General features: G+C 43.5%; 1 protein-coding gene across 1 annotated transcript; it reads left to right on the top strand.

Annotated features, from left to right (window-relative positions):
* Nucleotides 1-18,968: 18,968 nt before the first annotated feature.
* On the top strand, nt 18,969-38,021 carry LOC310800288 (uncharacterized protein; the record flags this gene model as incomplete). Its single annotated transcript, XM_083662867.1, has 5 exons — nt 18,969-19,031; nt 19,125-19,233; nt 19,315-19,554; nt 20,189-20,382; nt 38,007-38,021. The coding sequence occupies 5 exons, from the start codon at nt 18,969-18,971 to the stop codon at nt 38,019-38,021; spliced, it is 621 nt and encodes a 206-aa protein (XP_083518993.1).
* Between the last annotated feature and the right edge of the window lie 34,068 nt (nt 38,022-72,089).

Genomic DNA, 72,089 nt, shown 5'->3' with positions numbered 1-72,089 from the left:
TTGAGTCTATTTCTGCAATAACTGCACTTTATGCCTGTATAAACTAGACAAACGCTGACATTAGGCTACTCCTCGAGACGATCAGGCAAGGAGGCGGCCATTACTGTTTTGTTAGTGCAGTGCTAGTGGCGTTCCTGATTGGCCAACTTGCGCTGTCAATCACAGCGGAGTCGCTGATTGGCTCTTCCGCTCTGCACCTTCTGCTAAACCCCCCCACTGGCGTCGGGGCCAGACCGTCACGCAGAACCAAATGAAATGTGAGTTCACGTGACGGGCTGGTTTACCAGGCTACGGAGCAAGAGCCTCGGGGTGGAACGATACATCGATCTGCATTGATGCATCGATTCAATGATCCGATACATTTTTTGTTTTTGCTCCAAGTTAAATGTTTTATGGTCACTCACAGTTCAGTAGGTCACGAGTTGGCTTGGTTCCAGCCTTAAAACTTGTTATATAGGGATTTTTTTAAATGTCTATGGAAAAAATGAATGGGAAACTCACTTCCGGGGCAAGAGATGTCAAGTCAAGTCAAGTCAAGTTTATTTATATAGCCCTAATTCACAAGCATGTCTCAGAGGGCTTCACAGAAAGTATGTCTAGCTGATTCTAGCTAACACACAGTAACAAGAATATACAGAATAAAGATAACATTTGAACATTTGAAGAAAGCAGGAGAGTGGAGGAGGGAGGGAGAGGGAGGAGAGGGGGGAGGTGGGGAGAAAATAGGAAATGTGGAGAGGTGGGAGGGCGCAGGGGAAGGAGAGCAGTGGGAATGTGAGAGAGGGGAGAGGACAGAGAGGAGGAGAGAACAGAGAAGGAGAGGTGGAAGGGTACAGGGGAGGTAGAGTAGAGGTAGGGTCTAGGGTGGAGGGAGGGAGGGAGGAGAGGGGGGAGGTGGGGGGAAAATAGGAAATGTGGAGGAGGAGAGAACAGGGGAGGAGAGATGAGGGTGCAGGGGAGGGAGAGCCAGGGTAGGGGTAGGGTCTAGGGTTGGGGGAGGGGAGGGAGTAGGATACGGGCCCGGATTAGGGCGAGGGTGGGGAGAAATGGGAAATGTGGAGGAGGAGAGAACAGAGAAGGAGAGGGTGCAGGGGAGGGAGAGCAGGGGGAATGTGAGAGGGAGGAGAGGGCAGAGAGGAGGAGAGAACAGAGAAGGAGAGGTGGGAGGGCGCAGGGGAAGGAGAGCAGTGGGAATGTGAGAGAGGGGAGAGGACAGAGAGGAGGAGAGAACAGAGAAGGAGAGGTGGAAGGGTACAGGGGAGGTAGAGTAGAGGTAGGGTCTAGGGTGGAGGGAGGGAGTAGGATACGGGCCCGGATTAGGGCGAGGGTGGGGAGAAAATGGGAAATGTGGAGGAGGAGAGAACAGAGAAGGAGAGGTGGGAGGGTGCAGGGGAAGGAGAGCAGGGGGAATGTGAGAGAGGGGGGAGGACAGAGAGTAGAGGTGCAGGGGAAGGAGAGCAGGGGGAATGTGAGAGAAGGGAGAGCAGGAAGTGGCAGGGATTCAGGAAAATAGGGGAGAAGAGGAGAAGGAGCAGAGGGGGGGGAGAATGAGGAGAGAGCAGGAGAAGGGAGGGGGGGGCGGTGGGATGTGGGGGAGGAAAGAGCATGGAAAGAGAGGAGAACAAGAAGGGGGAAGAAGGGAAGAAGCGGGGAAAGGGGGAAAGAGAGGGGGGGGGGAGAAGATCAGACAACTGACTACTCTAAGCATTAACCAGAGCTAACTGGGACATAGTATCTAGCTAATCTACAGCCTAATCTGGCCTATCCTACCCTGCTCTAGTCTGATTTTAGCCTGAACACTAACAGGTCAGCCTTAGGCTGTAGCTAATCTATCGCCTACCTAAGCTGTTCTAAACCAACCGGCAGCCCTCGACCAGTGATGAAGAGCACCGATGCCCCCCGACCCGGCCCCCGCCCACATATGGCGTGGGAGGGAAGGCCAGGCCGGGACACAGCGGCACCCCCTCACCCCCAGTGAACGCAAGAAAACCTTTCCACCATATGGATCGCCGCATGGTGTGGCCGCACCATATGTCATGTGACTGTTCAGCTCCACAGCATCGATGGACAGTGAAAACATCAATATGAATTATTAGCGTACTCTTTCGCCTACAAACAATGCGAGCACCATAGCAAGCACGCAAGAAAAAGAGGGAGAGGATATTCGCTCCCCTCTCGGATATAAATCAATGCATATAGTCTAATATCGATCGCAGCCGCTCAATCGAATCGTATAGAAATCGTGATATTGGCAAATATCGCATCATTGTCCAATGAATCCATATACATGTAGTATTGTATTGAGATCAAACGTGTGATTCCCACCCCTACAAGAGCCATGGGTGGAAAGATGGAGGATTTGTGCTGTGTATGGATTGGATTGGTGTGTCTTGCTGCATTTTTTTTTAAACAACCACACCTGACTCAGTTTGTCCAGGAACGGCCTCAGTTGTCCCCACAACACCTCCCTTGGTGTTGGTGTGTCCTCCTCCCTCAACTGTCCACTCTCGACTCATCGTAAGAGTAAGGTCATCCTGTAACAGACACAATTGTGATATTAAAACAATGGTCTAAAACAGAGGTTTTCTAAGTGAGAGGCGGGCCTCCCCAGGGGGACTCCAAACAGTTTCAGGGAAGGCTCAGTGAATGGAAGTTAAAACATATATCATTATTTCATTAGTTATCAAAAGGAGATCACATAGAATAGCCTAAATGTATGTGATTTGGTTAAAGAGATAGTTCAGAGATCATTTACTATTTCCCCTCCAGTCAGAGAATAATACATGCCTTCAGACCAACCTTATTTTATGAATTTGGTGTAGTCTGATGTCAAACAGCAATATCAAGCTATCATTGCTCAATTATTGAGTGTCTACGGAATTTATGATCAATACAGGTATTGAGTGGCATTTTGTAGTAAATACGTAAACTAAGGGGGTGGGGGGATGCAGTCTCAGAGTTTAAAAGCCCCGATCTAAAACATTTAGCCACAATTTTATGTCACATTACACAGTGAAGGATAGGGGGAAATAATAACAGCAATATGATAGAATGTATTACATTTCTACTTGCCTGACTAATGTTGCAGTGTCACTCCACTGTCTCATCCTGCAGCTGTGGTGCTGCCCTGTGTCCTGTTGACAGAGACATGTTTTTTTCCACAAACCAATGACAGTGAATTTCATGAATCACATTCACCTAATTGCAAAGAGACAGCACGAGAGAGAGAAAGAGAGAGAGAGAGAGAGAGAGAGAGAGAGAGAGAGAGAGAGAGAGAGAGAGAGAGAGAGAGACGCAGCTCACACATGTCCAGACATAACATTACATTAAAGAAAGAGAGAGAGAGAGAGAGAGAGAGAGCCGAATGCAGCCGAACGCAGTTCACAGCACATGTCCAGACATATCGTTACATGAGAGAGAGAGAGAGAGAGAGAGAGAGAGAGAGAGAGAGAGAGAGAGAGAGAGAGAGAGAGAGAGAGAGAGAGAGAGCCGATCAGACATAACGTTACATTAAATTAGCTCTTCCGCAGCGCGGGACTGGCTATCCTGACCCGCCACGGTAGTGAACGGAGAGTGGGAGAGCGGACTGACAAAGAGTTCCTTCCACTCGACTACAGACGGCTAAACTGTGAATTGTTTAGGTCAAATACAGGGCTGTGGGTCCTGCCATGGCAGGCGGAAAACATGCTGACTGAGGGCTGCAGTAACATCAACGTGCATTTATGTGATTAAAATACAAACAGTAACATATCACCAAGTATCACAACGCACTATGCCCAATTATTATCGTCACAAACCTAATTAAACAGAAAGCCAAACTTACCTTGCAGCCACTCGAAAAATGTGAACAGTCACAAGCACATGTCCCTCCAACTGCAGGTGCATGAAACCGGATACCGGAAAGAGAACTGTCTCGTGCAAATGCGCATGCGTGGATTCAATAAAAATATGCTTGATTAAAATTTACCTACTGTTTTTAAGATTATGTATGTAAATATTATGTATTATGTAAGTAAATATTACGCAAACATTCTTACAAAAATGTACCCATTCCACACAGTTAATTTACTTACTGTTTTTAGGATTATGTATGTAAATATTATTATGTATTATGTAAGTAAATATTACGCAAACATTCTTACTAAAATGTACCCATCCCACACATTTAATGTATTTTCAAGAATAAAATGTGTACATATTACAAAATAATATTTAGAAATTATACTTCCTAATATTACTAAGTAGAAATTATGTCAGTTCTTTACTAAACATTACTACACCATGCAGTAAATTCTTTCAGTGTAGTTACTGTGGTTTAGGCTTTGTAGGGCAGTGCAGCCCTACTGGAATCATTATAATATGCGCTTTGATGAAAGATTAAACATATGTCATTAAGGGTGAACAATATTTCAGAAAAGCAAAGTCACATAGAGGCAGTTGGAAATTGAACACTTGTGTGTTGTAGGTGATCAGTCAACATCAAACACGTCGTCCCTCTCAAACAGTAAATATGTGCTCTGTTCTATCAGCAGGATGTTCCTGAATGTGATAGTTAAACATGCTTTTCAATGCTTACCCTTGTTGCATGCTTCTGTAAACCGAGTGTTTTGGGGCTGTTTGCCAACAGTGTTCTTTGATATCTGAGCCCTCTCAGTTTCTCTGGTTTCTGTGTAATATCCTGCTATAGGATTCCTGGAATTGTTTGATGGCAAACTGGTTCCCAAAAGTAAAGTGGCCATTTTAGAACATCTTCAGCCACCTTTGTCATTCAATCTACATTGTCAAAAACATAATTACAAGCATTTCACATGCCCCATTTTCCTTGTTTTCAGTTAGCAGTTCAAAACAAATTAGTGTTTCAGTTAATGGGAATCAAACCGGACTTACCAGGGTGACTTAAAAATCATATTTAAGACTAATCTCAAGGAGATAAATTACCGTTTTAGGGAGTTTTACAGTTAACTCTACTCATCTAAGTGTGATGCCGCTCAATCTGATCTGAATTTTGACTTTTTTGACACTCTTGAAACACCCAAGCTTTGTGATGCTGCCAGAGAGGACTTAAACTCTGATTTCACATTGGAAGAAATAATTTTTGCCATTAAATCATTTCCATCATGCAAAGCAGCTGGGCCGGATGGATTTGGTCCTGAATTTTATAAGAAATTCTGTGATATTCTCGCCCCACTCCTCCTCAAAATATCTAGCTCTAAGAAGGACAAAGTCTTACCTAAAACTCTGTATGAAGCTAACATCTCTCTCATTCTAAAGAAGGGGAAGGAGGAAGTAGACCCACCCAGCTACAGACCTATAGCGCTCCGGAATTATGACAGAAAGGCAATCACTGAAACGCTGCCCGGCTAAATAGACATTTGTCATCCATCATTCATCCTGACCAGACAGGGTTCACCCCGAATAGGTTATCTTTCTCAAATGTCAGACGTCTCCTCAACAACATACGCAGATCACAGTGGTGCAGCGATTTTATCACTTGACGCGCAGAAGGCGTTCGCTCAGGTTGAGTAGCCTTATATGTTTGAGGGGGTCATGCCTATGTTCCCCGGGTTCTATGTTCCCCGCTCCTGCTAAAAAGGGTTCTATGCTCCCCGGGTCCTATGTTCCCCGCTCCCGAAAAAGGGTCCTATGTTCCCCGGGTCCTATGTTCCCCACTCCCGAAAAAGGGTCCTATGTTCCCCGGTCCTATGTTCCCCGCTCGTATGCATGAAGTCGGCGAGTGCAAACCACAATATCTCGAGGTTGTCAGACTTCATTGACAGACTGCATGAGGGAAAGCTCGAGTCTATAGGCTCAGATATATGCACACATTCAGCAGCAGGAGCAGCAACATGCGATCCATAATATTACATTTTTCAGAGAGAGAGAGAGAGAGAGAGAGAGAGAGAGAGAGAGAGAGAGATCAATATTTGCAACATTGACGCAGCACAAATCGCCTCTGCCTATATAAGCCACAGACATGCACAAGTTCTGTAAAGCCATTCAAATAAATTGTTTAATTTCGCTTGATATGTAGCCTAGCCCCAGCTATTATATTTTGGTATTCAAAGTAGTCTAAGTAAGAACTGGTGAGAAACTGCCACCTATTATGGTGGAGGTGATTTATCCGCTAAAGAAAGCCATTAAAGCAGGCCTATTTGTTTTTGTTGCCTATAAGTCCACATGCTCTATTAACACATTGAATGCCAGCCATGTTTTCATTCCTGTAGGTAAGTTGTGCCAGGGGTGTTTTTGACGATTCTGGCTCATTTTAGAAGAGCCGAGGATTCTTTTCTGTTAAGAATTCATGAACACCAATCATCTAAAAATAACTAATAGAATGTGTGCTTTCTCTGTCTAAAAGAGTTAGTTTGCAGAGTTAGTAGTTATGTAGATATTAGCCGTTGAGTACAGCATGGTTTCAGCGTCTGGAAATTTATTCAGAGATAAATGGCTTTTTGTGAAACAGTCACTTTAACCATTCATTTTTGGCATCAGTAAGACCGTCAGACATTCTAAACAATAGTTTTGAACAGTAATTTCCTCCATAACAACAGGAAACACCCCTCTCATTCAAACTCCTCCCTCCGTGCTCTTCTCCTCCTTCCTCCTGGCTTCAGCGGGCGTGTCAGAAGCGCGTTGTGCTGCCTGCCTGTCTGTCTGCGTGCCTGCCTGCCTGTCTGCCTGTCGGGCAAGACGAGTCTGAAACGGATTACTGTAAAATCGCGTCGCCATTTCCTTGAATGGCTTTCTCCCGCGGTGTGTGTGTGTGTGTGTGTGTGTGTGTGTGTGTGTGTGTGTGTGTGTGTGTGTGTGTGTGTGTGTGTGTGTGTGTTCGCGCGTTGCTGCGTTGCTGCGCGGCTCTGGGGGGAAGGGATCTCTGTCCGTTCTGTGTGTGTGTGTCCGGGGTTTTCCGCGGGAGGCGGCTGCTTAGTGGCTTTTGGGTCCCGTGGTTGTGACTTCTCTCGGTCTCTGTCGCCACTTAGTGGTCGGTAAAATAGATTACACGCATGCTCTTGCTCCAAATAGTTATCTGGAAGATGTAAAAGGGGTTGATTGATGTCCCACCGTCAAAAAAACATGTAAGACGAGTTATTTCGGCTCTGGCACTCAAGCGCTGGATTATGTAAGACGAATTATTTCGGCTATGGCACTTAAGGTGTTAATGAAAAAAAATATATATAATATAAAAAAACTTTGGGAAACATATCAAGCGAAATTAAACAACAGAACGATTTGTTGTCTTACATTTACTTTTTGTTTAACAATATTTTTTATTCATTTCAGTTTGCAAATGATTGTAACAGTGACAGTATAATAGATTATTTTGCAAACAAGTACCCGCTCCAGCCACCTTCCCCCCATCCCTTCACAAGACAAAAAACAAACGGTTAAAAAAAACACAACAAAAAAAGTATACACCTACATGTGAACTTCTTTTTGGTCGCGGTAACGTTTGCTCCTTCCATCGTGTTTACCGTTTCTTTCACACTTCCGGGAAACCCCCTAGTAACCACGGTAACCCAAATATAGCATCACAACGCTATGAACTGTGGGAAATCCCCTTGGGCAAAGTCTGCAGAGCTGCAGACTTACGGAAAGTCTGCATTTAGGGCTCAAAAATGTCTGCCGAGAGCCCTCATGCACTTGACAATTTCACAGTGGGACAGCCCTAAACCCTCGCACACCTCGCGGGCACACGCCTCAAAGTCCGTGAGTCTGTGAGTGCGGTAGTGATGGGAATTACGGCTCTTTGAAGGGAGCCGGATCTTATGGCCCCGTTCCTTTCTGAGAGCCGTTCAAAATAGCGGCTCCTCGTTCCCTTTTTTTTTTTTTAGGGGGCGGCCACTAGCCTACTGATCTGCAAAATCACTAGGATAATGATATGGTACGATTTGGATCAGATTTTATCTTAGACCCACCACTATTTCATTTGGCATCTGTGGACTGCAGCAGCATTAAATTACTCCTAGTATGTCCAGACCTAATGTCAATGATCTGCATTGTAAACATGACACAAGGTGACATCATATCCATCTGCGTTTAGTCAGTGAATTTACTTCTATGAAATGTGTTGTGTAAATAAAGTTGGCTTTCCTTGAATGAAATTCATGCAACACTTCGCTGCTCAGAAAGTCGGCAGATGCACTCCACGGCGTAGCCCGTTTTTATATAAGCTGAGTCCGCCCACCCAGGCCAGTTACAGCATGCGCTGGTAGCAATTAACGAGTGCACCTATTCTCCCTGCTCAGCGGACTAGCAGAGGGAGGGAGGGAGGTCTAGCCTGTGTGTGTGGTGGGGAGCGGCAGGCAGTGAAATTTAGGCACAACATTTAAACGAACGGCTCTCAAGTAGGACTCGGTTCCCTTCGTTCATAGCAAAGAGCCGTTCAATAGATTCAGATCGTTCGCGAACGTCACATCACTAGAGTGCGGACATTGAGATTGGGCCACTGTGTAGATTTGGGTTTGGCGATTCATTAATATCCTGGGTAAAACTTATACGCTAGTCCGACATGACATATACAGTAACCAATGGTTATAAGTCAGCCAGGTTTCCATTACTTCGCTCCGTCCAGCAGGGCTGCCCTCTTTCGCCGGCCCTCTTCACTGTTGCACTCGAGCCCCTTGCCTTAAAAATACGTGGTCACCCAAGTATTCCAGGTCTGAAAGTCGGAGGTATTGAGACGCAGGCACGTGCACACATAGACATGAAAGGGGGCTTGAGCCCCTGCCTTTTTTTCAGTCTGTAAAAAGTGCCCTTTTTTTTAATTATTATTATAATACATTTTTCATTTTCATTCCAACAACACATGAACAAAACAAACAGCTCAGACACATGAAAAAATAAAATAAAAAGTGCCCTTTCCTGACCATGAATGCATTTCTAATGATGCTTTGTATGGAAAATGCCCTTTCCATGCCATCACTGAAGGCAGCATTCAAAGAGAAATGCCTTTTCCAAGCCCTCTTGGCCTTGAATGCATCATTTGTAATAGGCCTCTGCATGGAGCAGTGTTTTTCTAAACCGCCCCTGAAGGCACCAACCCAAAAACGCACGTGGCCCGTCCCCACCCACTCCAGCAGTGCGCACTCCACTCAGCCAGAGCAACCATGCAGAGGGACAGCAGCAGCACAGGTGCACACAGTCTGACAGATATATCAGTCAGTCAACGTGAATCAGGTATGTATGTTTGTCAAAGCCTCATCCTAAAATGAGATATTCCTCTAAATCTGGTTAAAATCGGAATATTTAAAATGAGTTATACCCCTAAATTGGCCTTCAAATTGCCTCAAATTTCCGCCGCTGCCCTCCGGGCGGCGGCTGTAGTGCCCTTTTATGAATTTGAGCACCTGCCCCTCTAATGTTCTCTGCACGTCCCTGTTGAGACGCGTATCAGTTTGTACGCCGACGACATAATACTATAGCTACTTAACTCAGAACAATCGTTCCCCCCTCTCATAGAATTAATCACCTCCTTCGGTAAGCTGTCTGGATACACAATTAACTGGACAAAGAGTAACTTTATGCCTCTTTCCGATGTCTTCACTCTTGGTTTCCTGGAAAATCTCCCATTCAAACTGGCAAGGGACCGCCTCACCTATCTTGGCCTGACCATACCCAGAGATCCTAAACTAATATTTAAATTGAACTTTGCAGACTTTGTTTCAAGACTTAAACAGTGTATAGATAACTGGAGGACCCTGCCCCTCTCCATGATTGGCCGTATAAAATCAAGATGGTTTTCCTTTCCTAGGTTCCTTTATCTTTGTCAAAATCTTCCCATCTTTCTCACATCAGCGTTTTTCAAAAAATTAGACTGTGATTCTGTCCTACATCTGGAAGTATAAGAACCACAGAATTTCAAAAATTCACTTGCAAAAACCCAAGTCTGAGGGAGGACTGGCCGTACCAGTATTTAGGCACTACTGGGCTGCCAACATTAGGGCTCTGATGTACTGGCGGCAAGGGACTCCGGGTAATTTAATTTCCGGGGCCCCCCTGTGGCTGAAAATGGAGGCCAGCTCCATTGTCAACTCTTCCTTGACAGCCATGCTATTTGCTAAGTTAGAGAAACCTGGGACCTTTTCAATTTTAGTTTTGTCATGAAAAACCTAAAACAAGTTAGGGGTGTTTTGAGTCTTCCAGATGTTTCTGTCCACATGCCAATTTGTTTCAATTGTTTTTTGCTCCATGGTTGGTCAATGATGTATGTATGTTTTTTACCTTTCTTTTCCTGTGCCTGAGCTGGCTTGTCTTGTTCGTATATTGTTCTATATATTTTTTTTTAATAAAAAATAAATAAATAAAAATCATAATTAACACGTTCACTGCCAATGACGTGTTTTTACGTCAAACAAAATCCAACGGTTGACTGCCAATGACGTGATTTTTTTTTTTGACGGTGGGACGTTGATCTAACCCTTTTACGTCTCCTATACCAATATTGGAGGTATTGAATGTGTATAATCTATTTTACCGACCCACTGAGTGGCGACATGTCTCTCCACAGTAGAAAGAGGCGAGCCAAAACTGGAGGGAAAAGCGCGAGGAAGCCGTTCTCATACAGTAAAATGGACGGACTTCCGGTTGGTGAGGGACTTCCGGTTGGTGAGATGCGTGGGTGAGACGGAGGATTTTGGAGCTCCCTGCCAATGGCTTAAAATTCGTTAATTATTAACACCTTGGACACTTATATGGTCTTTTTTTTTTCTCTCTTGTCAACTTGGAACAAATAACTGTCTATTACGTTGCCACGGGACAATTTGAACGCTACACCATGCCTGAACAACGGAAAACAAAGACCGCGCAAGCTGCTGCTAATGCTACCACCGAGCAGGCTAATTCCACCATGTCGGACAATGCTGTTCTCAGCGCTATTGCCTCGTTCCGCGCTGACATGACATCCGAGCTGGCAACACTAAAGGATGAGATTTGTGCTTCTGTGGACGCTAAAATAGACACTCTAGCCTCAAGCCTGAGATCTGAAATCGCTTTGGTACGGTCTGAAATAAGAGGAGACGTGGCTGCAGTTAAGGCCGAAGCGGGGGCCTTGGCTAGCCGTGTGACCGACCTGGAGAAAGGGACCAACCACTGGGCGGATGAGACGACTTCAATGGAGATTAAACTACAAAATATGTCTAAACAGGTGGCTCTTCTATCCGAAAAATGTGAGGATCTGGAGGGGAGATCACGCAGGAACAACTTGAGAATTATCGGGCTGCCGGAGGGCGTTGAGGGACCTCAGCCGACCAACTTCATTGCCAATCTTCTCAAAGATGTTCTACACCTGGCAGAGCGACCCCTGCTTGACCGAGCACACCGTTCAATGAATCAGCGTCCGCCGCCCGGAGCGAGGCCCCGTCCCCTCATTGTTCGATTCCACTACTTCAGCGAAAAGGAGGACATTCTACAACGTACAAGGCAAGCGGATCCACTTCTCTACAATGGTCAAAAAGTCTTGCTATTTCCCGACTACACCGCCGCCGTGGCTAGGAAGAGAGCGGCTTTTGATGAGGCCAAGAGACTGCTCCGGGAGCACCAAGGAGTAAAATATGGCCTTCTCTTCCCTGCACGATTCAGGATCACACACAACGGTAACCAGTCCGTGTTCAACACTCCAGAAGAAGCAATCTCCCACATCCGCAGCAACATTTTAGCCTAACCTACAACATGGTAAAGTATTAACGTCTTGCACCAATAGCTAACGTTAACTAGCCTCCGGGGCTAATGGCCAATGCTAACGAGACTGGCGCGGGTCTGTGGCTAGCTTTAGCCTAACAGGCTAGCGAATTCTAAGGACTCCAGTTTTCTACCATTACTTAACGTTACACAGAAGTTGGAAACCAAAGGCTAAGTGAAACAGATATACCATGGAAATGTTTGGTTTGATTATCACTTTTATTTTCATTATTAGTCGGCTCAGTATTATGTGGAATAGATATTGTGTTTACTTTTCAAATATCATAGCCTAAAATGGTTTTATCACGTCCACTCTGGTCCATACAAACCTTACACAAGCGGAGCGGACTGATATGACTGGTTGTACTTGAATCTTGCTGTGGAGGTTTGAATTTGTTTATAACAAGGCTGGGTCTTTAAAGAATATATATTGTTTCTCTCTTTTGCACACCCTATGGTGTAACTGGCAAGTGGATGTTACCAGATTTTATTTTATTTTGTATTTGCAATATAAGCCATACAATTCAGTGACAGTATTGGGAGCTTATCTCAGTGGTTTTGTTTTTTGTTTCTGTTCCTTGTCTATATCTTCCATATATATATAAAAAAGAAAGAAAAAAAAAAAAAAAAAAAAAAAGGGGTCCTCTGGGCTGCATTACTTGTATACCCCTGCCCCTCCCCCCTTTCTTCCCCACCTTCCCCTACCCCTCTTTTTTTATTTTATTCCCTTTCCCTATCTTACTCCGATTATTAGCAGCCTGTACAGTATAGTTCCATGAATATGTCTTTTCAAATGGTAGCCATGCTTCTTCTTAAAATAAGTTGCAATATTATACTAATTAATATCATGGTTGTCGAATATTTGGTGGAGCTACTCTGTGCAACCTCATTTGTTGCCTAAACTATGACATTGGATCGTACATTATTTTTATTTTATTTATTTTTATTTTTATTTTTATTTAATTTTTTTTCATTGGGGTCACACATTACATATTTTAAAGAACGTTAAACATTATAAATTGGCTCAGGTGATAGGGGGTTTAAAAATAATAATAAAAATATAAATATAAATATCAAAAAACAATAACATTTAATAAAAAGCGAAATAGGTATGTATGGGTATATATTTAGACAAAGGATGCATGTGTGTTTATATATACATAACTATGTGAGTAAGAGGTGATATTAGAATATATTTTAATTTAATAATTCTTTTCTTTTGCCCTCTCCATATATATTAATCATACTGCTTTGTTACATAAGCCGTCAGTGCCTGAATACACTATAACTGCCCTTACCCCTTTTTTTCCCTCTTTGAGGAGCCAGACTAGAATGGCTACTTAGTAAATTCTTCTTTTAGAAATGGCTCACTAATAGACTAAACGCCAATGTGCTCCCCCCCCCCCCCCCCCCCCCTTTTTTTTTTTTTTTTTTTTTTTTTTTTTTTTTTTTCTTTTCTCCCTTTTTCTTTACTTTCATATATTCTTTATAAAGAGTGTATGTATTATGTTTTCATTGATAAGATGATTTTTTACTTTTTATATGTATATATAGCCGGATGAGTGTATATGCGAGTGAACATGTGTGGGTAATGTATGTACTGTATGTGAAGAGAAATAGTTCATCTGGATGTGAGTGTGTGTGAGTTTGCACGTGCGTGTGTATGATTTATATGCATATGTGGGCTATATGCACATTTGGATATATGTACATACCTATACTTACTTTAATTTTTTGCTTTTATTTAAGTTGTCTGATTGTGCATTATTTATTTATATTCTTTCTTTTTCCCCCTCTCCCTTTGAAATGGTTCAGTATTACTCCCAAGTGCCAACACTTATATATACAAATGTATCCATTTTTTGTTTCTATTTTTCGCACATTTCCATTTGGCAGGACCCCAATTTGCTGCTTGATTGTCAGGTATACGCTATCGCGTATGTGAACCCCTGTGGGGGTTGGAGGTATGTGTGTATGTGAGTTGTATGTTTGTTTTATCCCCCCTCCTTTCCCCCTCTTTCCCCCTTTTTTTTTCTTTTCCATATTTTATTCAAATGTCTACTACTGGTCCTCTTAAGGTTATTGTTTCATATTAATTACATCTTTCTCTCTCCAACTGTGTCAATAGATGTCCACACTGCTCTTCTCTGTAATGACACATGATGCCATCACCAGCTGGAACAGGGAAGGGTACGAGTAGATCAATCAAGTGCACCAGCTGGAACGTAAAAGGCCTCAACTCTCCGATAAAAATGAAAAAGGTTCTGACGCATCTAAAGCAGCTCAATACGCAGATTGCATTTCTTCAGGAAACACATCTTTGTGATTTAGATCAGGCTAGGCTACGCTGTGGTTGGGTGGGTCAGCTCTTTCATTCAGAGTTCAAATCCAAATCTAGAGGGGCCGCTATTCTTGTAGATAAAAATATTCCTTTTTCAGTCTCCAAAGTGGATGCAGATTCAAGGGGTCGGTACATTATTGTCACTGGTCGGATATATGACACTTCGATTACATTAGCCAATATATACGCTCCAAACTGGGATGACGCTCACTTTTTTGGGGATTTTCTCTCTCGTCTACCTGACATTAATATTTATCGCTTGATCCTAGGGGGGGATTTTAATTGTGTTCTATCCACTATTCTCGATCGTAGCTCACCGAAGCCTTCTTCACTTTCTAAATGCTCTGCTGCCATTAATTCATTTTTAAGTGCCCATGGAGTGTCGGACGTTTGGCGTTGTCGAAACCCCACAGCTCGGGATTATTCTTTTTTTTCACATGTCCACAAGACTTATTCTCGAATCGATTATTTCTTGTTAGATAACAAATTACTCTCATCGGTGCAAAGTTGTAGTTATAGGCCCATTGTAATCTCCGATCATGCTCCACTACTCCTTGAATTAACTTTACCAAATTTACCTTTAACCCATCGCACATGGCGCTTTAACTCTCTCTTACTGTCGGATGAAGCATTTATACTTTTTTTATCTGACCATATTACTTCATTTCTTGAAATTAATCGTACCCCGGAAATATCTATAGCTACTCTATGGGAGACATTAAAAGCTTATATGAGAGGACAAATTATGTCCTACTCTTCCCATGTTCGCAAATGTAAATCGCAACGAACCAATTTTTTACAAAATGAAATCCTTAAACTTGATAGAATTTTTGCTTCTTCTCCCTCACCTGAGCTTTATAAGACCCGACTGTCATTACAAACAGAATTTGACATTCTTACAACTGGACATGCTGAACGTCTTCTTTTGAAGTCACGCTCTAACAATTATGAGCAGGGAGAGAAACAGAGCAGAATCCTGGCACATCAGCTTCGCCAATCTTCGGTTCGACTAAATATTTCTGAGATTCGCACTTCCTCAGGTATGGTTACCACCAACCATGAGGAAATTAACAACACATTTTCAAAGTTTTATTCTAATCTCTATGCTTCGAACCCCCCTGAAGATCAGACACCAATGGAGAGTTTCTTCCAAAAGTTGGAGATCCCCTCCATTGGCATTGACGTCAGAGATAGATTTGAGGAGTCTATCTCTGAAGCTGAAATAATACGAGCAATTGGAACCATGCAAATTGGGAAATCTCCGGGGCCCGATGGGTTCCCAAATGAATTTTTTAGGACATTCTCAAAGCTACTCTCTCCATTACTGTCTGAAATGTTTAATGAATCAATCGTTGCACTCTCGCTCCCTCCATCACTGTGCGAAGCCTCAATCTCTGTTTTACTTAAGAAAGGTAAAAGTCCCCTTGATTGTGCATCCTATCGGCCTATTTCTCTTCTTAACACCGATGTGAAAATACTGGCTAAGGTTTTAGCTCACCGTTTAGAGACAGTGCTCCCAGAGATTATTTCTCCAGACCAGACTGGATTTGTCAAAAAGAGACAGTCTTTCTCCAATCTTCGACGTCTCTTCAATATCATCTATTCTAAACCTTCCCAGACCCCAGAGGTAGTAGTGTCATTTGACGCGGAAAAGGCTTTTGACCGTGTAGAGTGGGATTATCTCTTCTTTGTTTTACGAAAATTTGGTTTTGGTGATGGTTTCATATCCATGGTCAAACTACTATATTCCTCCCCAAGGGCCTCAGTACGCACAAATGACACTATGTCTCCATTTTTCCAGCTGCACAGAGGGACAAGGCAGGGTTGTCCCTTAAGTCCCCTGCTCTTTGTCCTAGCAATAGAACCACTGGCCATAGCCTTGCGTAGTGACCATAGTATTTATGGTATTCGCAGAGACCAGGTCCATAAAGTTTCACTTTTTGCAGACGATTTGCTGGTTTTTGTATCGGATCCACTAATTTGTATCCCTAAGATTTTGAAGTTGCTAAAAGAATTTGGTATTTTTTCTGGGTACAAACTTAATTTACATAAAAGCGAACTAATTCCGATTAACGCTGCAGCAGACACATGTGTGTTTAATTCCCTTCCTTTTAAGGTTTCACCTGAAAGGTTCACCTATCTGGGCGTTGTTGTAACGCGGAGATATAGTGAACTATTTAAACATAATTTTTTCCCTCTGTTGGGCCATACCAAATTAGATCTGGCACGTTGGTCGGGGCTCCCTTTGACCCTTGCAGGGCGCATCAATGCAGTTAAAATGAACATCTTGCCTAAATTCATTTATCTTTTCCAATTAATACCAGTCTTTATCAAAAAATCATTTTTTTCTTCCTTGGATCAAATTGTCTCATTGTTTATTTGGAATGGTAAAATGCCTCGAATACGAAAAACTGTCCTTCAGAAACCTCGTGTAGCTGGTGGAATGGCTTTACCAAACTTTCAGTATTACTATTGGTCCTGCAATGTAAGAGCCATGTCCTTTTGGCAGTCTAAGCCAGTAGGATACGAGACTCCTTGCTGGCTGGCTTTGGAGGCTTCAACTGTATCTCAAGTGTCTTTACATTCCTTGCTCTGCTCACCCTTTTCTGGGGCTTTCCCTATTACAAAAATTACGACCAATCCAGTTGTATGTGACTCTCTCAAGATTTGGAAACAATTTAGACAGGCCTTTAAATTTAAAGATTTTCTTATTAACACACCGATCACAAAGAATTATGCCTTCCCCTCTTCTATTTCTGACAGTACTTTTGAACTTTGGAGACTGAAGGGAATATCTACTCTAGAGGATTTATTTATTGAGGACACCTTTGCATCCTTTGATCAGCTCTCTGATAAGTTTAGCCTACCCCCATCGCACTTTTTTAGATATCTGCAGATTCGTAACTTTTCTCGGTCCAATTTGGGCCAGTTTCCAGGGCGTCCACCCGAAAACCACTTGGACCGTATCCTTAAATTGAATCCGGTTATAAAAGGGTATATTGGTATGCTTTACCTTATAATTAACACTCTTGACCAAGTCGTATTTGAACCCCTCAAAAATAGATGGGAGAAGGATATGGAAATGCCTATCTCTGAGGAAGTATGGGATTTAGCAATTAAGAGAATACATTCTTCTTCAGTATGCTTGCGACATTGTGTTATTCAGTTTAAAGTGGTTCATCGTCTTCATTACTCTAAAGAAAAACTGGCTAAAATGAATCCAGAGCTAGACCCAACTTGTGATAGATGCAAACAAACAACCGCCAGTCTTGGTCATATGTTCTGGTCATGCCCGAAATTAGTTCAGTTCTGGCAGTTTATTTTTGAGGCCCTGGCCACTATTTTGCAGTATCATTTAGAACCCTCCCCTTGGAGTGCCATCTTCGGGGTCGTTCCAGCTGGTGCACAATTAAGTGCTGCTCAGTTAAATCTAGTAGCCTACACTACTTTATTAGCTAGGAGATTGATATTATCCAAATGGAAAGATGCTTCCCCGCCCACTTTTGCACGTTGGATTAAGGAGGTTATGCAGTCATTAAAATTAGAAAAAGTCAGACATACCATGAGAGGATCAGTTTCCAAATTCTATTCAACATGGAGGCCGTTTCTTGATTTTGTAGAGGCTTTAGATGCCCAGCTATTAGCTGGAATGGACTAGTATTCTGTTTCTTTGTATTTGTTTATTTACTTTTATATTGATTTTTATCCCTCTTTCCCTCCCTCTCTCTCTTCCCATTGTAGTGTGTGTGTGTGTATGAATGAGTATGTATGTGGGAAAGTAATTCAACACAAATGCTCTCGAGATGCCTCTTGCCAAGTTGGGAATATGCTGTGTGTATTTTCTTTTCCTGTTTTTTGTTTCTGTTTTGTTTTTTTAATGGGCTTGTGGGGTGGGGGGGAGATGAAGGGGAGGGATATTGGAGCTATGAGCCCAATCTTCAGTTCATTCTTTCTTGAAATACCATGTTTTTATGTTGAAAAATTGAAAATAAACTTTGATTAAAAAAAAAAATGGATGGCGAAAAGGCTTTCACTTTCGCGCTGACGCACAGCGGTGGCAACGGTGGGGGGTTCCAAGAATAGACTGGATGCACACTTTGAAACACGCACCATAAATAAGCCCAGAATCGCAAGAGCTTCATCAGAGCTCTCAACCGGACCGCCAAGAAACGAGCGAAACCCATCCAGCGAGCCCCGTCCAGACTGCCAGGCAGCAGCAACTCGTTTGTCACAGACCCGCTGCAGAGCCAAGGAGGGCGGAGGAGAACGCCCACGGAGGGAGGAGTTGGAAGCAGAGGGGGGTTTCCTGCTGTTATGGAGGAAATTACTGTTCAAAACTATTGTTTAGATGTCTGACGTCTTACTGATGCCAAAAATGAATGGTTAAAGTGACTGTTCTATCGAATTTCACAAAAAGCCGTTTATCTCAGAATAAATTTCCAGACGCTGAAACCATGCTGTATTCAACTGCTAATGCTTACATAACTACTATACAAACTAACTCTTTTAGACAGAGAAAGCACACATTCTATTAGTTCTTTTGAGATATTGTGTGTTCACAAAATCTTAGCAGAAAAGAATCCTCGGGTCTTGAAAGATGAGCCAGAATCCTCAAAAAAAACCTCTGGCAGAACCTACCTACAGTAAAAAAAAAACGGCTGGCAGTGAATGTGTTAAAACTGGAAATAAGGTCCAGGTTGTAAAAAACCTGAATTATCCTTTAATCTGTTACAATGCATCTCTTCCCCTATGGGGATTAATGTCATATTGTGTACTCCCTGTCAAATAAACTAATAAACTAAACTAAACTAACACTAACCCTAACCCTAAAAAACTAATGACTTGCAGCTGGTGGGGGTGGAGTTTCTGCAAGCCGGACAAATGGAGTTGGATTTCTCCCACAACATTATAATGATACAAAGTGGTTTGATCGGTAAAGCCATCCTTTAAAATGATTGACCTGATGGAGAGCCGGATGGAAATGTATCCCATCCGGCTTCCTTGGAACTTCTTGGTGAACCGGTTGGTGCTGTAATAGGATTCATGGGTCAGGTCCACTGTATGCTTAGTTACTGTATATAAGTGAGACAACGCTTAATTCTTGCAGGACATCAGCTCCATAGAGATACAGAGGAACATCCAGAGGTGCACAACAGAGGCAGAGAAAACTATTGCAGCTTTCTTGGTGGTGCTGTGTCACCTGCACATCAGTCATGGTAAGTCACCATCTGATACTGTATATTTTCCTGCAACATAACAGAATAATCCACTCACTGATGACGATTTCCTCTCCACAGCCTGGAACTGTAACGAGGGCCCAAGCCTGTCCTATGCAAAACAGATTGACGCTGGACAGGGACAAGTGGTCGCCACAGACAAAAACAATCGCAACTATTTCCTGAGTGGATCCACCTGGTTCAAACTGCCCTCAGCCAGCCTCAAGCACGTCACAGTGGGACAAGCAGGGATGTGGGGCGTCAGCACCAGTAACTACGTCTACAAATTTGTGGGTGGCAGCTGGAAATATGCATCTGGAGGTAAAAAGGGGAGAATTGGTTATCAGTTGCATGCCTTCTTTCACCCTGGAAGATGGGTCATTGCTGCAGTAAAGTGTAGTAGATTACCTTACTGAAAAGATACACACACAAAAAACAGAACATATTAAAAACTTCAGATACAGTAGCCGACTAGCCGTGTTTGGAATGGTTCACTCATTCACTCTCTCACTCACTCACTATTCTCCAGGTGGTGTTTATCATATACTAATAATAATATGGGGAATGATCAAACAAGTTTCGGACACTAACTCACTCTTCTTCTCCTTTGGTAAACAGGGCAGCATTGCATTGTGGTAGATAGGAGAACATGTAGGGTACATTCTGTTCACTAGGAATTGCAATGCATTGTGGGTATTTTATAGTGGACTATAGTGAATCAAATTAACAGATGAGAATTCGGACACTAGTAGCCGACAAAATGGCCAACACACTATATAGTCCACTATTTCTGTCATAGGGACCGGTTTCGAACAGGGCTAGTGTCTTCATTGTGCTAATACATTGCTCCTGTGAGCTAGAAAGAATCCAGACAATCAGATTTACAAAACATATTTATGAAGTCAGGACAACATGCTGACTAAATACAATACCTCTGTGTTTTTCCTTGTTGCAGGTTATATGACACAGGTTGACGCTGGTAATCTTTTCACTGTGGGAGTCACTAGCAGCAGCTATGTCTACTGTCTACGGAGTAGCTACACTTTGAGCTTCAGCAAGGGCTCTATCTCCTGGAAAACTCTGTCCGGTAATATTATCTACTACAGCTGCGGCCTCTACGGATGCTGGGGAGTGACCAAAAGATACTGGGCTCTATTCTCCCACAGGCCATCGGCGCTATTACGGGCCTTAACCGCAAAAAAACGTGCCTTGCGCCTGTTTCGGCAAGATAGCAATAGGCTTTAGGCTGCCAAATGCGCTTTAGGCCGAATGGGCGTGGCGCAGTCCCAAAGTGGGCGTGTCGGCGCTAAATACCAGCCTAGTCATATCTTGGGAGCTGGCCTACATTTAGCGCTTTGCGCTTTTCAAAAGCAGGCCTATTATTTGCCTTCACTGCTTCTTCTCTGTCACCCTTCTCTCTCTCTCTCTCTGAGTTCCCAGCATGCATTGTGTTTCTTCATTTCGCTACTAAATAGCCACCAAATGAGCCAAAATAGATATAAAAGGTAGTTCTAAATTAATGTGTAATGGTAACACAGCCTGCCATTGTCAACATTTCAATATTGGACCAAATAAAACCTCGAAATGAAAACACCACCCTATGTGAAACATATATGTCCTCCTGGGCATATATATACCCCTTGTCGAGTTAACGTGATTTAGAGAAGTAACAGCGGAACGCGCTTCGGAACGCGCTTCTAATGGCATCTGCTATACTGTGATGTCCGTCCAATAACTTGGCCCTATTTCACATTTAGTTTTACAATAAAAACACATTTATGCAATGACTTGACATAATGTAGGGTATATTTATGTGCATCATCCTTCCTGCAGCAGGCGAGAGAAAATGATATCTTTCTGGACAAACTTTCACCAATCTAATAGGCTATATTTTTCTAGCTGATGCATAGAACATTATTTTCACTTTGATCTTGCTATAGTGTAGCGTATTTACATGCTTGCAGTATTGAAACTGCAGTTAGATTGGTTTGAGAAGCATAATAATATGGAATAATAGCCTATAATGCAGACAGACAGGCTGGATGAAGGGAGGGGGGGGGGGGGGGGGGCAGAGCGTTTGGCTTTCGTCTGGTTTTGCGGGATCACTGGAATTGGAGCTAAAAAGGCAAGCGTGCGATTCGTTTATTGCACTTATCCAATGAGCATGACGGTGCATAATTTTACGCCTAAAAGGCGTGGTTGTAATGCTTTGGGCTGCATCTAGCGCCAGCACGACGATATCAAGTGCGCCTTTCCACGCCCACTGCTTTGATCTGCGCCTGCCGCTCGGCCTAGAAACTGCGCCGATGCAACGATAGGGGCCACTATGTCTACTTCACAAAGGTGGGAAACTGTTTGCAGAGCCCATGAAACCTTGGGCCCTATCTTGGTACAGGCGATATCCCCTATTTGCACTTGCGCACCTGTTTTAGCGTGCCTTAAAGGACGGCTTTCCCGTGGGGAATACGAATATATATAAAATCTCACGCCCCTAAGGTTTTCGAATCCGTTGAAATTTTTGAAATTGGTTGTTCACAGCCAGAGCAATCAACCATCTCTCACATATTTTTTGGCCTCGCTGACGCGTTTTACGTCAGAGAGGCCAAGTCCGCCTTGCGGAAGTCGAGCACCTATGAACTACAAGTGTTGTAGGGCTGGTCCCACCTCTAGAGGTCCTCCACGCCCCTTCAGAGGTCCTGAAGAAAAACAAAAGGCAGCCATCTTTTTTCACCGCCTAGCCTAGGCTAGCTAATGTTAGCTTCCCATAGCTCCTTGCAAAGAACCATATCTCGGGAACGGAAGCACGTACAGACACGGGAAAGCTCGTCAAATTTTACATCTAGTAGAAGGTGCGTTGAAGTTACGAAATCAACGCTGAGCAATGTACCCTTTTTTACACATTTTTACATGAAATAGTTACAACATCAGATGCTCCTAACTCCTAGGAAAATGCCTTAAAATGCATGAATTTTTTTTTATGAAGACATCTCCCGACATATATACTACCGTTTAAATTTGGTGCAATTTGGAGGCATTTTTTTTTTTTTTTTTATTATTCTTCTCCTAATGTTTTTATGTCGAAGCCTTCTTCTTCTTCTTCTTCTTTGAGTTTTATGGCGGTTGGCAAACATATATGTGCATTACCGCCACCTACTGGAGTTTGATATCAGCCAAATGCCTGGGGGGTGGGCGTGGAATCGAAGGCCACGCGAGCCCAGTGCATTGTGTGAACTGTAGGATTTCGGCTCCCCGCACCCGCCCCTCCCCCCCACCACCCCCCCCTTCCTTTAAGGGCAGGGAAGATAGTGGTCCGCCTTGTGCATTTGTCCAGGTGTTATGCCGAGTTTTGCACCCCCGCCTGGCAGTAGCTAAATGCATCCCCACCTCACGGGAGCATATTGTAATGATTTATAGAGAAATGTAACTGTTTAAAAGTGACATAATTGTCTGGGTAGACGTGACCTCCCTGATTTCTAAGTTAAAACAGCCAAGAAATATGTTGGGGATGCAATTCTCGGCGGGGAGGCGGAAACGTTCACGGCATGTGCCGCAAATTAGAGCCGTGCCAAATCATCTGCGCCCCCAAAATGCCAGCGCAAACGGGATTTGGGCGGTCTCAAGTAGCCGAATTATTCACAGTTGTGGCCAGGCAATGCCTGGGCATTACATCAATAAAAACCAATTGGATTCCCGTCTCGCAATCGCTCTTTGCGCGAGGCATGCAATATGCTGTAATTCTCTCCATGCGTAATAGAGTGGACTCACTCGTGCCGAGGACAGAGAGAGATGGAGAGAGCTTATTAACAGATAGTCTGTGGTGCCAACGACCCTCCGGGTTATGGAGGTGAATAGCCTATGTCCAACAAGTTTTCTCAATTAATTTCCCTCTTTGCGATGTGATAAAAGTGTGTCAGTGAGTTATAGTTGATTGCCTCACTGAATTATCTGCTAATACCCAATTTTAGCAGCAGAATTTGATGTCCTGGCATAGCAAGGCTGTGCGTAATGACATATCCAAAAGGAATTTTACTCTGCACTGCGCACGGAGATCATGGTGCGCTCAAGCGCAACGGGGTATTTAGCGCGTAATAGGTGCTTTTAAAAGCTCTTAGCGCAAAGTAATTGCGCGCTGCTGATGATAGGATAATGCCATCTATCCCCACGTTTTTGCGCTGAGACGCCTAGTTCGGCATGTGGCACGCCTATGTCCAGTACAATTATAACAGGCATGCGCTTGTCCACGCCCCCAATTTACATTGCAGCGTTAAAGGAGAATTTCGTTTTTTTTTAACCTGGACCCATCTCCTGGCATTAATTAAGATCTGACGACTCACCCAGTGATCTCCGCGGCGTTTCTGGCCGTCCTAGCGTTGTTTTGAGATCAATAGCGTCCAAGTCAGTTGTAAAATGGAGCTGATTTGGGGCCAAGTGTGAGCCTGTCTTTACTGCATCTAAATAGCTATTTTTACTCCCGTTTTCGCCAAATATCGTCAGAATCTGATCCCTCAAGAAGCACCACAGTGATATTTCGCCAAAGGCTGTTTCCTGGAGTCCCACAGGGATCAAATTACCTCAAACGTGATCTCAGTCACCAAGTCTCGTGAAGTCCCGCGATACTTTCCTGCTGACTGGCCAAGTACAGGCAGGACGCTTTGCGGTGGTGGTTTTAGCGTAACCTATGTGGGGTTTGGCATAACCTTCGTTATTTCGAATCCCACATAGGTTACGCCAAACCCCACATAGGTTACGCTAAAACCACCACCGCAAAGCGTCCTGCCTGTACTTGGCCAGTCAGCAGGAAAGTATCGCGGGACTTCACGAGACTTGCTGACTGAGATCACGTTTGAGGTAATTTGATCCCTGTGGGACTCCAGGAAACAGCCTTTGGCGAAATATCACTGTGGTGCTTCTTGAGGGATCAGATTCTGACGATATTTGGCGAAAACGGGAGTAAAAATAGCTATTTAGATGCAGTAAAGACAGGCTCACACTTGGCCCCAAATCAGCTCCATTTTACAACTGACTTGGACGCTATTGATCTCAAAACAACGCTAGGACGGCCAGAAACGCCGCGGAGATCACTGGGTGAGTCGTCAGATCTTAATTAATGCCAGGAGATGGGTCCAGGTTCAAAAAAACCGAAATTCTCCTTTAAACGAGCGCAAACACTAAAATACCGCTTTCGCGAAGATAGGGGCCCCTATCGTTGCATCGGCGCAGTTTCTAGGCCGAGCGGCAGGCGCAGATCAAAGCAGTGGGCGTGGAAAGGCGCACTTGATATCGTCGTGCTGGCGCTAGATGCAGCCCAAAGCATTACAACCACGCCTTTTAGGCATAAAATTATGCACCGTCATGCTCATTGGATAAGTGCAATAAACGAATCGCACGCTTGCCTTTTTAGCTCCAATTCCAGTGATCCCGCAAAACCAGACGAAAGCCAAACGCTCTGCCCCCCCCCCCCCCTCCCTTCATCCAGCCTGTCTGTCTGCATTATAGGCTATTATTCCATATTATTATGCTTCTCAAACCAATCTAACTGCAGTTTCAATACTGCAAGCATGTAAATACGCTACACTATAGCAAGATCAAAGTGAAAATAATGTTCTATGCATCAGCTAGAAAAATATAGCCTATTAGATTGGTGAAAGTTTGTCCAGAAAGATATCATTTTCTCTCGCCTGCTGCAGGAAGGATGATGCACATAAATATAGCCTACATTATGTCAAGTCATTGCATAAATGTGTTTTTATTGTAAAACTAAATGTGAAATAGGGCCAAGTTATTGGACGGACATCACAGTATAGCAGATGCCATTAGAAGCGCGTTCCGAAGCGCGTTCCGCTGTTACTTCTCTAAATCACGTTAACTCGACAAGGGGTATATATATGCCCAGGAGGACATATATGTTTCACATAGGGTGGTGTTTTCATTTCGAGGTTTTATTTGGTCCAATATTGAAATGTTGACAATGGCAGGCTGTGTTACCATTACACATTAATTTAGAACTACCTTTTATATCTATTTTGGCTCATTTGGTGGCTATTTAGTAGCGAAATGAAGAAACACAATGCATGCTGGGAACTCAGAGAGAGAGAGAGAGAAGGGTGACAGAGAAGAAGCAGTGAAGGCAAAGAATAGGCCTGCTTTTGAAAAGCGCAAAGCGCTAAATGTAGGCCAGCTCCCAAGATATGACTAGGCTGGTATTTAGCGCCGACACGCCCACTTTGGGACTGCGCCACGCCCATTCGGCCTAAAGCGCATTTGGCAGCCTAAAGCCTATTGCTATCTTGCCGAAACAGGCGCAAGGCACGTTTTTTTTGCGGTTAAGGCCCGTAATAGCGCCGATGGCCTGTGGGAGAATAGAGCCCAGGGCCCCTTAACTCTTATGCTATGTTTATATTATTATTATTTAGCACATTAATCGAACACTCATAGATCATGACTGCCATGATTCGGTAGTTACTGATATATATATTTTTTTGTATTTGAAGTCATTATATTAAATCCCCGATTTGAAATAACGATTGGAAATGCCATTTACCCATTGCATGACACTTTTGGCCTTAGCCTAGAAAAACTGTGTAAAACAATGCAAATTAGACATGTACTTTAATTTTAAATTTGACATACCTTGTAGGCCCTGGAGAGTCTTAAGCTAATGAATAGAGTGTTCATTTAATAATTATCTAATCGTACAATTAAAAAGAGTAATTTCAAAAAGAATTCACAAATGACGTATTAATACATCATTAAAAAGTCGTATTTGGAAAAGGAACTTCAAAAACATCCATTAAACAGTGTATTTCAAAATGGAATTACGAATACATCATTTAAAACATCATTTAAACAGTGTATTTCAAAATGGAATTACGAATACATCATTTAAAACATCATTTAATACATCATTTCCTTATTCCTATTCGAAATAACCATTTGGAATTGTATTTGAAGTCACTATTTCAAAACCAATTCAAAAAACCGATTGGAAAACCATTTCGTTTTAACATGACACATTTTTGCTGTTTGTACCCAGCCAAACAGTGTCAATCGTGAATCCATGGTCCTAATGCAAATGAGCCATGTAACAGGCTCTCTGATTGGCTAGAGAGCTTTGAGGCGCGAAAGAGCCTGGCTCAGTGGACTGCCTCTTTGTGTTCACACCCAGAGCTATATAGATACAAGAGTTGTGACATGTCCATTCACTCCACTGGACTCGTTTTTTTTACCCCACAAAAAGGTACTGGATTAAGCAGCGCTGTCGAGTTGCAGCAAAATTCACACTCTGTGTTGTACTTTGAAAGGGTCAGATGTTTAAAAAAGTCAAATTGTATATTTTCAGCTTCATTTTATGCATCCAAACGTAATGGCTACATGATTCATGATTTTGGACCTCCGCTGACACAACTCTCTTACTAGATTCCTCTGGTCCCACCCTCTGGTCACACCCACCCCACCCCCATTCATTTGCCACCAGCCAGGTAACATTATTTGTCTCATGCTCCAGAATGCAGACCAGACTCTAGTCTATGCACATGCAGGATTTGATGCTGGACAAGCCAGAAAGAAGCATTGTAGCAAGATACCAGAAATGTCCGACATTTCCCGAATATTACGGGACCTTGCCACCGAAATGGAGACCCGTCGCTCGCTTCCTTCAGTTGCACCGAGGCGAGAGGAGACGCCATGTCTATCGTCTTGTAGTGTGGATCAGGATCGGCGACATCCGATTGACGGTAGGTTAATGTTGCATGGCATTCGATCTATCTTCTATCACGTACTAGTCCCGATAACGTTACGATGTTTATGTATTTTGTTTGGCGTTAAGTTAGTTGTGGAAATATCTATTGGTGTAGCAGTTAGCTTAGCATTAGCACACAACACACAGGTAAGCCTACACTACAGGTTAGCTGCACGTTAGCTGCGGGCCCTGTGGGTATGATAAGCCAGCAGTCTCTCATGTTGTATGCTACCATGGCAAGCACTTGCGGTGCCAATGATTTGTCACAAGGCCTTAACAAAATAATCACTAACGTTAAACAAATCTTGCACTAAGCAAATGGTCAGGTTAGCGAAGATGTTTAGCTCTGCCACAGCTAGCTAACGTTAGCTAGGTACTAACGTTAGCTTAATGTCTTGACAATGTGGGTAGGGATTGTCTTGATACTTTGAAAATATGTGTCCGTTTGCCACACTTGTTCGGCTTTGTCATGAAACATGCTCGGTAGAATCACCCATGCTCTGCTGCTAGCCAGCCAGCTACTCTCGGCTAAATCGAGGAAGACCACATGGACAGGCTAGCAAACATGTTTAAGCTAGCTCAGTTGGCTTGCAACTAACGTTACTTTGTCACTAAGTACTACTTTGTTGGCTTTATATCTTGACAATGTCTATGTGGGTAAACTTGTTGATTCGATTGGGGCTATCTTGATACTTTGGAAATATGACCGCGTCTGTGTGCCACACTTCGGCTTTGTCATGATTAAACATGCTCGGTAAAATCATGTCCCAGAGAACCAGTGGTCTAGAGGGATGTGTTAATTTACAGTAGTGTGCAGTACTATACAGTTGTATTGTAGCTGTTGGGGGGGGGGGGTACAGTTGGTTTTGCATGGCTAAAGTAATGCTAGCGATTTAGTCTATAGGCCTATCGTGTTGTTGTCAGCCACCCTCTCTATATTCAGGGGGGGATATATTGTATATGTATATTGTATATTGTAGTCTACTGCAGGTAGTACTTGGGAGAAACATTAAATAAACCTCTTCAGGAGGCCACTAATTGCAACTCCTTCACACAATTTCTTATTTTGTAATGTTATATTCTTCAAAATGTAATGTAATGTTATAATCTTTCTAAATTGTCTTGCCGTTTTCTAAACAAAATGTTGTAGTTGGGCAAAGGGGATACTTTGATTCGGTAATCAGGGAGAGTGGGTACTGACGTCAAAAAAGTTTGACAACTGCTGCTATAGGGAGAAAATAATACGGTGAAAGCAGTGACAGACCATGTCCCCATGGTGTCAATGTCCCCAGTGAGCCAATAAGAACATATATCAATATTTTTCCCCCTGAATATATAGAAGGTGGCTAACAACAACACAGGCCTATAGACTAAATCGCTAGCATTACTTTAGCCATGCAAAACCAACTGTATCGCCCCCCCCCCCCAACAGCTACAATACAATGTACTGCACAACACTACTGTAAATTGGGGTCCACGCGTTAGTACGACACCCCATAGGTCAGACTACACATACTGTAACTCCGACCACCCGCTAATCCGACCATTGATGTCTACGGCAAGTTTTATCATTGTAGTCTCATAATGTCAACCCTCCATTAATCTGACCATTTTAACGCCATTATTCCGACTGTCGGATTTCATACCCAGTAGTTCGACCTCGCGTAAATCCGCCTATATACAGCACTTCCAACAGAAGCAGTCTGTGCATTTCTCTGTGCGCTCTCAAACATGCACACACTACAAGATTTGTAAATGTGGCGCACCACGCACTACAGGATATTATTAAGATTATCGGCAGGATAATCACCTTAGACTCTTTGGGTAGTCTAACTCATGAGTGGTCGAACTATTGAGAGGTCGGACGGAAGACTATGGTCCCTATCGTTGCATCGGCGCTGTTTCTAGGCCGAACGCCTGGCGCAGCTCAAATCAGTGGGCGTGGACAAGCGCACTTGATATCGTCGTGCTGGCGCTAGACGCAGCCTCAACCATTACAACCACGCCTTTTAAGCGTAAAATTATGCACCGTCATGCTCATTGGATAACTGCAATAAACGAATCGCACGCTTGCCTTTTTAGCTCCAATTCCAGTGATCCCGCAAAACCAGACGAAAGCCAAACGCTCTGCCCCCCCCCCCTCCCTTCATCCAGTCTTGTCTGTCTCCATTATAGGCTATTATTCCATATTATTATGCTTCTCAAACCAATCTAACTGCAGTTTCAATACTGCAAGCATGTAAATACGCTACACAGCAAGATCAAAGTGAAAATAATGTTCTAAATGCATCAGCTAGAAAAATATAGCCTATTAGATTGGTGAAAGTTTGTCCAGAAAGATATCATTTTCTCTCGCCTGCTGCAGGAAGGATGATGCACATAAATATAGCCTACATTATGTAAAGTCATTGCATAAATGTGTTTTTATTGTAAAACTAAATGTGGAGTAGGGCCAAGTTATTGGAGCGGACATCACAGTATAGCAGATGACAGTAGAAGCTTCCGAAGCGCGTTCCGCTGTCACTTACCTAAATCACGTTAAATCCACACAGGGTATATATAGGCTCAAGAGGACATATATGTTTCACATAGGGTGGTGTTTCATTTCGATGTTTTATTTGGTCCAATATTGAAATGTTCGACAATTGCAGGTTGTCTTACCATTACACATTATTTTAGATCTACCTTTTATATCTATTTCAGCTCATTTGGTTGCTATTTAGTAGCGAAATGGAGGACCCAATTGCATGCTGGGACAGGGACATTCACAGGCAGTAAACTTACAACTGCTATTTCCTATGGGAAGCTGGGTGCTGCTATGTGTTGTGTCTGTCTGAGTGAGGGAGTCAGAGAGAGAGAGAGAAGGGTGACAGAGAAGCGGCAGAAGAGCACTGGCGCACTGAATAGGCCTGGTTTCAGAGAGAGACAGAGAAGGGTGACAGGGGAGAGGCAGCAGAAGAGCACTGGCGCACTGAATAGGCCTGGTTTTCAAAGGCGCAAAGCGCTAAATTTATGGCAGGTGCGAAGATAGCAGTACGCCGAGATTTAAGGCCGACACGCCCACTTTGGCCCATTCTGGGACTGCGCCACGCCCATTCGGCCTAAAGCGCATTTGGCAGCGTAAAGCCATATTGATATCGTCCCAAAACAGGCGCAAGGCACGTTTTTTTGCGTTTAAGGCCCGTTTTAGCCAGGGCCGCTGGAAGTCATTTTAAGCAGGGGGTGCTGGGAGGAAGGGACTCGTCAAAAAAATTTGACGCTTTTTTTTTACATTTTTTTGCCATATTTAGAGGAATATCTCATTTTAAATTAACATTAGGATACTATTGTGATGTAATTATTCAGTATTTTCTCCTTTTCTCACTCATTCAGAGCAAAGAGGGAGATATATAGCATGATGATAATGCTCTATATCTCCCTATTTGCTCTGAATACACCAGTTAACATGACACAGACTTAACATGACAGAAATATTATCAGCAAACTTAATGACTAGATTAACTATTCTGATCTGAATGGCATATATCAAGAAACATTGACTCCTCTCTTTGCTGTATAGTGGGAGGTGCATTTTTGAGTAGGCTATTAAAATAGCATGTCAAGTTCACATTTCTTTATTGCCAGATTAAACAATTCGTATTGGTTGTTGGTTGGTTCAACACAACATGTGCATGCATGCGCGCTTCTTCTTCTTCTCTAGCCTACAAGCATGTAACTTCCTTGATTGTTATTGTTGATAATTCTATTTAAATAGGCTACATTTTCATTTCCCGAAACATTCTTAAACAAGAAAGGAACATAGTGCACTGCAAAATATTTTTAATTACATTTGTAAAAAAAAAAAAAAAAAAAAATTTTTTTTTTTTTTTTTTGGAAAAAATCTAGGGGGTGCTGCAGCACCTGCAGCACCCCTACTTCCCGCGGGCCTGGTTTTAGCGCCGAAGGCCTGTGGGAGAATAGGGCCCATTGCCCCCTGTAAATTAACACATCCCTCTAGACCACCAGTTCTCACATTTTCTACACTAAATTTGTATATGTTTTACCTGAAACTTGTAAGTAATATGTAAGTAATATATATGACAGTCAAACCAGATATAAGATCCATAGTAAATTTGTGTAAAGTGAAACTTATATAATTTGGTCACTTACAAGAACTATATATGACAGTAAATCTACATACAATATTCTTAGTAAATTTGTGGAAAATGAAACTTATATGATTTGGGAACTCGTAAGAAATATATATAACAGTAAATCCACATACAAGATCCTTAGAAGATTTGTGTACTATCAAACTTCTATGAGTTGGGCAACCATAGTGAAACCAAAATCTTGCAAGTGTTCAAAAAATTAAGTCATCGTAACATTACCCATTGATTTTTGGACATCCCAGTTTTGAAGCTGGGAGTGTGGCCATCGCCAGCTTGGGGTTCTTGCGCAGCTCGCACGAGACGGCACAAGATCAAGGGTTTCCCACAGAGCCATAGCTGCATCAGGCTGTAAACATGTTTAATCTAGTTGTAAAGTCAGGCATTTTAACATGGAGCGAATTGGGAACGATTCCCTTTTGGAGCCAGCCTCAAGTGGCCATTTGAGGAACTACAGCTTTTAGTATCACTTCCGGGGCTCCATCTGTCCAAGCCCGAGCTTGCCACCTGATATTAAAAAAAACAACGTATAAGACATTATGTACCCAGATAGCAGCTGACTCTGGATCCGCCTCCAAACGGGAAGATCGGTTGGTTAGGTTTAGGCATTAGGAGATTTGTTAGGGTTAGGGTAAGCCAATCAGAGGCAGAATAGGGACGGTCATGCCTTTGCCATCTTAGGATTGTTTTAGAAGGCATCTAGGATGGTGAAGGCATGGCTGGGTTTAGCCATGAGGAGTGATGATTGGTTAAGCTTAGGGTAAAATATCAGGGTATAAGCCAATCAGAGGCAGAGTAGGGTGGGTCATGGCTTTGCCATAAAAAAAAATATTGTGCGCAGGACATCCTGCATCTTACATTAAAATAAATGGATGGATGGATGGATAGATAGCAAGATGATATTGATTCAATGTTGGAATTCCATCATAATAATATTTTTTGTTGGTTGAATATTCAAGGCTATAATAACATTGAATCAATGTTGATAGTCTAATTCTGTGCTTTTTCAATGTTGAAAAGACAACATTGAATTAATATAGATTTTTGGTCAGCTGTATTGCCCCAATATCATGTGTCAGTCTATCCGTCCATTCATTCAACACTTTAACGCAGACCTGGGCATTATGTGGCCCGGGGGACAGACCTGGTCCTCCTGATGGTTCTGCCTGGCCTGGGAGGTCTAAGACAAACCATACCATTTTACTTATGAAACTAGAAAAATCAAATGAGATCACCTTGGCTGTTTGGAGTGATTTTCAAATATAATAAATGCTGAAGAATAAGTGCACAGTATGTTTTCTATCATTTAAGATATATAGAGCATTTGCTCCTAAAATGTGAGAGATCTACGGTACATATGTGTGGGGGAAAATGGACAGTATTGGTTTTAATATTACTGTGAATTATAATGCCGTGATGTATCGTGTCTTTAATGGAATAATAGTAATTAGAAAAAAGGAGCTTCTTGATGCTTATAGAAGGATTTAATGAAGAAGTAATGTACAGTTATACTTATTCAGTTAATAGAAAGTGGGGCCCCTATCGTTGCATCGGCGCAGTTTCTAGGCCGAGCGGCAGGCGCAGATCAAAGCAGTGGGCGTGGAAAGGCGCACTTGATATCGTCGTGCTGGCGCTAGATGCAGCCCAAAGCATTACAACCACGCCTTTTAGGCGTAAAATTATGCACCGTCATGCTCATTGGATAAGTGCAATAAACGAATCGCACGCTTGCCTTTTTAGCTCCAATTCCAGTGATCCCGCAAAACCAGATGAAAGCCAAACGCTCTGCCCCCCCCCCCCCCTCCCTTCATCCAGCCTGTCTGTCTGCATTATAGGCTATTATTCCATATTATTATGCTTCTCAAACCAATCTAACTGCAGTTTCAATACTGCAAGCATGTAAATACGCTACACTATAGCAAGATCAAAGTGAAAATAATGTTCTATGCATCAGCTAGAAAAATATAGCCTATTAGATTGGTGAAAGTTTGTCCAGAAAGATATCATTTTCTCTCGCCTGCTGCAGGAAGGATGATGCACATAAATATACCCTACATTATGTCAAGTCATTGCATAAATGTGTTTTTATTGTAAAACTAAATGTGAAATAGGGCCAAGTTATTGGAGGAACATCACAGTATAGCAGATGCCATTAGAAGCGCGTTCCGAAGCGCGTTCCGCTGTTACTTCTCTAAATCACGTTAACTCGACAAGGGGTATATATATGCCCAGGAGGACATATATGTTTCACATAGGGTGGTGTTTTCATTTCGAGGTTTTATTTGGTCCAATATTGAAATGTTGACAATGGCAGGCTGTGTTACCATTACACATTAATTTAGAACTACCTTTTATATCTATTTTGGCTCATTTGGTGGCTATTTAGTAGCGAAATGAAGAAACACAATGCATGCTGGGAACTCAGAGAGAGAGAGAGAGAAGGGTGACAGAGAAGAAGCAGTGAAGGCAAAGAATAGGCCTGCTTTTCAAAAGCGCAAAGCGCTAAATGTAGGCCAGCTCCCAAGATATAACTAGGCTGGTATTTAGCGCCGACAGGCCCACTTTGGGACTGCGCCACGCCCATTCGGCCTAAAGCGCATTTGGCAGCCTAAAGCCTATTGCTATCTTGCCGAAACAGGCGCAAGGCACGTTTTTTTGCGGTTAAGGCCCGTAATAGCGCCGATGGCCTGTGGGAGAATAGAGCCCTACATCTTCAAAAGAGAACAAGGGCACAAGGGTTTCAACCTCTGGTCTTCGTCAGGCTGTATAGGCGGAAAAAGCTGGTTACCGCACCTGTATAAGAGCAATACGTGGCACAAGGTGAGTCGACGTGGCATACGGAAAAGGTACTATGACGTATGAGCCACGTCAAAAAACAGAAATGCATAGGATAGAGAGAAATAAATACATAGAAATAAATACAGACCTAGAAATAGCACACTGGGTTCTATAAACAGAAGTAGGCTATAAGCCATGTTACAATGAAATGCATAGGCTATTAGCAAAAAACACATAGGCTATAAATAATAGTGCGCCTAATGCACTAATGACTTTTTATGACTTTTCCTTTAATGGAATAATGCCAGGACCACACCAGGACTTTTTGTGGACAATTGTTTGTGTGGTCGCAGCAAAATTGTGGAAGACGAGGTGTGCCACAGTTATCCACTAAGCTGTCATCCCAGGTGAAGTGGTCTATAAACAAATCATATCACGATATCAGAACTGAAAAGACAAAGAACACTGGACATAAGAACAAAAAGACCCACAACCTGGCAGCTGCTCACCTTCTAATAGACTATATATATATATATATAAAATATATATTAGTGTAAATGAGAGGTTACGACATCTGACCTAGAGTGTGGGCGTACTATAGGTGGTTTCCAGGTGGTTTCCAGAACTTTCCAGGACTTTCTAGGTGGTTCCACTTGATGCCTTGCCCATGACCTTCCCCGGATCATAACCCACCACCATGCTAATTTTCAGCCCAATCCGACCAGGGTGCATTGAAATCAATGGATGCAGGGCCCTCAGGATCATCTCCAGAGGCTCTAGCTACCACACTGCCACAACTAAATTAAAAATTAAAAATTAAATTAAAAAATAAATTCAATTATATAATTTAACCTGCTGTTATGGTAGGACTGGCCATTTTGGGGGAAATATTTTCAGTAAAAATATAGCTGTCAATAAATGAAAATAAATCTCCAAGCATGCCAAAACATGCAAAAAAAACATTACATGTCCAAAGAGCTTGGTTGACAAATAAAACCAGACAAACAAGCAAACGCACGCACGCACGCACGCACGCACGCACACACACACACACACACACGTTATGAGAACATGACAAATGGAAAGATACACACTGCGCGTTTTCAAAAGAAAAGCCTTTTAGGCCATCTCATTCAATTTGTCTAGCTAGCTAGCTTCATATTAAGTAAAACGGTGTGGTTTGTTAGACCTCAGAGCCATCACTGTAGAATGGTTATGTTGGCAAGTGAAAACCGTCTGTAATAATATGGCTCAGAGTGATTTAAGTTTAATTCAGTTACACTACAGAGCATTTTACACCTTTATTTTGAAGGGTAACAACGGAAGTCTGGTCCGTGTGTTTAACTCGCTATGACAGGACTGTTTGTTTGAATTTGAGCGCCATGGGTAACGTTAGCTGTCCACGTTATTAGAGTCCAGAAATGGTTAATACGGCAAAATGGTCGCAGTCTGGAGCCCTTGGGTGAGTTACAACACGATCATGCCTTTATATTTTAACTGTTTGCAGGATATTGCAGAACTTTTAGTTTGTAGGCTAACCCTTAGCCGCTTAGCCAATGTATTACATTGCGTTTGCCGATTGTTGCTATACTGAGCGCCGGCTAGCAGAGTAAGGCCAGGCCGTACTAGTAAGTGAAATGATGATGGTGTTCAGACTCTGGGACTAACGCTAATTTGAGTTAGTGTTCTGTTAGATAGTTTTGCTAGTTTGAATATTGAGTAACCTAGTAGCTAACGCCATTACCCCAGTGCAAATGTACCTCGCCTGTTTAGTTTAGCTAGCATGTTGAGCTAGCTCAAGTCTACATTTCTATAATGTACTGATGTCGTCCATGTAAAAGAGCATGTCATTGGCCATAATTATTAAATTGTATGTTTGGGAACCATTGATAAGCAGGCATGTTAGAGAAGTCAGAAGATAAGAAACCGAGGTGAATTTAGGATTGGCCGCTTTCAACTAAATAGCCTGTGTTTTTTCTTTGTTCTTTTTCCCACTGTTCTCTTGACCTACAGTGTAAAGGGAAATTTACTGTGATTTATGATGTCGCCACTGACCATGATCATATTCTATCAATGGACATTGATGAGAGAATTAATTAATATGATCATGGTTGGTGGCAAGCATCATAAATCACTGTAGCTACTATAAACTGCCCTTAACACCAACATCACTGATTACCTGTGTTACATTATTATTTTTAATTACATATACAGTCTACTGTACATATACAGTAGACTTAGTGTAATCAAGTTATAGTTTGTATTGTACAATGCATCCTGGTATACTGTGCTTTTTTGCTGATTTGCTACGTTGTCGTTTGGTATGCTCAGGAACACAGGAGTCCTGTTGCTGACATCTCTCCAGAAGGTGACGGAACAGACCGAACAAATTCCATAGGCTAGCACAACAAAGGTAATATGACCACATTGGAATTTATACTCAAGCTTAAAGTCGAACTGAACCTGTTCGTCACGTGCATAATGAGTCCGTTTCAGACTGAAAACATAGTTTGTCTAAGATGACAGGTTGAGAGGCGGGTCATAGTATCATGTCGATGATTTTATTTGACAATTCTGGGGACTGGATTGGGCTTTGGCCAATCCTGGCGTGTTCCGCCTCCAAATCGAGTGGGATTCAGTCATTACATTACATTACATTACGTCATTTAGCAGACGCTTTTATCCAAAGCGACTACGACGAGTCATGTTGTGGCGCTCCCCTCGGGAAGAGCCTTTTGACGGGAGGAGTCGATGTCAGCGACCCGCAGGCAGCCAGCTGCCTTCGTGTTGCCGAGCGGAGAGTGCAGCACGTCGGCCTGGAATCTCCGAGGTGCAACCCCTGACAACCAAGCTCTCGGATGCGCGCGCCATTATCGTTGCTGTAACGATACGATATCCCTGGAATGCGCGTTTTAACGAGCCAGTTACATTTCTTTGCATTCTTAGAGATTATAGTTTTTGTTTTTTGTTCATGTTTCTAACAATTGGCCAAGTTAGTAGTTAGTTTATGGGATAGGAATTCTGCCAGATGAGAGGCACTAGGCGCCATTTTCGACTTCATTTGGAAGAGAAAATGATCCAGAAATGAAGATTTGATTGACAGCTGCATGTCGTGATATGATTGGTTGAAATGGGGTAGAAATTTGATAGTACTGGGTGACGTCAGCAAACTGTAAATTACTGTTATCAATGAAATCTTGAAAAACGAACTTTTGATGTGAAAAAGTGTGAAAAACTAAAGAAATTAGATTGTTGTGATTTGTTTTGCATACATTATTAAATAGGTGCACTGCATACCCAGGTATTTGAACTAAAAGAAAAGAAAAGTCATTCTTGGGTTCAGCTCGACTTTAAAGGAGAAAGTCACCAAAAACAAGGCTGATTTATTTTGGACATGATCTCACACATCTGAAAACTGGAAACAGTTTTCCAGACATTCATTTAGTTTGACAGTTATTTATTTAGGGTTGATTTGAGTTAAGTTGTGGACCATTGATGTAATTTGTGCATGAATGACAACACTGGTCCACAACAAATATGTTGCTGTTGGGCGTCTGGGTAGTGTAGCAGTAGATTCCCTGACTACCAACACGAGGGTCGCAGGTTCGCGGTCCCCGTGTTACCTCCGGCTTGGTTGGGCGTCCATACAAGCACGATTGGCTGTGTCTGTGGGTGGGAAGACGGATTAGTTGTATGTGTACTCGTCACTGCACTAGCGCCTCCTCTGGTCAGGGCAAAAGGGATCTGGCGGGAATAGCGTGATCCTCCCACGTGCTACGTCCTGCCAGGGCAGATTGGCCAAGTACAATTGGGGAGAAAATATGGTGGGGGGAACAGAAAAAACAACAAATATGTTGCTGTTAGCCATTTCCACTCATATTTCCATTGTTTTTGCCCATTTACAAGCTATGCATGCAGTCTTAGATTGTACAACACTTGCATATACCATTTAAAATGAACATGATGGTCATTAAAATATCATATTTAATCCTGTTTTCAACAGGCATAAAGGAAAGGAAACCTATGCAACTGCTTTACAATGTCAGAGGCTAACGTGTTTCTGTGTTAGTAACATTATTGTCGCTAATCCTAATTTTCCCTTTCACCAGAGGCTACGGCCGTAGAGAAAATACTTTCAGAATCAGAGAGGGAGAGATGCAGAGCTTGCCTGGACTAGAATACCAGAAGAGAGTCCCTGGTGAAGTGCCTCATATGTGCCTGAGGGAGGATGTGGGCAAACCTGTCAAAGAGCACCTCATAAGTTTGATTTTGTATTCAACTAAAATTCAACTTGATGAAAAATATTCACTATGACTTATTTATGGTGATTTGTTATATTTATACCCCAGTCAATGGTTTATCACAGATCAGATACTGTTGTTCTTTCTCAAGGCACTTTATTTTTAATTTTATTTTGTTCTGCGTTTTGCGATCTATGGTTCATGATCACAGTGTTGTTGGTAGGCCCTTGCACCCCTATAAAGTTTTAATTCTGGTTATTCTCTATTCCACACTTGTTCTCACTAGGACCCCTGCAGATCCTGTTCTTCCATTGTGGCTACATGAAGAACATAGCCGTGGCTCCATCCCCGACCGCCAAGAACCGAGGTGTGTTCGTTGACGACCGCTGGACGTCTCTTCTCACATCACCTCAACAACCAGAACCTGCAGATTCTACTTGAGCAACGTGGGTGCGCGAGTAATTCCATTTCTCTTTCCTGGATTTTTGTGAAAAGTGTTTGCTACACACCTGGAATTCAATGGAGCAGTTAACATCCAGACGAAGAGTGCATGCAGCATGTACGCACCTTCAAGCTTGTGCACTAGTTCAGAGCTTTAAAGGAGAATTCTGGTTTTTTACCCCGGACCTTATTTCCAGCTTAAAATATGATGTTTTACTCACCCAGATATTTTTGGTTTCATTCAGATCCCCATAGAAGATATTCAGGTCCGAGTAGAGTGCTGGAACTGGCCAAAACGGGGCATATGTAGTACACACTGTAAACAACGTATTTTCTGCAACATAGCGGTTCATATCCTCATAATATCTTCCATAAATGAATGTGAATCCATCTATTCTCCTCCGGGCAGCCTCAATATGCTCACCCGGGGTCTGTGAATCCAACTCTTGCTCAAGTCCCGCTGAAGTCTCGTGAGTTTCCTGCTGACTCCTTTGTCTACCAGGGAGTCACCGCGCACCGGCGCCATTTCTTGAAAAGAGCGGACGACGAGGAGAGAGGAACAACAGGCCAGGGACGAACAAGCTGCTGCACGGCCGAGAACAAATGGTGACTGGTGGTGATGTTCCTGTGGACGCTATAACCCTATGCCCACAGACGAGGAATGCCTCTGTTGGATTCACAGACCCCGGATGAGGAAACCGAGGCAGCCCGGAGGAGAATAGACGGATTCACATTCGTTTATGGACGATATTATGAGGATATGAACCGCTACATTGCAGAAAATGTTAGTTACAGTGTGTACTTTGTATGTCCCGTTTTCGCCAATTTTGGACTGTTCCAGGACTCTACTCGGATGTGAATATTTTCTATGGGGATCCGAATGATACCAAAGTTATCTGGGTGAGTAAAACATCATATTTTAAGCTGGAAATAAGGTCCAGCGTGTAAAAAAACGGAATTCTCCTTTAACGTGGACACGGCTGGGAGCTACGTAGCTATGAACATCTCAGCGAAAAACATTGTGTAAACGACGTCTTTTTCAAGTCAACTTGGCATCTCAGGGCTTTCAGACACTTGGATTACGAGAAAGTTTGAAAGTTGGTCACATCCACTTCAATGTTGGCCCAATGGATAGAGAAGCGAGCTTGTGACCGGAAGGTCGTCGGTTCAATATACAGGACCGTCAGGATAAATCTGGGTGGGGAAAGTGAAAAGGCAGCACTTGCCCCTCCCTCATTACCACCACTGTGGTGCCCTTGAGCAAGGCCCTTAACCCCAACTGCTCCAGTGGAGCTGATCAGTGGCCAACAGATCAGTACTGGACAGCTTGTACTGGTCAGCTTCCAGGTGTGTGTGTGTGTGTGTGTGTGTGTGTGTGTGTGTGTGTGTGTGTGTGTGTGTGTGTGTGTGTGTGTGTGTGTGTGTGTGAGAATGTGAACAGGACGCTCTTGAAAAAGAGAGCATTGCTCTCAGTGAGACTACCCCTGTATAAAAGAAAGAAAATAAATTGTGTCAGCTTCAGGAATGTTTTGTGGACTAAAAAACTTCACCTGACCTTCCACTGGCATGTGGAAGGTCAGCTGCCCACAGTTGAGTGAAACTGTGGGCAGCTGGTGAATTGCTCTCAGGTGACATCAATTCACCCCTCCTGTGAACGAGCAGGGCTGATTGGATAGGCGTGGCTTGTAGCCCCGTTGAACCAGCATTTCTGAACACTGTCAGTCTACAGCGGCAGCGGTAAGCGGCACGTAGCCTCGCGGCACGAAGACTCGAGGGGAGGCCATAGAATAGGGTTTTTTGCTACCTCTCTTACTCTACCTACTCATCTACCTAACTATGTGTTTTCTTCCCATCCCTGTTGTAACCTCAGCCCACAGACGCCGTAGACACGGCTGCTTCAGGTGTAGTAACTCCGGTAATCTCTCCCACCCTAAGCGCGCAAACAGTCCTTTTACTATTGCCGGTGGTCTCTGGAACTGTCAGTCGGCTGTTAAGAAAACTGAGACCATCTCGGCTCATGCTCTATCTCAAACCCTCCACTTTCTAGCTATCACAGAGACCTGGATCATTCCTGAAAACACTGCTACTCCTGCAGCTCTCTCTGCTGCCTATTCTCGCACACCCCTAGAGCCTCTGGCCGTGGCGGAGGCACTGGTATCCTCATCTCTCCCAAATGGACCTACACTGTCACCGCTCTCTCTCATCTGTCTATCTCATCTTTTGAGTCCCATGCAGTTGCCGTATCCCTACCCATCAAGCTCAACATTGTGGTAATCTACCGCCCGCCTGGTCCGCTTGGTCACTTTCTGGACGAGCTGGACACCCTCCTCTCCATCTTTCTTGAGGATGGTACTCCACTCATCCTTCTGGGAGACTTCAACATCCAGCCAGTAACCTTACAATCTCTGTCTTTCCTTAACTTCTTCTCATCCTTTGACCTTTACCTCTCTCAATCTCCTCCTACTCACAAAGCAGGGAATGTGCTTGACCTGGTCTTCACCAGATCCTGCTCCACCTCTAATCTCACTGTGACTCCTCTTCCTGTATCCGACCACCACTTTATCACCTTCTCCCTTCCCATCCCCCTACCCTCCTCCCACCCATCTCCCCCTCACTCTACCACCACCCGACGCAACCTAAAAACTCTCTCACCCGACTCCCTCTCGTCTACCGTCCTCTCCCTACTTCCCCCTGCCGAGCAATTTGCTCTCCTGTCCACCGACGAGGCTTCCACCACTCTTCTCTCCTCTCTCTCCTCCGCTCTTGATTCTCTTTGCCCACTCACCACTAAGCCTGCCTGATCTTCTCCCCCTTCTCCTTGGCTGACTGAATCTCTGTGAACTTATCGAACTGAGCTTCGGGCAGCTGAGAGAAAATGGAGAAAATCACATCTCCCTGAAGATCTCTCTTCCTACCACCTTATCCACTCAAACTTCACTGATGCTGTCTCTAAAGCAAAAACCTCCTTCTTCATCTCTGAAATCCAGTCCTCTGCATCCAATCCCAGTAAACTGTTCTCCACCTTCTCCACGCTCCTCAACCCTCCCTCCCCTCCCCCTCCCTCCTCCCTCTCTGCTGATGATTTTGTAACCTTCTTTACTAAAAAGGTGGATGACATCAGCTCCTCCTTCCATCCTCCAGGCACCCTCACTAACACTCCCGACTCCAATCCTGCTCCTCGGCCCCCTGTCCCTGGATTTCCTTCCTTCTCTCCCATCTCTCCTGATGAAGTGCTTAAACTCATCAGCTCGAACCGAGCCACTTACTGCCCCCTCGATCCTATCCCTTCCTCTCTCCTCCAAACCATCTCACCTAACATATCTCCCTTCCTCACTACCTTCATTAACTCCTCTCTGTCCTCTGGTCTTGTTCCGCCTGCTCTAAAGACTGCAAGAGTCAAGCCTCTGCTTAAGAAACCCTCCCTTTACCCTACTGCTATTCACAACTACAGACCTGTCTCTCTTCTCTCATTCCTTTCCAAAACCCTCGAACGAGCAGCGTCCGAACAACTTTCTATCTATCTCTCCCAAAATGACCTCCTGGACCCTCTGCAGTCCGGTTTCAAGGCCTCTCACTCCACTGAGACAGCTCTTCTTGCTGTCACAGAGGCCCTTCACACTGCTAAGGCCTCATCCCTCTCTTCTGTTCTTGTCCTCCTTGACCTGTCTGCTGCCTTCGATACAGTCAACCAACCACCAAATCCTTCTTTCCACTCTGTCTGACCTCGGCATTTCAGGTTCTGCACTCTCCTGGTTTGCTTCCTACCTCTCGAACCGCTCATACCAGGTCTCATGGAGAGGGTCCCTCTCCAGATCCTGTCCTCTTACCACCGGTGTCCCCCAGGGCTCAGTCCTGGGCCCCTTACTTTTCCTTCTCTATATCAGATCTCTTGCCTATGTGATCTCTTCTCATGGCTTTTCTTATCACTGCTATGCTGATGACACCCAGCTTTTCCTTTCCTTCCCCCCCTCCGACACTCAAATCGAGGCTCGCATCTCTGCATGCCTCAAAGACATTGGCGACTGGATGTCTGCCCACCACCTCAAGCTCAACCTTGGTAAGACAGAGCTACTCTTCTTCCCAGGAAAAGACTGCCCTCTCGCAGATCTCTCCATCTCCATTGACAACACCACTGTACTTCCCTCCCAAACAGCTAAGAACCTTGGGGTGATCCTTGACAACCAGCTGTCTTCCTCTGCCAACATAGCTGCTACAGCACACTCCTGTAGGTTCTCTCTCTACAACATCCGCAAAATCCGTCCCTTTCTCACAAGAGAAGCGACTCAACTCCTGGTCCAGTCTCTTGTCTCCTCCCGCCTGGACTACTGCAACGTGCTCCTGGCCGGCCTACCTGCCACCGACATCCGACCGCTTCAGCTCATTCAGAACGCTGCAGCCCGTCTGGTATTCAACCAACCCAAATTCTCTCACGTCACTCCCCTCTTCCAGGAGCTCCACTGGCTTCCCATCTCGGCCCGCATCAAATTCAAGACACTGGTACTGGCCTACAGGGCAGTACACCAGTCAGCTCCCCTGTACCTGCAATCCATGGTCAGGTTCCAAACCTCTCAGCGCCCCCTTCGCTCCTCCACCAGTGCAGGTCGCCTCGCCCCTCCTTCGCTACGGGGGCTCAAAAGTCGCTCATCCCGATCTCGACTCTTCTCGTCCCTGGCACCTCAATGGTGGAACGAGCTTCCACCTTCGGTCAGGACAGCTGAATCACTGCCGATCTTTCGGAAAAGACTAAAGACACACCTTTTCAGGCTCCATCTGGGCCCTTCTTGATCTAACTTCGTTCTCTCTCTTTCCTTATTAAAAAAAAAAAAAAAAAAAAAAAAAAACTAACCAACCTTGTACCTCTAACCTAAACTTGTACCACTGTTCCTTCAGAAGTTGTAGTTGTCATAGACTGTGCTCCATAGTTGATTGCTCTATTGCTGACAAAAAATGTGGGTAACCCTTTATTTTACAGGTACCCTAGTTACATATGAACTATTTGTAATTACACATGAACACCAAATGTAATTACACAGTAATTACCAATAGTTATAAATGATGTTCATCTGTAGTTACATTGTAACGGACCTGTAAAATGGAGTGAGTCTGTTCAACTGTAGTTCATATGTAGTTACATGGTAACGGACCTGTAAAGTGGAGTGAGTCTATTCAACTGTAGTTCATATGTAGTTACATTGTAACGGACCTGTAAAGTGGAGTGAGTCTATTCAACTGTAGTTCATATGTAGTTACATGGTACCGGACCTGTAAAGTGGAGTGAGTCTATTCAACTGTAGTTCATATGTAGTTACATTGTAATGGACCTGTAAAGTGGAGTGAGTCTATTCAACTGTAGTTCATATGTAGTTACATGGTACCGGACCTGTAAAGTGGAGTGAGTCTATTTAACTGTAGTTCTATGTAGTAACATGGCACCGGACCTGTAAAGAAGCTCTGGCCTGGGACAGAGATTGCTAAAAGCCAGTGGTGGATTTGAACCACTGAACTTTAGATTGCAAAGCAGGCGGCGTTAACCACTCAGCCACGAGGGCTTTCCAACTTTCTTAGTGGAGTTTGAGAGGGTAACTGTATGTCAGTCAGATGTAGTTGTCACTTCCTAGCTTTGTTATTATAAGCATAGACTTGGGGGAAAATGTTGATACTTTGTTAGTTGTAGCTTGAAAGACAAGCAATATTGATTAATGTGAATGCATTTCTGCAGTGTGACTGTGCCAGCCCCCCCCCTCCCCTATTTACACCACAATTCAGAAAATTATTAGATTGTATTTTTTATTTAAAATCTTTAAATATAACTAAATGTTTCTAGAGCACAGTGCATACAATTTATTTAGCAAATAGGGGGGAGTTCCCCCCTTATTAGGGGATTTATAGACTTTGGGGGGTTGGGGGGGTGGCGGGGCTGGGCTGGGTATAGACTTTGGGGAGAGATGATCCGGGGGTCTGGTGACCAAAGGGGTCTTTGAGGGGTTTCGACTGGGTCCCCAACAAATTGAGAAATTGGGAAATTGATGGGGAAATGACTCATTTACAATAAGCTAACAATTAGAATGTAGAAGAATGGCTATTTTGATTATAGTTTCACTGTTACATCTATATCTACAATACTTTTATTAGAATTTTTGTATGGGAATTCTGGACAAAATCATACCTACAACTAAATAAAGTATCAATATTTCCCCCCAAGTCTCTGTGTATAATAACAAAGCTATGAAGTGACAGCAACTACATCTGACTGACATACAGTTATCCTCTTAAACTCCACCATGAAAGTTGGAAAGCCCTCGTGGCTGAGTGGTTAAAGCTGCCTGCTTTGCAATCAGAAGTTCAGTGGTTCGAATCCACCACTGGGTTTTAGCAATCTCTGTCCCAGCCCGGAGCTTCTTTACAGGTCCGGTACCATGTAACTACATATGAACTACAGTTAAATAGACTCACTCCACTTTACAGGTCCGGTACCATGTAACTACAAATGAACTACAGTTGAACAGACTCACTCCACTTTACAGGTCCGGTACCATGTAACTACATATGAACTACAGTTGAACGGTCTCACTCCACTTTACAGGTCCGGTACCATGTAACTACATATGAACTACAGTTGAACAGACTCACTCCATTTTACAGGTCTGTTACAATGTAACTACATATGAACTACAGTTGAACAGACTCACTCCATTTTACAGGTCTGTTACAATGTCACTACATATGAACTACAGTTGAACAGACTCACTCCATTTTACAGGTCTGTTACAATGTAACTACATATGAACTTCATTTATAACTATTGGTAATTACTGTGTAATTACATTTGGTGTTCATGTGTAATTACAAATAGTTCATATGTAACTAGGGTACCTGTAAAATAAAGGGTTACCAAAATGTGTTATTGTAAGTCGCTTTGGATAAAAGCGTCTGCCAAATGACGTAATGTAATGTAATGTAATGTGGGTGAGTAGATAATGACAATGATAATGTCAACTGTCCTTAAAGGCCGGCTTTACCGTGGGGAATATGAATATATATTAATTCTTAAAAAATCTTAAATTTCGAATCCGTTGAAATTTTTGAAATTGCTTGTTCACAGCCAGAGAAAAAAAAAAAAAAAAAAAAAGGGGCCAGGTGACGCGTTTCGACGCGAAACGCGTCACCTGGCCCAATTTTTTTTTTTTTTTTTTTTTGTGAAATTGCTTGTTCACAGCCAGAGAAAAAAAAAAAAAAAAAAAAAAAAAAAAAAAAAAAAAGGGGCCAGGTGACGCGTTTCGACGCGAAACGCGTCACCTGGCCCAATTTTTTTTTTTTTTTTTTTTTTTTTTTTTTTTTTCTCTGGCTGTGAACAAGCAATTTCAAAAATTTCAACGGATTCGAAATTTAAGATTTTTTAAGAATTAATATATATTCATATTCCCCACGGTAAAGCCGGCCTTTAAGTGTCCTTGGGCATATCATTTGTAACATTCCCTAATCCCCTTTTAGCATGCATGTATTTAGTCAGAATTCTTTCAAATGAATGTACTGTATATTCATTATTAATCTTGTGTAATTTAAATGTATTAGTAAATTATCTGCCAATTCCTAGTTACTAACAAACTTTCATGTCTCATCTATTTACTCGTTGATTTTGTGTGGTGTCATACATTGCAGTTGCTCCAAGTGTGAAAAGAAAACTGTTGCTATTCACCTTATATAGCCAAGCCCACTTGACCCATCGTATCACGACTTACTGTTCAAAATGCTTGCTGTTTCACCTGCTCAAACTAGTCTGACTTACATTATGAGTCAGACTAGGTGTATGAGTCACAGGAAGTGTAAATACAATCGGAACTTCCGATTGTATTTACACTTCCTGTTAGTCTCTCAAGCCAGACGGTCTCTTCTACATAAGGTGAATAGTTGTATGAAAAGCACAAATATTATTATTATTATCATTATTATTATTATTAACACATTGAGTGCCACAGCGCTTCAGTAAAATTGTCTGGAGCCTGTGCCAGATTCACTTCCATTCAGTTGAAAACAGCTATAGAATTTTTTCTATTATGGCTATATTAACGGGGCTGGACTTTAATGAAACATTGAACACTCCTGCTTCTTCCAAAGAAGAAATTTTGTTTCTAGACAGTTCCATTATGAAATTACAGCCTCTCAAAAAAGTGCACTTTCAAGGGTTTTCTGTCATTTTTTTTTACTTTCCAAGATATAGTCCCTTTTATGAATACCTTTTGCACTCTAATTTCGAGCACATTCACTGACTCTGGCTGGTGTTTTCTGATGTGGTGGCGTGTGGTGTGGTTTCTGTGCAGCCACACACCCCTCTCCCTCCCCCCCCCCCCCCCCCCCCCCCCCCCCCCCCCCCCTCCACCTCTGAGCTGCGGGCTCCTCCCACACGCACAGAGTTTGCTTTCTCGACTCCGTTTTTGCCCCGGACAGATCCCAGCGCCCATCAAGGAAATGATGCGCGCTGGCAAACGCGACTGAACGAAAAGGCTTGGCCCGTTCGGCTTCGGATGCTGGCTTTCTAGGAAATCGTGTGGAGATAGATAGAAGCATAAGAGCTCAGTTGTGAGCACGGATGCAGCCGAGCCCACTCTCGCTGTAGACAGAGCAATATATACGGCTCTGGCAGAAAGCATGCATCGGTTTCCACTTTCATCACGGCTTTCTCCGCTGTCTCCTGTACAAAGTAAAGGATCTGAGGTGGGTGGAGCAGCTCCTGTGACGATGTTTAAGGTGGCGCCGTGTGATCCCTTGAAGGGATTCATGCTCACTGGCTAGGTACGACCTTAAACAGCAGAATTATGGAATAATATGAATTATGATTTTAGGACGTCCACAGACGTCCTTGGCACTCCTCGTTACTTTTTTTTAGGACGTCCACAGACGTCCTTGGCACTCAATGTGTTAACAACGTTTTTGACAACAGAAACCTGTATGAAATTGTATAAATAAAGTATATGTTTTTTATACTGCTATGGTAATTTTCATTGTCGGACATGTAAAAAATTTATAAAAAAAACATAAAGAAAGTATATTTTACCATACACTTAACATACTAAAAACATATATATAATGTATATGTTTTTTATACCTATATGGTAATATTAATTGGCTAACATATAACAATCTTAGAAAAAACATATAAAGAAAGCATACTTTTCTTTTAAATTAAATGCATTTTACATACAAAAAACATAGATATAATGGTATTTCATCTATAAAAAGCATATGTCTCATATAATTAAAAATTACAAACATTATATTGAACATGTATGGAAAAGACAATTTCCCATGCACTTTCCTTATATGCTACATACATGATGTTTACTTGATTTATATATAATTACCTTAATTCTCTTATATGAGGAGAATATGAAAGGGGCCACTTTCAAGAGTTTACATATAAGACATACAATATATATAAAACATAAAGATTTGCTATTGGAGGCAACAGGACTTCATATATGTTTCTTCTGTTTGTTTTTCCATATGGGAACTCACAAACATCATTCTGAAGCTCAAACACCTGAAGGAACAAGAAGAAAAACAAATGTTTGACTTTAGGGGTCTTTAAGTGTCTTTTTTTAGAGAGATTACTGAGGGGTTTATTTTTAATATAGAGCAATATAGAGTTGTTTCCAGTTTTTTCTGTCTGTTTTGGCTAAACTTGTCTAACAATATGCATTTGCATGTAATGCATTTCCATTCAAGCTGAATTAAACTTTTTGCATCCAACCTGTTGTTGTTGTTGTTGTTGTTGCTGTTGTTGTTGGTGTGTGTGTGTGTGTGTGTGTGTGTGTGTGTGTGTGTGTGTGTGTGTGTGTGTGTGTGTGTGCGCGCGCGTGCGATTTGCAATAAGATGTGGCTGGTGGTCATTTTGGACCCTGTCGAACACAGGATTTACAGCGCAGGTACACTCAATTAAAGCCAAACCCTCTAATTGACGACAGACATATTGAACATTTAGTCAAAATTAAGGGCTGGGACCATAAGGGATCATTTCGTCCCAGGCCCCAGTCCCGTCCCAGAGACTCTGGGTTATGAGGCCCCTGAGTTCTTGGGCCCGGCAGGCCCGTTCCTTAATACATCACTGGTTAAGCCGGCCAAGAACTATCAGCAACAAAGGCTGAATGTTGCATGGCCTCACGTAGCCTGTGTCGGGCCCACACTCTGCAAAGACTACAGCCGGCGGTCAACTAGTGCAACTAGTGACTGCGGATATACAAACCAGATACATGCAACAACGCAGCGTTTGCCTACCATTTTCACACCACTCTCACTCACCACTTGAACAGTTTTCAAATATAGCTCATCATGCTAATCAAGAATGTATCTGACAAAAACAGTTGCAAATGGCACTGGCGTTGTCAGCCCTTGCCTGGTCTTGTGTGCTTGTGGAAGAAGAAAGGAAGATGATATGCAGAAACAGGCTCAAAGGGCAGCGCAGATGCTCCATAGGCGTTGCGGGTATATTGGTTCTCTAGGATAATGGCGTGTAGCAGGTATGGAACCACCGTAAATCTAGCGATCGCGTGGGGAAAGTGTTCAAGCAGAGCTTGATAAAAACCAACAGTCCAGGGCAGGCAGGACAAATGTTCTACTAGCCCAATGCATAGACTTGTAGCTATACAGTCTGGCTCAAGGTAATGTCTCTACTCCCCGCTCCCTGCAGCCATCGCAAGCCAAAACACGACCAAACATGCCATAACATCCAGTAATTCGTCCATAATCCTTCCCGTCCGTCTCGAGGCTGATAAGACCGATAAATTGTCCAGGATGCCGTTTGAATGTGAGTTGACACTAACATCCCATCTCAGGGATGTAGCCATTAGCTCTGTAGCTTCTTCTTCTTCGTTTTTGGGGTTTTATGGCGGTTGGCAAACATATGTATGTGCATTACCGCCACCTACTGGAGTTTGATGTCTTCTTCATAGTGTAATCTAGTGTGGAGAAAATGTAAGGAGCCATATGATTGGCTGAAAGCAAACACACCTGATTGGCTGATGAATCTGTCAATCAGAATCATACAGCTTTATCAGCCAATGGTGACATTCGTTGACCTGCACGTCAGGGGAGTCTCAAAATTCACCACAGAAATTTTTCTCACAAATGTAGACAGAGGTTCACAAATGAGAAGCAGTTTGTAAATGCACATTGAGCAATTCGCATGATCTGTGAATTTATATTACAAGTGTGCTTCAAAATAATATTTGTGAAGCAGAGCGTGTGCATTTCCGAATTTATATTACAAGTTTGCATAAAAATAATATTTGTGAAGCAGAGCGTGTGCATTTCCGAATTTATATTACAAGTTTGCATAAAAATTATATTCGTGAAGCAGAGCGTGTGCATTTCCGAATTTATATTACAAGTTTGCATAAAAATTACATTTGTGAACCAGAGCGTGTGCATTTGTGAAACAGATTGTGTGCATTAGTGAGTCCGAAATACAACTGCGAACCAGAGAATGTGCATTTGTAAAACAGATCGTGTGCATTAGTGATGAGGTTAGTTAGTTTTAGGGTTTTTTGTAGTTCATTCCAGGCAGAGGGAGCAGAAAACATGAAGGCCCTTTTCCCAAACTCTGTGCGAGTTTTGGGTACTGAGGCATGGAAGAAGTCCTGGGAGCGTAAACTGTAAGATGGGTTTGATGTGATGGAGATGTAGGAGCAGAGATAAAGGGGGAGCTTACCGGTGATTGCTTTATAAATGAAGATATACCAATGATGCAGCCTGCGGGCAGTGAGAGATGGCCAGTTTACCTTAGAATACAGAGTGCAGTCATGGGTGAGTGATCTACAGCCAGTGATGAATCTTAAAGCTCCATGGTAGGTAGTGTCCAGTATATGAAGTGAGGTGGAGCAGGCATTCATGTAAAGAACATCGCCATAATCTAAAACTGGTAAAAATGTAGCTGCCACAAGCTTCTTTTTAGCATAAAAAGAAAAGCATGATTTGTTCCTGAAATAGAACCCCAACCTCACTTTTAGCTTTCTAGCAAGGCTATCAATGTGAGGTTTAAAAGACAAGCTGTCATCCAGTAAAAAGCCTAGGTATTTAAAAGTTGTGACGGATTGAATTTGTGCACCTTGAGATGTATAAATGCCGGTAAAATTTACACTATGTATTTGTGTTTTGGATTTGGAAAAGACCATCAGTTTTGTTTTGTCCGGGTTTAAAACAAGCCTAAGTTGCTGAAGTTGGGATTCTACTTCTTTAAAAGCATTTTGCAGGTTTTCCAAAGCCCTGGACAGAGAGGCAGCACAACAGTAAATAACAGTGTCATCAGCATAAAAATGAAAGTTTGCATGTGAAGCATTTTGCCAAGGTTATTAATATAAATTGTGAACAGTAAAGGGCCTAAAACCGAGCCTTGTGGCACCCCCTTGTGGACAGATAAAACTTCAGAAATAACACCATCAGCCTGAACACATTGAGTCCTGTCAGTAAAATAATTAGAAAACCAAGCAACAGCAGAGTCTGACAAACCAATACTAACTAACCTGTGCTTCATGACATCATGGTCCACAGTGTCGAACGCTTTAGAAAAATCAATAAAAAGGGAGGCACAGTGCTCTCTCCTATCTAAGGCCACAATGATGTCATTTACTACTTTTGTAGCAGCAGTACTGTGACACTTCCTAAAACCAGACTGATATGGGGATAAAATTACGGTAACACTTTACAATACTGGTGCAAACATGTGCATGAATGCATGCTTAACTCATGATGAATTAAGCCATTAATTGATGCTTACCGCATCATCAACTAATGAAAGGTATGTTTGATGAACACACCGAGTCATATAATATGAATTACTATTAATTAAGTAGGCTATGCCTATATCATCATAGTTAATTCCTCATCAACACATACATTAACACACTGTGTTCAATAATACCGTAATTCATGTGTTAATTACCACTATCGACATCGAGCTCCCTGCAACCGGAACTTTAGCGTTACCAGACCGCAATGCTGATAGCCCACAATCAGAACCAGCTGAGCGAGGCGGTGTGCAGCGTGTCAGGGACCGGCTGGATCTAACCTCTCCCAGCCATTAGCTCGTTCATCATGGGCATTCCTTCCTCTTCGAAGCTTGGTCCACTGCAGGGACACAGAACATGTGGCCGGTGTTTTGTGCCTATCTTACCGGGTGTCTAAATGCACGACCCAGCAGGCCAGCCACCCCCAGGCTAAGAGCCTCTCTCCCGGCCCGACACCCAGGGCAGCCCAGGGTCTGTCTGAGAGCAGGTCGAGGTCACTGGGGGCTGGGTTTACCCAGGCTACCACCACCCAACCCCTACCCGCCCTGCCCCTCACCTTGCCTGGGTCCCACACCTCCGGCCGAGACCCCTTCAGAACCTCTTAGCCGGGTACGGCTATTTCAGCAGCTAGCTATCATTCCGATGTTGCTGCTCTGATATAGGCTATGCGTGTAGTAGCCCGCCTTGGTAGCCCCGAACCAGACCAACTCCAACACATTATCTGACGTTGTATCCACTGTGCATCTCCAACAGACATCAAACACTGGATGTATGTCTTGTAGGCTCTATATGCCAAGAACCATATGTATGAGTTAAGTGTTGTGCCTCACAAGTGCCTATATCATTATGAATGAATTAATAGTTATGTGCCACAGATTGTAAAGTCACGACATACTTATGTATTAATTAATTGTTATGTGCCACATATAGTAAAGTCACGACATACTTATGTATTAATAGTTTTGTGCCACATATTGTAAAGTCACGACATAATGATATCCTCACAAATCATTAGCTGATGCTGATCATGAAATCACTTTTATACACTATAGTCATGAGAACAATTCAAAATATATAGGTAATCAGTGAAGACCATCATTGGAGTTAAAAGCACATTTATTTATCAAGTTTGTGAACATGTCCCCAAATTCTGCCCTGGAGCAAGACGCTCTCCGGTGCCCCTTTTGTGCATCAGCTGGGGGGAAACAGTCTGGCCTCTCCCTCTCCTCGGCCCGCGTTGCTCGATCTCTCCAGCGGGTCCACCTCCAACTTCCACCTCTCGTCCTTTTTCACTTGTGTTGCTCTTCACTTCCCGAACCAACGTGACTGTAGCGACAGGTCTCCACCATGGTCTCCACGCACACACAACAAACAAGCTAGCTAACCCACAAGCTAGCTAAATTGCTAAAGCTAAATTGCTACGGCTAACTACCTGAAACTCTAACAAACCCGCTCGTTCATCTTGCGATTGGTATCCATTCGACACTGCCACCACCACTGTGACCGACTCTTAGGCTTTGCAGTTTGTACTCTTCGTAGAATAAGAACACGGAGGCTGCTGTTGATATTATTGGGGCAAAACGATCACCACGTTGTGTGCAAACCAGCTAGTTTGCTCGACCACGAGAATAAGTGTCACGAAAGACATGGCACACAAACAATTACTTCCGTTGCCTCAGCCTGCCATCAAAAATAAAAGCATGCAGAGCTCAGTACTGCGTAGCTGGTTACAACATGAATTTCGACTTTTATTCTGAAAGTCTTAGCCGGAAACAATATGTTTTCTCGTGGCTACCTTGACAGTGGCCCAGTAGCACACTCACAGTGAGCTTTTAGCCTACCGTATTTCGGATTACCAGGGGCAATGCAGGGATGCGAGCTACTGTAACTTGTCCCAATTTCCCCCCGGGGATCATTAAAGTCTTTCTGATTCTGATTCTGATTCTGATTGGGTAAACCCATGGGCAAGCCTCTTTTAGGCTAGTGTCAATTTGAGTTTACCCGTGAGCACCAAGCATCAATCACTCGATCAGCCTGAGCCACGAGAGGAACCTCCATAAAATAGCGTAGCCTACACTACTACACTAGTAACAAGTAATCAGAATGATAGCCTACTGATAGTATTGTAATTAATGTGGGTCTAATATACCAGCAGGAGAAACTGCTAGTTAGCAGGAGAAACTACTGTCAAAGCCCTAAAATAATCAAATGCACAGACTGGGGTATACAATACAACAATCTTTACTAATGAAATGAATGGAAATGAAATGTGAGTTCACGTGACGGGCTGGTTTACCAGGCTAGCTCGGACAAGGAGGAGCGTGGCTAGCGCATCCCGTCTTCGTTATACAACGGGGGAAACTCAATCGATTTCCCGGTTGCAGGCGACTGGATGGGTGGTGGTAGTAGGGGGGCTGCCCTGGGTGTCGGGCCGGGAGAGAGGCTCTTAGCCTGGGTAGTGGTAGGGGGTGGCTGGCCTGCTGGGTCGTGCATGGCCCATTTCCACCGCTGCTATCAACGCGGTAGACACCCGGTAAGATAGGCACAAAACACCGGCCACATGTTCTGTGTCCCTGCAGTGGACCAAGCTTCGAAGAGGAAGGAATGCCCATGATGAACGAGCTAATGGCTGGGAGAGGTTAGATCCAGCCAGTCCCTGACACGCTGCACACCGCCTCGCTCAGCTGGTTCTGATGTGGGCTATCGGCATTGCGGTCCGGTAACGCTAAAGTTCCGGTTGCAGGCAACCTGGATGTCGATAGTAATAATAATAATAATAATACATTTTATTTGGAGGCGCCTTTCAGAACACCCAAGGTCGCCTTACAGTGCATATAAAAACAGTTTCACGTAATAAGAACTATACATATTAAAAACAGGGCAAATTACAGCAGGAATAAAACATAGCTAAGAAGGAAGGAAAATGCAGATTGGTTGGGGAAAAGTGACATTAATAGTGGTAATTAACACATGAATTACGGTATTATTGAACACAGTGTGTTGATGTATGTGTTGATGAGGAATTAACTATGATGATATAGGCATAGCCTACTTAATTAATAGTAATTCATATATGACTCGGTGTGTTCATCAAACATACCTTTCATTAGTTGATGATGCGGTAAGCATCAATTAATGGTTTAATTCATCATGAGTTAAGCATGCATTCATGCACATGTTTGCACCAGTATTGTAAAGTGTTACCAAAATTACATGGCTGTTAAGGAATTCTTTTAATTGGTTACTTACCAGCGTTTCCAGAATCTTGGCTAGAGCTGACAAGTTTGATATTGGCCTATAATTGTTGAGGTTTGAGCGGTCACCACCTTTTAACAGGGGGAGAACATGAGCCTTTTTCCACATCTTGGGGATTTCTCTGGAAGTCAAGGATAGATTAAAAATATAGGTAAGAGGCTCAGCAATAAAATCAGCAGAAAGTTTTAAATAATAAGGATCCATTTTATCCGGCCCTGCCGGTTTTTGGGGATTTAAATCTTTCAGTGCTTTATGCACTTCCTCAACAGAGAACGGCTGAAAATTAAATTCATTTTGGGATGGAGGCTCAATATCGGGGCCGACCTGTGCTACAGTAGGGTTTGTTTGATCAAACAGGAAACCAGACGAGATGAAGTGTTTGTTAAAACAATTGAGCATCTCGGCTTTGTCATGCACAGTTAAAGGACCAGATAAAATACAAGGAGGAAGACTAGATGAATTATTAGGGCTTAGGGATTTGATAGTCTGCCAAAATTTCCGTGGGTTATTAAGATTTTCTGTTGTAAGACTGAGGTAATAGCTTGATTTAGCCTTTTTTACTACAGAGGTAAATTTATTTCTTAGGCATCTAAAAACGCTCCAGAGAGCCTCAGAGTTAGTCTTCCTTGCCTTGGCCCAGGCTAAATTTCTTTCACGTAGCAGTTTAGATAGATGTTGTTGTAGTCTAGCGCAAATGTAAGGAGCCATATGATTGGCTGAAAGCAAACACACCTGATTGGCTGATCACATTTGATTGACAGCTTTATCAGCCAATGGTGACATTGACATAGACAGAGGTTCACAAATGAGAATCAGTTTGTAAATGCACATTGAGCAATTCGCATGATCTGTGAATTTATATTACAAGTGTGCTTCAAAATAATATTTGTGAAGCAGAGCGTGTGCATTTCCGAATTTATATTACAAGTTTGCATAAAAATTATATTTGTGAAGCAGAGCGTGTGCATTTCCGAATTTATATTACAAGTTTGCATAAAAATTACATTTGTGAACCAGACCGTGTACATTTGCGAAACAGATTGTGTGCATTAGTGAGTCCGAAATACAACTGCGAACCAGAGAATGTGCATTTGTAAAACAGATCATGTGCATTAGTGAGTCCGAAATACAACTGCGAAACAAGGCATGTGCATTTGTGAAAAACCCTGCGAGAGTTCAATATATATGAGACTGTTCTAAGCCCATATTTTACTTGCACTGCGTTCCGCTGCACGGAGATTATGGTGCGCAACCCAGTGCAGAGAGGTATTTGCGCGTAAGAGGTCCTTTTCAAAGCTCTTAGCGCAAAGTAATTGCGCGCTGCTGACGATAGCATAATGCCATCTATCACCACATTTTAGCGCTGAAACGTCTGCTTTGGCTTGTGGCAGCCAATGCCCAGTACAATTATCACAGGCATGCGCTTGTGTCCGCTCCCAATTTGCCTTGCGCACGGCGTTAAACGAGCGCAAACGCAAAATTTGCGCTTTTGGGAAGATAGAGCCCAATATGTGTTAAGCCACTACGGGCCCTATCTTCGCAACGGCGGTAATTTTGCGGTAGCGCCCGTTTTGCGCCGCGCAAAGCCCTAATTGTGGGCGTGTCGGCCCGCTGCGCTTTACGTCATCTCGGCGCAAACGTCCATAGGCGTGTTTATGCCCATATAGGATTCACAAGGTGAGATCACTCCCCTTAAAAGCCACAGCGTCAAGCAAGCAAAGAAACAGAGAGAGAAAAGAGAAGGGGAGAGAGAAAGAGCCAGAGAGAGAGAGAGGGGGGGGGGCGAGAGAGGGAAGAGAGAGAGGACGGCACCGTGGCTCAGTGGTTAACACTGTTGCCTCACAGCAAGAAGGTCCCGGGTTCGAACCCCGGTCCGTCCCAGGTCCTTTCTGTGTGGAGTTTGCATGTTCTCCCCGTGTCCATGTGGGTTTTCTCCGGGTGCTCCGGTTTCCCCCCACCATCAAGAAAGACATGTATGTTAGGGTTAATACTCCTGTCGGTGCCCCTGACCAAGGTACTGGCAAAATAACTGGAGTTGGTCCCCAGGCGCTGCACAGTGGCTGCACTGCTCCTAGTTCTAGGAAGGTTCCTAGTAGAGGATGGGTCAAATGCAGAGGATGAATTTCCCCGAGGGGATAAATAAAGGATAACTTAAACTTAAACTAGAGGACCGCCGCGCAATTACGCAGTGATGTCCCAAAGCGTGCGCTTACTGTAATTAGACATTTCGTTCTATAGGCTATAACATAGGCCTACACATCTAAAAATATTTGTTTCTTTAATAGGGTAGGAATGTGTGAGATTTTAATTCTAGCCTATTTCAATAGCCTATACCAGAATTGTCGACTCGGGTTAAGCTATTTTTGCATGGTGCAATTGCAGGGAGATAGGTTACTACTATCAATGGTTACTGTATAGCCTACTGGCCGGTGTTGTGTCAGAAAGTGATTTGCTGCCAGAAACTGATTTCGATCCACGGGACCGCGCACAGCACTGACTCAGTGCCTCTACCCACAGCGCTGACTGAACAGTTTCTTCCCGCAGGCCACGAGACTCCTTAACATACACAAATAGTGTAGTAGCGTACTGTACCGTACTGTAGCTGCTACCATTACGTATGTCTAATGTTTAATTGTATGTTTAATAAGGTATATGCTATTTGCACCTGTATGTCAAATACGTCGAATTTAAAATGTTTAAGCACGTCTAAAGTATGCACATGACATGTGCACCTATGTGCAGTGAATATGCCACTGTCTCTGACTTGTCTTATCACTATACTGCCTTATTGCTTGTTGTGTCTCTTGTTGTTTTTGCACTCATATGCCCTGTTATATTTGTACTATGTTGTAAACGGAGTCCACAGCACAAGAATTTCACACGTGATACTTGTACCATGGAGTGACAATAAAAATCTTGAATCTTGAATCTTGAATCTTGACTCAGTGCCTCAAGTACCCCTCCCCGCACTACACACAGACTCCCGCCCCGCCAGACCCTCGTTCCCCTGGTAATCCAATTCAAAACGCAAATCACTTTTTCACACAAACCCATGACAAACAAATTCTCATTGTTAAATCAAGGTGTGTTTTTTTCTCAGCGCGAGCCGTGCGTAATTTGGGCCTATCCAAGCCAGGATTTCCTGCACTGCGCCGGAGAATAGTGTCTGCGCTCAGGCGTACGCCTGGCGTAGTTTTTTTTTGCGCTGAGACCTGCTATTTGGTGGGGTTAAAATTGAGAGCACCCAAGGCCTTTTTTTCTAACACATTGCGCTGGAACGCCTATTTTGGAATGGTCAATGCTCAATGCCCAAACCGGTAACTGTCTGCCTTTCCGAAGCCCTGCCACTCCGAACGTTAACTTCCATTATTCGGACTGGCGGTCGTTCACCTTAGAAGCCGCAATGCCGACCTTAGGTTTAGGCGTGGGGGTGGGAGAGGTTAGGTTTTGGGTTAGGGTCTGGGAGGACATGATCCCTTTCTGAGTGCCGATATTTCGGAGTGGCAGAACGTTGGAGTGGCAGCACGTCGTAGTGGCAGCATGTAACCGCCCAAACCTCTCTTTGCTCTCAGAACATACCGACGGTATCTTCCCCAGAGCGCTAAATGACACTTGCGCGAGACACATGATAGGCTAGAGGCCCATGGACACGCCTGGGCCACGCCTACACCTGTGTCATCCCAGTGCAAAACTGGACGGTGGAGGCAGACGATAGCTTAAGACGCTGGGAAGATAGCAATAAGAGGCGCGCAAACGCATCGCAAACGATAGCGCCGTACGAAAATAGGGCCCTACATGTTTAATCACCTCTAATAGCATACCCAGTCTCCCACCGCCTGATCCGGGCTGAAGGAAACTATTTTCTCACCTTTGTCGATGCCAACGATCGACCTCCTCTTTGCTCTCCTCCCCCTCTCTTCAATAGTAACTGTGCCTTCCCAGCTCTCTCTCCTCCACACAAGGTCAGATACGTCTGTCGGTGCTGATGGAATAGTGAACTCGGTACAGAGGTCGACAAAGAGTGATTAGCCCAATGCTGCTGCTGTTTGGGTTGTTTGTTGTTTGCTGCACCTACCACATGTCCAGGGGGGATCCTCATCCTGTTGGAATGAAATGTTGTGTTTCATGTTGAATACGGACCCAAATACAAACACTCTTTGTATAATGATGTTAATTAATTTTATTACTGTAAGCATATTCCAATTGATTTATATTCCATTAAAAAAACGTTCAAATTGCATATCGTGACAATTTTCTCTCTCTCCAGGGGATAATGTCAGGGTAGATCGTCCTCATTTGATGACTAAATAGTTGTCAATTTTAATTTGTGAAATTCTTTGATGTCTGAAAGCACTGTATGCAGTGTTGGGCGTCGTTACTCAAAAAACGAATATGTGTAGCAACGAGCTAGCGTGTAGGTTTCTGCCGTTAGCTTGCTAGCTAGTTAGCGTTGTTGTTTTCACTGAGGCGGCAGGGCACTATTTACAGCGACACACAGGGAGGAGGGAGCGGAAGCCGCTCTGATTGACATGGTCGGAGCCAATGACAGAGTTTGTAATAAGCCGGGAGCGGACATCCGGCTGCCACCGAAACAGTCGCTCCAATGGGGAGCAGCTGTAGAGCAGGGGAGGGCTTATCCCAGTTGCCTGTTTCCGTGGCGCCAGACTCCTCAGACGGAAGGGAGAGGAGGCTGGCCAGCGAGAGTAGGTGCAAGGTGACTTTACTAAGATGTGAAGGCTTTGTGGAGGCGGCCTTCCATCACATTTTCTGTGCATTTGATCCATTTTTGAAGGTCTCGGGTTTGATTCCGTGGAAAATCCAAGTAGGCTATAGCAAAGCAAAAGAAACAGGCAAAGTAGATCAGGAATAAAGAAAGTGAAACCAGATCACAAAGGTTATAGAATATAACTTGAGTGTTATCATTATCACAGTTCAAAGTGAATGATGAATCCATTACAAACGTAAAAGGAAAACATAGATGTGATTTTTTTCCAGATTAGTCTCAGGCCAAACCTGAAACGTTGATGTCGAGATGATGTTTATAATTAACAAATCAGCCCATATGACCCCCAAGATACTTGATTTGTCAGTTGATGTAACGTCTGCATAAACATTACTTTGTTTTGTTGTATCCAAGTGGAAAACCATGAACTCCATGAACCTTTCTGGACTTGAAAGGACTCGGACAGTAAAATTTGGAACGATCAGAAACTAAAACAAAATTAAAAAATTAAAAAATAAATAAAAAAATAAAAAAGGAGAGAGAGAATTGGGGCCCTATCGTCGCAAAAGCGGTAATTTAGCGTTTGCGCTGGTTTAACGCTGCACGCAATGCAAATTGGGAGCATGCACAAGCGCATGCAATTGTACTGGACCTGCATGGAGTAGACGTGCCACATGCCAAACCAGGCGTTTTGGCGCAAAAATTTGGGGACAGATGCATTCTCCTATCATCAGCATGCATGCAATTACTTTGCACTAAGAGCTTTGAAAAGCACCAAAATACCCTGCTGCGCTTGAGCGCACCATAATCTCTGTGCTGCGCAGTGCAGTGCAGAGTAATTCCTTTTGGTTCTCATTACACACGGACGTGCCACGCCAGGACATCAAATTCTGCTGCTAAAATTGTGTATTAGCAGATAATTCATTGAAGCAATCAGCTAGAAAGAGAAACTTTTATCACATCGCAAAGAGGGGTTCATGGTAAATTAATTGAGAAAACTTGTTGGACAATGGACATTGAAGCCTACTTGCAATAGGCTATTCACCTTCACCTATCCCATAACCCGGAGGGTTGACAAGCTCGACAAGCTCTCTCCATCTCTCTCTGTCCTTGGCATGGCAGCTCTCAATAATGTTTCACCGAGTTTTATTTGAGTCCAATCTAAATCCTCCCATCTTTTCTTTTCTTTTGGACTTTGTGTTGGTGTCTGATTAGCAGTCACAATCATCAATGCACCGTCTCTTTAAATCTTGACTGCCTCTTCTGAAGCTTTTTACCCCAAAGGCCCCCTTCCCTTTCCATCCACATCAATGTAAATGCCTTCATCAATATGGAATGGCTCCTCCACTTTCTCTCTCTCCTGCACTCCTCTTCTTGCCTGATGTCTCTCAGCCATTTCTCTCCAGAGACCCGTGCGAGAAGTGCAACGTTCACACCTCCCCGACACAAACTAAGAAATGAATATTGATGATCCAGCTCCCCCCTCCTTCCCCCAGCGCGCTCATTTTCTGCAGTCTGCACTCCGGTGATATTTCTTTGTATTGACTGGGATGATAATGGGAATGTGTATTATTAGTGTATGTGATTACCGAGGCTCTCTGGTCACAGTGTCTTGATGAGTTGATGTGTGAGCCGGGCTGCCTAGGTGTGGGTGGGGAATGGTGACAGCAGAAGAAGGCCCTTGTGTTCGGTGTGTCGCGTTTAATTGTGGCTCTCAGCGTGCGGAGTGGAGACGTGCCTGACAGCACCTGTCACAGTCACAAGCATACAGACATCTACAGCATACTGCATGTGCAGATAGATACAAACATGAGGGGACGCCGCTGTCAGTATCCGTACACACAGTACGGCGTTGCCCCAGGAAACTCTTCGGCAGGGACAAGGGAGCATGGGAGGGGTGTCAACTTGTCATTAACGGACAAAAATGACAGCTTTGACATAGGCAAAGACCTGCACTGCACCCCCCCCGCCCTCAAAATCAGGCAAAAATTGGTCCACCAACTATGATCTTATTGGACATATAAACACTATAACAATAACAACAACACATGATGACGTGCTGCCTTATGATTGGCTATACATCTGAGAATGCCATCAGCACGAGCACGCAGTGGCCAAAACAGTAACGTTAGCTAGATAGCAATTTGTCCTGCATGAAATTAGGCCTGTGGTTAACAGCGACATTTGTGTTCAGCAAGATAATCTTCACAAATGAGAACCACTTGATTTCGAAGCATAAATGTGTAGTATATATAGCCTATATACCAGTGGCGGCTGGTGAGCTTGGCAATAGGGGAGGACGCTTCGCCGGCGAAAAAAATTTGGGCGTTTTTTTTTTTCTCTTTTGCAGTTTGAAGACAGATTTTAACAACATACAAACAAAACAATACAAACAAGCTCAGACACAGCTGGAAAACAAAGCAAAGCATACTATTGATTGACAATTATAATATGGTGCTACCACCCATATAAGGGTGCTTACATGCTTATAAAAGCATATGGGTTCCCATACAAGGGGCCAAGACAAACCAGCTGAGCAAGTCACCCACCGCCCCTAACCTCATCAAGGTAGGCCAGAAACGGGTCCCAAATATGTCACTCCTATACCCTAATGCAGTGGTGCCCAATTTGGGGCCCGCGGGCCAAGTTTGGCCTGCGCTCTTTATTTTTTGGCCCGCCACAGATTTGGGGGTGGGATTTTTTTTTTTTTTTTTTTGCAGGCCAGGCCACTGGGCAGTTGCCCGACGTGCCCGATTATACAGTCCGCACCTGAATGGAGATGTCGGGACTCTTCTATCTACAATTAACGTTAATTTTGTGCAGCTCGTATTCTCTCTCCCCGACTCGTATCGTGCGTTCCTTTATCACAAAATAACTGGGATGTGGAGGCTAAATGACATCACATCCGTTTTGTTAACGTTCCATTTGCAGAAAACTTGAGCTGGGAAGTTCACTGTTCATTGGTCAGATCCAGTCGCTAGCCAGGCTAGCCATAGCAATAACAATTGACAACATGGCATTTCGCGGCATTTTGCGCATACAAACACTGCAGCCTCATGTCCACACAGACAGAAGTTAGGCAGTGCTGTGTGTACAGCTGATTTAATGAGACACAAACAAAACAGAAGTGCTAAACAACATTACTATGATTACTACTACTGTTGTTGCGCGGCGCAGCCATCTTGGATTTTTTAGGTTGGGGATGCTGAAGCTCCTACGAGTTTGGAATGGGAAATACCAGCTCTGATGACGTCACCGCCCAGCTCATGACCTTTGAAGTCGTAAGATTACCAGTCCCCAGTTATAAAGGAATGCACGATTATCACACGGGTGTGAGGCATTGCTATCTGAGGATTGATTGCTCCTGATTGGTTGGCTGAATCACCTGGTTGGGGGGTGAGCTCTGATATTTGATCCCTCCCCAGTCACTGGCTTTACTGGCTTTTTTTTAAGTAAATTCAACAGCGGTTTGTCTCATTTGCAGACAGAGAGTGGCTGTTTTGAAATAGTACAATATACGTCGCCACTACGAAACTGATTTTCAAAGTACCTTGAGGATTTTTCAAGTTGTGAATTAAGTCAAATTTCTCTCTTGATTACAAAGGTGGAAAATACAACTGTTTTTAACTGGGTGTTTACTGATTAAATGTTTAAGCTCCACACAAATGCAGATGTTTTTTTTATATATATAACCAATTGCAGATTATTACAATTACCAAACAGATAAAATGTAGATTATTATACTGAAATGTTATTTTAGATTTAGAATGTTAATTTTCTATAAAACACAATACATTTGAATGTAATTCCACAACGTTTATTTTTGGCCCTCGGCCCTCCACCCAGATTGAGGTTTGGCCCTTCATGGGAAATAATTTGGGCACCCCTGCCCTAATGTAATCTCAACAGTGTTAGTTAGTGATTACTGATTACTCCTTAAAAAAGTAATAAAAGTTACTTTACTGATTACTTTTTCAAAAAGTAACTAGGTACGTTACTAGTTACGTTACTAGTTACTTTTTATTTTCTTTTTTACCCCAAATACTTTACACTTAAGTTGTTACATGTCTAGCATGTCACTGTATTAATTATTTTCGCTTTGGTATTATGATAGATAGATAGATAGATAGATAGATAGATAGATAGATAGATAGATAGATAGATAGATAGATAAAGTACTTTATTAATCCCCTGGTGGAAATTATTGTGTTACAGCAGAAGCCAATGTCAGTACATCTCAGTAAAAAACACAAAAGAAGCTATGTTAAAAGAAACGCCAAAGGCATTTTACTTTGAAATTCGGTTAGAAAGAACAGGAAGTGGTGTGTTAAGACTGGCTAGCTTCACACTGTCTCCCCACGTCTGTCTGCAACACACAGCCGTCTCCTCGCCCTCTTTTCTCCCCGACATCATTAATAGTTGGGGACTCCATTATCCGAAATGTCCGTTTCTTTAACGCTGCCACTCACTGTTTCCCCGGGGCTACAGTCCCTACTATCCTGGATAGGCTTCCAGGGTTGCTGCTTTCACTCCCGTCCTAACGGGTAATTGTCCACGTGGGGTCAAACGACACCGCTCGTCAACAGTCTGAGCTGACCAAACAAGATTTTAGGCGCCTCTTCACACTCTTAAATAGTTGTGGAAAGTCCGTTTTCTTCTCTGGTCCTACTCCCACATTATTCCGTGGGATAGGACGTTTTAGCAGAATCCTCAGCCTCCACACCTGGCTCCAGTCCGAATGCAGCAAGCGCGATATATGCTTCATTGACAATTTTAATTTGTTCTGGAATCGTTCGTCTTTCTTTAGGGGAGACGGCATCCATCCAAACAAACTGGGATCACAAGTACTGGCTGCAAACATTCAGCATGCAGTGCACTGCGCATGCGCCACACCTGAATGACTTTCTTCCTCTACAGTTCCACAACAGTCCACTGCTCCGACCACTAGCCCCCCCTACTGTCAAAATAATTGTACTGCGCCTTCTTCCATTCCTGTCCACATAACCAATAGATATGTTAGCCCCTTTCATCTGTCTCCCTTTTCCGCCTCTCCTCCTACGATAACCCCTGTTCCCAATAACCCAATCTCCATGTTTTCCATCACTGTGTATCCCATCCCAACAGTATGTCATCGCCGAACCAATCACACTCATAATAATCTCATCCACTGTAATTCTCCTGGCAGCAATGCTATCCCCACGAGTCAGCCCATTCAATTCGGCTTCATCAACATTCGCTCTCTCACAAAGCGCTGCTAATCAATGATTTGATTACAGAGCACAATATCGATGTCATGGGATTATGTGAAACATGGCTAACACCAAACGAAGCCTTCTCACTGAACGAAGCGTCCCCCTCTAATTTCACAAATATGCATGTTGCGTGGCACGGACATCTAAAAAAGGTGGAGGCGTCGCTCTAATTTATAAGTCAGGTTTGAATTTTTCTCACGATCAGAAACACAGCCTCACATCTTGTGAAATACTCTCCATGCGCCCCTTAAATATTGCTGGCCTGGGAGCGCTCCGCCTCGTTTTCCTCTATCGCCCACCCGGGCCCTACTCCTCTTTTCTCTATGAGTTTTCCACCTTCCTTTCCGACCTCGTGACCCACGCCGACAATATTATTATCACCGGTGACTTTAATGTCCATGTAAATCGTGCAACTGACTCACTCTGCAAGGCTTTCATGTCCCTGGTTGACGCCTTCGGCTTTGCGCAGCTGGTTCATAACCAGACACACTCCAGTGGCAACACACTTGATCTTGTCCTTACCCGCGGTACTATTAAGATATCCGATCTGTCAGTTCTAGCATACCCTCCAACTCTCTCAGATCACTACCTCATTAAATTTAAAGTTGATTTGCCCCACCAACAGCCATTCCAGAATGATACATATAGCACTCGCCGTATAGATAACTCCACCATTACTGTTCTCACTGACCTGTTACCAACATCACTTTCATCTCTCCCAGAACACATCAATTGCCTTAACGATTTTACAAACGACTTTAACTCAATTCTACTCGCCTCGTTGGACTCTACTGCACCCTTGTGTGTAAAATCCCGCCGTCAAATAAAACCCTCCTCCTGGTATACCGAGGAGACACGTGCCCAAAAACGGATCTGCAGAAAACTGGAACGAAAATGGCGCTCATCCAAGCTGGAGGTTTTTAAACTCACCTGGAGTGAGAGCCTTACCAAATACAAGCGTATGCTCTCTGCTGCCCGAACCCTTTATCTATCCAACCTCATCAATAACAATAAAGATAACCCAAAATTTTTATTTGACACCATCACAAAACTCACCCGCCAACCCCCTCCCACCACAAACTCTCCATTTACAGCCAATGACTTCCTCCACTTCTTCAACAACAAAATCATAGGTATTAGAGACGAAATAATAATCTCCCTATCCAATAAGGTTACAACCCCCCCGCTCAGCCCTCCTCTGAGAGCCTTAGATGAGACCATCATTCTCTCAGACTTTGATACCATCTCCCTCGACGCTCTCTCCAAAATAATAATGTCATCCAAACCCACCACCTGCTTATTCGACCCTCTCCCTGCAAAACTAATTAAACTACTTTTCCCAACATTAGCCACTACCATACTCACCATCTTTAATAAGTCTCTGCTATCCGGCACCGTGCCCACTTCTTTCAAAACAGCCGTTATCAGACCATTACTCAAAAAACCAAACCTGGACCCCGAAATCTTAACACATTCACTGCCAGCCGTTTTTCAAAACTGTAGTTAGCTTCTGCCAGAGGGTTTTTTTGAGGATTCTGGCTCATCTTTCAAGAGCCGAGGATTCGTTTCTGTTAGGATTTTGTGAACACACAATGGGCTCTATTCTCCCACAGGCCATCGGCGCTATTACGGGCCTTAACCGCAAAAAAACGTGCCTTGCGCCTGTTTCGGCAAGATAGCAATAGGCTTTAGGCTGCCAAATGCGCTTTAGGCCGAATGGGCGTGGCGCAGTCCCAAAGTGGGCGTGTCGGCGCTAAATACCAGCCTAGTCATATCTTGGGAGCTGGCCTACATTTAGCGCTTTGCGCTTTTCAAAAGCAGGCCTATTCTTTGCCTTCACTGCTTCTTCTCTGTCACCCTTCTCTCTCTCTCTCTCTGAGTTCCCAGCATGCATTGTGTTTCTTCATTTCGCTACTAAATAGCCACCAAATGAGCCAAAATAGATATAAAAGGTAGTTCTAAATTAATGTGTAATGGTAACACAGCCTGCCATTGTCAACATTTCAATATTGGACCAAATAAAACCTCGAAATGAAAACACCACCCTATGTGAAACATATATGTCCTCCTGGGCATATATATACCCCTTGTCGAGTTAACGTGATTTAGAGAAGTAACAGCGGAACGCGCTTCGGAACGCGCTTCTAATGGCATCTGCTATACTGTGATGTCAGTCCAATAACTTGGCCCTATTTCACATTTAGTTTTACAATAAAAACACATTTATGCAATGACTTGACATAATGTAGGGTATATTTATGTGCATCATCCTTCCTGCAGCAGGCGAGAGAAAATGATATCTTTCTGGACAAACTTTCACCAATCTAATAGGCTATATTTTTCTAGCTGATGCATAGAACATTATTTTCACTTTGATCTTGCTATAGTGTAGCGTATTTACATGCTTGCAGTATTGAAACTGCAGTTAGATTGGTTTGAGAAGCATAATAATATGGAATAATAGCCTATAATGCAGACAGACAGGCTGGATGAAGGGAGGGGGGGGGGGGCAGAGCGTTTGGCTTTCGTCTGGTTTTGCGGGATCACTGGAATTGGAGCTAAAAAGGCAAGCGTGCGATTCGTTTATTGCACTTATCCAATGAGCATGACGGTGCATAATTTTACGCCTAAAAGGCGTGGTTGTAATGCTTTGGGCTGCATCTAGCGCCAGCACGACGATATCAAGTGCGCCTTTCCACGCCCACTGCTTTGATCTGCGCCTGCCGCTCGGCCTAGAAACTGCGCCGATGCAACGATAGGGGCCAACATCTCAAAATAACTAATAGAATGTGTGCTTTCTCTGTCTAAAAGAGTTAGTTTGTAGAGTTAGTAGTTATGTAAGCATTAGCAGTTGAATACAGCATGGTTTCAGCGTCTGTAAATTTATTCTGAGATAAACGGCTTTTTGTGAAATTCAATAGAACAGTCACTTTAACCATTCATTTTTGGCATCAGTAAGACGTCAGACATCTAAACAATAGTTTTGAACAGTAATTTCCTCCATAACAGCAGGAAACACCCCTTTCCTTCAAACTCCTCCCTCCGTGTGTGTTCTTCTTGGCTGCAGCGAGCGTGTCACAAGCTCGTTGCTGCTGCTGCTGTAACCTCGCGTCACCAGCTCACTGCTTTGCTGCTGCTGTGCCTGTCTGCCTGTCTGCCTGGCGGCCGCTGGACAAGTGTGGATGGATGGGCTCGCTCGTTTCTTGGGGTTCTGAGAGCTTTGATGAAGCTTTTGCGATTCTGGTCTTATTTATGCTGCGTGTTTCAAAGTGTGTTCCACCCGTAATCTATTATGCAAATTTGCAAAACCCCACCGCCAGCTCCCAAGCGCGAAAGCGTTTTCGCCAATCCATTTTCATGAGAATGGCTTCCTGACACTGCTTTTTGCTTGCCTTCCTCTAGAATGGAGAGCACTGTCGCCACTTAGTGGGTCGGTGGAATGGGTTGTACACGTTCGGTCGCTCCAATATTTTTATAGGAGACGTGGGGGGCATTGATCCACGTAGCACCGTCAACATTTTTTTTTTGACGTCTTAACTCGTCATTGGCAGTGAACCGTTGGAATTTTTTTGACGAGTCAACTCGCCATTGGCAGTGAACATGTTAAACAACTTCAGACCCATCTCTAACCTCCCATTCCTCTCGAAAGCCCTCGAGAAAATAGTCTCAACCCAATTAATCGATCATCTCACAAACAATAGCCTCCTCGATCCTTTTCAATCAGGTTTCAGATCACTTCACAGCACCGAGACTGCACTTACTAAAGTCACCAACGACCTTCTCATGGCATCTGATAATAATTCCTCCTCACTCCTCATCCTGCTAGACCTAAGTGCCGCCTTCGACACTATTGACCACAACATCTTGCTAGACCGCCTACGCCACTATGTGGGCATCCGTGGAACGGCACTCGCCTGGATCAAATCCTATCTGTCTGACAGAATGCACTGTGTTTCACACAAAAACGTCATATCATCATTCTCCCCCGTACTGTTTGGTGTACCACAGGGATCCGTCCTGGGTCCACTATTCTTTGGTGTCTACCTACTGCCCCTAGGTGACATCTTCCGCCGTTTCCATATCAATTTTCACTGTTATGCCGACGACACACCCAACGATCGCTCCAAACTCACAAACCTCAACTCCTGCTTAACTGCTGTTACTGACTGGATGTCTCATAATTTCCTACACCTCAATGCCAATAAAACCGAGCTCCTCATTATCGGCCCAAAAACCCAACTCCCACTCCTCGCTGACCTTAGCCTGACCATCGACAGCTGCACCATCACCCCGACCTCAACCCTGAAAAACCTTGGTGTGACCTTTGACCCAGCACTTTCTTTTAACGCCCACATTAGAACAATAACCAAAACGGCATTTTTTCACTTACGCAACATCGCTAAGATCCGCCCCCTTTTAACTTCACCAGACGCAGAAATTCTAATTCATGCCTTTGTCACATCACGACTCGATTACTGTAATGTACTGTTTTCTGGCCTGCCAACTCAGGCCATTAAAAATCTACAGCTCGTACAAAACGCGGCGGCCAGACTACTTACAAAAACTCTGAAGTTTGATCATGTAACTCCGGTTTTAATTGCCCTCCACTGGCTTCCAATCCAGGCCAGAGCAGATTTTAAAGTGCTTTTATTAGCATATAAATCTTTGCATGGGCTCGCACCGCTTTATTTATCGGAACTACTCATCCCCTATACTCCTACCCGCACCCTCCGCTCACAGGTAGGTAACTACCTCACCGTCCCGAGAATTAATAAAAAAACAGTAGGCAGTAGAGCATTTTCCTACCGTGCTCCCCATCTCTGGAACCAACTTCCCCAATCAGTTAGGGATGCGGGCTCCATTGATGTTTTTAAGACCAGATTAAAAACTCATTTATTCTCCGAAACATATGGCACTTCTTGACATTATGCACTGTGCCTTCTGCAATTATTTTTATTTATTTTTTGTATTATGACTTTTTATTCGTTTTCTACTTCTTGCACCATGAATCACCCCTATGTCCTAGCCCATATAATGTATATAGTATTGTTTGTATTTGTATTTTCTGCTGTGTGATGCCTTGATTGTAAAGTGTTTCGAGACCATGTCTCATGGTGATTTTACACTTTAAATAAAGTTGAATTGAATTGAATTGAAAAGACGTGAAATGATAGTCAGACAGATAACGTGAGTGGAAGAAAGATGCTGTTACTGTCGGAGTGGTAATAAAACATCACAGCCTCAATGCAAACGTTTCAAGCTTCGTTGCTGAAAGAAAAGTGATGATCTGTCAACATTCCCTGGGCCGTCTGACTAGGGTCAGAAGGCTTTGACGAGAAGGTTAGGAAGTAACAAAGTGTACAACACTTACCCAAAGTGTATCTGTTAATCCAGTGAACTGTTACACCACCCAAGTCTACCTCACGTGGCGTCGCCTTCAATTTAGCCTCCATCCCTAGGCTCTATCCCCGCATATTCTCTCTCGAGGTACCCAGCAAACGTCTTTCTCTGTGTGTGGCTGCGGCAGCTTGATATTGTTCTTCGTGGCTATTTTCTCTATGATGCATCGATATGGGGCCCGGGGGCGAGTCAACAGTGCAAATAGGTAGCATCTGCCAAGCTGCTCGCGCATTATTCAAAGGACAATAATGTTCCAGCTTTTGAACGCATATTTCTCTTGCTCGTCTCCTTCTTCTGACTGGGTTTGTTATGAAAGCCGGCGTGCACGCTCTGACGCTGTCGCGCGCACATACACTATGAGGATAAAATGTTTTCTTTTCTTCTTTTACATAGAAAACACTGCATTCTGGCAGGCAATGATGTAACGCAGTAACGCATGCGTTACTTGGATTAGTAACTGTAATCTAATTATTGTAACACCTTATATTACTTAGTTACTAAAAAAGTAACTAATTACAGTAACGCTTTACTAAGTAACGCGTTACTGCCCAACACTGAATCTCAATAGCAGCACCAGTCTCCTTCAAGGAAACAAGATAAATAGAAATCATTAGGCTACAGACCGCTTTATAGATCCACACTGTTACAGCAGGCAACATCAAACTTAATTTCAGTTTAATTCAATCACACAAATTACACCACGCACCCCCATATAGATAAGATTTTGTTCCAGGGTCCCCCATCTGATAAGAGTTTTGCTTTTAGATGTTTTATCACAGACATTATATGAAACCCATGACCAAAATAGTCATACATTCTGTGATTGTGTTACTTATGATTCAAGATTCAAGATTTTTATTGTCACTCCGTGGTACAAGTGTCACGTGTGAAATTCTTGTGCTGTGGACTCCGTTTACAACATAGTACAAATATAACAGGGCATATGAGTGCAAAAACAACAAGAGACACAACAAGCAATAAGGCAGTAGAGTGATAAGACAAGAGACAGAGACAGTGGCATATTCACTGCACATAGGTGCACATGTCATGTGCATACTTTAGACGTGCTTAAACATTTTAAATTCAACGTATTTGACATACAGGTGCAAATAGCATATACCTAATTAAACATACAATTAAACATTAGACATACATAATGGTAGCAGCTACAGTACGGTACAGTACAGCTACTACACTATTTGTGTATGTTAAGGAGTCTCGTGGCCTGCGGGAAGAAACTGTCCCTCAAGCGATTTGTGCGTGCTTTTGGGACCCTGTATCTCCTCCCTGAGGGTAACAGGGAGAACAGGCTGTTGTGGGGATGGTTTGTGTCTTTGATGATCTTCAGGGACCTCCTGAGGCACCGCTGGTTATACAGTTCCTGCAGTTCTGGCAGCTCACATCCTGTTACGTGCTGGGCCGCGTGTCTCACTCTTCGTAGCGCCCTGCGGTCCATGGTGGTACAGTTCCCGTACCAGGTGGTGAAGCAGCCAGTCAGCAGGCTTTCGATGGTGCCTCTGTAGAAGTCCCTAAGGATTTCTGGCCTTAGCCCAAATTTCTTCAGGCGCTTGAGTCCGTGTATTCGCTGTTGGGCCTTTTTGACGACAGTGGCGGTGTGGCCGGCCCAAGTCAGGTCCTGGTGGATATTGACTCCCAGGTACTTGAAGCTGTCCACCCTTTCCACCACTGTGCCATTGATGGTGATTGGGGGGTGTGCGCCACCCCCCTCCTGTAGTCTACAATGATCTCCTTGGTCTTGGAGACGTTCAGAGAGAGGTGGTTGTCCTGGCACCATTGTTCCAGGGCCCCCACCTCCTCTCTGTAGGCCGTCTCGTCGCCCCTGGAGATCTTTTCAGTGAGCTCAGAGAAACGTTCCACTTCCAGCAGACGATTGTGAAAACAGTCTTCTAGTGTCAAACTCTGCACAGACATCATTCTGCACAGTGAAGCTCAAACATCCAACTGAATAAACAAGAGAAAAAAACATATTTTTGACTTTAGGGAGGTCTTTAAGTACACGATTTCACGATTTCAGACGGCAGCCCATCTTTATTGTCACACAACACACTACAACACATGCATGCGGCCACTACACACACTC

This window comes from Poromitra crassiceps, assembly GCF_964638095.1.
Source record: "Poromitra crassiceps genome assembly, chromosome: 2".
In the NCBI taxonomy this organism is placed as follows: Eukaryota; Metazoa; Chordata; class Actinopteri; order Beryciformes; family Melamphaidae; genus Poromitra; species Poromitra crassiceps.
This window is presented reverse-complemented; position numbering and strand designations above follow the sequence as displayed.